This window comes from Scleropages formosus, chromosome 7, assembly GCF_900964775.1.
Source record: "Scleropages formosus chromosome 7, fSclFor1.1, whole genome shotgun sequence".
In the NCBI taxonomy this organism is placed as follows: Eukaryota; Metazoa; Chordata; class Actinopteri; order Osteoglossiformes; family Osteoglossidae; genus Scleropages; species Scleropages formosus.
The window spans coordinates 1,324,274-1,394,216 of NC_041812.1; the positions used below are offsets into that span (position 1 = coordinate 1,324,274).

The 69,943-nt window shown below is 44.1% G+C and overlaps 5 protein-coding genes across 9 annotated transcripts; 2 read left to right on the forward strand and 3 right to left on the reverse strand.

The window, feature by feature from the left end:
• Window positions 1-7,045: 7,045 nt before the first annotated feature.
• Window positions 7,046-19,590, reverse strand: LOC108930062 (transcription factor AP-2-alpha-like). Of its 4 annotated transcripts, none has more exons than XM_029253807.1 (7): window positions 19,513-19,590; window positions 13,884-14,300; window positions 12,861-12,912; window positions 11,232-11,463; window positions 10,189-10,307; window positions 8,887-9,028; window positions 7,046-8,613 (listed from the first exon to the last, which is right to left on the reverse strand). In XM_029253807.1, the coding sequence occupies exons 1-7, from the start codon at window positions 19,543-19,545 to the stop codon at window positions 8,331-8,333; spliced, it is 1,278 nt and encodes a 425-aa protein (XP_029109640.1). In that variant the 5' UTR covers window positions 19,546-19,590; the 3' UTR covers window positions 7,046-8,330. The 4 variants fall into 4 exon arrangements, with proteins under 4 accessions (XP_029109640.1, XP_018600614.2, XP_018600612.2 ...); XM_018745098.2 differs by lacking the exon at window positions 19,513-19,590 and adding an exon at window positions 17,061-17,205; XM_018745096.2 differs by lacking the exon at window positions 19,513-19,590 and adding an exon at window positions 15,680-16,139.
• Window positions 19,591-22,858: 3,268 nt separating this feature from the next.
• Window positions 22,859-31,368, reverse strand: trnau1apb (tRNA selenocysteine 1 associated protein 1b). The gene is made up of 9 exons (XM_018745145.2): window positions 31,212-31,368; window positions 28,318-28,415; window positions 27,961-28,060; window positions 27,486-27,538; window positions 27,232-27,363; window positions 26,350-26,469; window positions 25,882-26,158; window positions 24,264-24,309; window positions 22,859-23,875 (listed from the first exon to the last, which is right to left on the reverse strand). Exons 1-9 carry the CDS (start codon window positions 31,245-31,247, stop codon window positions 23,736-23,738), a joined length of 1,002 nt encoding a protein of 333 aa, XP_018600661.1. The 5' UTR covers window positions 31,248-31,368; the 3' UTR covers window positions 22,859-23,735.
• A 222-nt stretch (window positions 31,369-31,590) lies between these two features.
• Window positions 31,591-35,571, forward strand: pak1ip1 (PAK1 interacting protein 1). The gene is made up of 10 exons (XM_018745143.2): window positions 31,591-31,706; window positions 32,620-32,782; window positions 32,896-33,016; window positions 33,148-33,222; window positions 33,376-33,428; window positions 33,583-33,728; window positions 34,018-34,115; window positions 34,261-34,360; window positions 34,937-35,066; window positions 35,426-35,571. Exons 1-10 carry the CDS (start codon window positions 31,596-31,598, stop codon window positions 35,557-35,559), a joined length of 1,131 nt encoding a protein of 376 aa, XP_018600659.1. The 5' UTR covers window positions 31,591-31,595; the 3' UTR covers window positions 35,560-35,571.
• Window positions 35,572-38,093: 2,522 nt separating this feature from the next.
• LOC108930090 (transmembrane protein 14C-like) lies at window positions 38,094-41,273 on the forward strand. The gene is made up of 5 exons (XM_018745146.1): window positions 38,094-38,102; window positions 39,072-39,155; window positions 39,794-39,895; window positions 40,177-40,264; window positions 40,765-41,273. The coding sequence occupies exons 2-5, from the start codon at window positions 39,080-39,082 to the stop codon at window positions 40,820-40,822; spliced, it is 324 nt and encodes a 107-aa protein (XP_018600662.1). The 5' UTR covers window positions 38,094-38,102; window positions 39,072-39,079; the 3' UTR covers window positions 40,823-41,273.
• An 897-nt stretch (window positions 41,274-42,170) lies between these two features.
• On the reverse strand, window positions 42,171-54,494 carry mak (male germ cell-associated kinase). Of its 2 annotated transcripts, XM_029253662.1 has the most exons (14): window positions 54,343-54,494; window positions 51,494-51,548; window positions 51,111-51,232; window positions 50,778-50,857; window positions 49,546-49,678; window positions 49,194-49,365; window positions 48,725-48,892; window positions 46,912-47,199; window positions 46,061-46,251; window positions 45,282-45,424; window positions 44,096-44,230; window positions 43,466-43,540; window positions 43,075-43,194; window positions 42,171-42,614 (listed from the first exon to the last, which is right to left on the reverse strand). In XM_029253662.1, exons 1-14 carry the CDS (start codon window positions 54,441-54,443, stop codon window positions 42,463-42,465), a joined length of 1,935 nt encoding a protein of 644 aa, XP_029109495.1. In that variant the 5' UTR covers window positions 54,444-54,494; the 3' UTR covers window positions 42,171-42,462. The 2 variants fall into 2 exon arrangements, with proteins under 2 accessions (XP_029109495.1, XP_029109496.1); XM_029253663.1 differs by lacking the exons at window positions 50,778-50,857; window positions 51,111-51,232; window positions 51,494-51,548; window positions 54,343-54,494 and adding an exon at window positions 49,966-50,026.
• Window positions 54,495-69,943: the final 15,449 nt, after the last annotated feature.

The following is a 69,943-nucleotide window of genomic DNA, read 5'->3' on the forward strand; positions in this document are numbered from 1 at the left end:
TTCGTGTGTCAGGTGTACATTGGGTTGCGCCCCAGACCTTCCACTTTCGTGCTGCATTTCAGCAGAATTCCCAGCAGAATTCCTCCGTAATCGTGGACACGGAAAGGTGCGTCCGTGGGGGGTCGCGGGGGTGGGGGTGCGAGGGCGGTTCTGGGTGAAACATATTCCTTTCCTGGGCTTTTATAAGAAATACATCTAGTGCGACGAAAAAGAAGAGAAAAAAAAAAAAACTGTGATAAGAACCTCAAGAGTTTGGAATATATAATACTACATGGTATGATATATAATTATATATAATTATAATTTAACATGCGAGCGGATTATGTGTCTGAGCGCGAGCTGCTCTCTCTTTCTTTCTCTCTCTCCCTCCCTCTTTCTCCCTCTCTCTCTCTCTCTCTCTCTCTCTCTCTCTCTCCCTCTCTCTCTCCCCGTCTGCGGCGCGCGCGTCCCGCAGTAAGTCCTTTATCGCCGCGCGGCACGGGCGTCGCCTCCGGTCATCAGTCGCCCGGAGGCGCGCGCTCGCGCGCGGGAGCCCATCACGAGACCCGTAATAACGGCGGGTTCGCGGCAGCTGCGCTCTGACCCTCGTGGCGCGGCGGGTATCAGGTGGACGAGTCGAGGGCGGCGCGGATCGGCGCTACTCACTGAGCCGCTTTATTTTTATTGTTATTTTTCTCCATTTCCTGCCCTTCATCTCATTGGGCAAAAATCCTCCCCGACTGTCATCCTGCTGCTGGAGCAAAATTTCTCATCGGTGACTCCCCCAACCCCCCACCCCACTGACCTGAACTACTAACGAATGAAAATAAAATAAAAATAAATAAAATAAAATAAAATAAAAGTGGACGAAGTGCCTTGAGAAGGACGGCTGTTGTAGAGCACAAGATGTTCCTCATATAAGTAGTAATTTTTCTGAAAAGTGACCCAGACAAAGAGCAGAATCATGTAATATTTCCCCGTACACTGTTGACATGATAAATATTGTAATATTAACACAGCAACCTGAGTGCAAAGTGAAGGACACACATTCACTTTTCTGCCTCAAGTTGACTAATAAAAGTTACAATGCAAACGATTTTCGTCACATCACTTGAATTATTTTAACCCGTTTCTACATTACCGTGGTGCATTATGCAGTAAACAATAATTCCAAAATGTCTCAGACTAACAGTACATTTCTCTTGTTCATTACAGGTATTCCCTTTCTAATTCATAGTGCAGTCCAGAAATTAACGAAAATCTCCGTTTTACGCACACAAATATTTATTCTGTCGAAACTTCAGATTAATATTATGATTTTAATAATAATAATAATAATAATAATAATTTTATTATTTTTATATGTTGTTATTATTATTATTATTATTATTATTATTATTATTATTATCGTCGTCGTCATCATCACCCCTGCGCGCCACAGGAGGGAGGAACCACGACACATTCCCATCCAGCCGCTCCTCTGATTATCCTGAATTAACCCACTGAAGGCCTTTAGTGCCGACATGGGGCTCAAAGTGCTGCGGGGTTTGGCTTCTTCGGAAACCGCGAGGCCTAAAAATAGCACAATTCTCAGTTTTAATGCGCACATAATAAATTGGTGATTTTGGGCTTTTCGGTCTTGGCGCTGCGAACCCTCGGCTCGCTGAGGGTCATCTGTACAGCAGCACGAGTGGCATCTATATCAGGTAAATTACTACATTGTTAATAATGAGGGTGTTCTTACCCCGGTCTTTTTGGAAATTTGCAGGGGATTCCAGTACGTTTTGTTGGAAACATTAAACAATTGATATTCAGCAGCACAAGCTGAGTTAAGATGTTCTGTCACCTGTGCGATATATAGATTCACTTAATCCAAAACTGAGCTTCTTCAGTTTCATATATATATTATATATATATATATAATGAGAAATATGATATGATATGATATTCATTATATATATTCATATTTATATAGAATGAAATGTATATATAATATGTTATATGTTCAGAAATTTATAATACTGATATATAAATAATTAGTATAACGTTGGGCTCCGTAACATGCACACTTTGCACAAATTTTATAGTGCTTTATAAATTGTATCGATATTTTCCACTTATTTCGGTAATTGCCGAACAGCAAAATTTGCCTAGATAACGAAGAAATGCAACTATGTATTTTCGATTTATACTATACTATTTACTCTATATATAGAAGAGCCGATGCATTTATTCAACAGTACTATATACCTCCCTGTCATGTAAAGTTAAGTCACTGCTAAATGCTGGTTTCTCAGACTGTCGCTGTGATACTTTAACGATATGAACATATAATTAATTAGGTTCGAATACATGCACTACACTTACGAGTTATATATTTAAAAATTAGGTCATTCACCACGGGTTATATAAGCGCCCAACCCATGGCAGGCTGACTTGCAGAATTTTATTATGATTATAAAACAACACTATAATCCTTTGAGTAAAATTCACACAACCTCCTCTTCTAATCCAGCACATTTATTAAGAATTTTACCATGTACCGTTTCATGTACTTGAATGATTCTGTCCAACAGGCGAACTCACCTTTGTGTATATAGGTCAGACTGCCTGTTTATTATTATTATTATTATTATTATTATTATTATTATTATTATTATTATTATCATCGTTGTCGTTGTTGTGTTGACCTTCTGATTTCAGTGTGAAGACCCTAACAACTACGCCATCTGCTGAATAAAATTATAATTATGGAAAAACGGGGCTCATCATTTGACTGAAATTGCTTCATATGTCATTTCTGTAGCTCGGTTAATTTAGTCGAATATTAGTGTTATAAATTTCAGCTCTCAGAGTTACACATATTTAACATGAAAGCGTGAATTGCAGAATTAAAAAGGTTTTGTTCTTGGGCTCTGAGCCTCACAATAACCATAATAAAATAGAGCTTCGAAAGAAATGTAGCACGGGAGGACTGTGATGCACTGTAAGGTCCATAAAAATTATCATTTAATTCTTGAAGCTGCCTGTCACGCCTCATACATACATACATTGATGATTTAAAGACAGAGATATGAGGGTGAGGACAAAAAGTAATTTTGAAGTAATGATCAATTAAAGAGACCGTTCTGTCCCCTCGCCTGCGAATAAAAAATAAAATAAAATAAAATAAAACACGCCACGGTATTTATGGACCTTGGGGTGCAGCTTTCGGGGTGGGGGGGCTTGGTTTGATTGAAATGGCGTGTGCCTCAATGTTGGGGGGAGCCAAGCGAGGGACAAAGACCCACGAAGTCATGGCCACTAGAGCAATTATTCCTCAACGCTGAATTTGGATTAGTGCAATGGAAAGAAGCATATGTTTGGCCTGGGGCGACCCCCCCCCTCCCCCCACGCGCCCCCACCCACCCCACGGCTGGCTTTGGAGAATGATGGAAGAAAAAGAGAGTGAGCCCTGAATATAAACTGTATGAAGAGAAAAGGGGGAACAAAAAGGGTGCTCTTATTAGGAGTGGGGGGTGCTGGGACACGTTGGACCCCCCAGGTACTTTACCGCACGCAGGTAATGAAATCACGGCGAGTGGCTGCACTTGACAACAAATACGCGCGTGAGGTGAGTTTCCCGTTTGAAAGGGGGAAGCAGAAGAGGAAAATGCCTGTTTGACTGAAATATGATATATATACTGCATGTAAACGAAGTAAAAATAAATAAAGAAATAAGTGACCATTTCAAAGAAACATTTGAAAGAGGGGTTGAGAGGAGCGTCGCGCGTTCACGACACTTTCCAATCCAGCATCGCGTACCGAGGCTACACCATTTATTATTACATCCCAATTTTTCTGACCCACAATGAAGGCGATACCTGAATATGGAATTCCTTCAGCTTCTTGTCGTTTTTTCTTGATTCTGGACAATAATACTGATGTGTTATAGGCTCATCAGATGATCATCAGCCTGGGAATCAAGCAGGATGACGTGCGTGTATCTGTGGTCGCTGCGCGCGTGCGTGTCAGTCAGCGTTTCCTATCCCAATTTATTTATTTATTTGCTATTTATTTGTATTACGTAATTTACATTGTCGATGTACATACAGTTTAGCGCACTAGTCTAAGATCCCTTCAGTACTAAAGTTTTACATTCACTCCTCTTTTGTTACATATTACAACATATATAATAACCTGCATATTTTGATAGTAGGACAAGGGCTTCATCATGTCCGTAATAATAAAAACAGCCAAGTTCTCCTTTCCTGTGTGAAAACTAATAACTAATAACTCGGTTACTAACGGTGAGTTACTCTGTTGCTCACATGAACACACCGTCGACGCTTGCTAAAGTTTCGCAAGTAAAGTGGCCCAAGAAAAAATGCCACCTCGTTTCCATGGCAGCGCGGCTTTAATTTCCCCTCCCTCTCCTTTCGCCTCAGGTGTCTCACGTGGAATCAGAAATGATCTGATGATCAGGTCAATTTGACCTTTTCCTGGGACTCAGCTCGGGTCCCTCACCAGGATGAGCTCAGTGCTCGGATTCGGGGGTGGAGGGGGGGTAATTAGCCACGTTACATTTATTCATTTATCTGACGCTTTTCTCCAAAGCGACTTACAACGTTAAGATTACGATTATTCACCCATTTACACAGCTGGCTAATTTTACTGGAGCAAGGGCCTTCAAGGGTACTACAGCTGGAGGTGAGGCGACCTGACTGTGAGTCTAAAGGCAGTCGCTCTAACCATTACGCTACCAGCTCAGCAGCTCAGCAGCTCAGCAGTCCCCCAACTTTGCTGCTTCACCGAAGACTTATGAAATCAAACAGCTGCATTCAGTGGCATCGCTCGCCTACCCTCTTTATGTAAGTAACCTGCGCGTCGCAGTGTAACATGTGATCAATATCAGATTTCATACACGCCTTTCGTATTTGCTCTATTGTAGCTCTACTGGAGCTCTAGCTGCTCACGTGAAAATCTTGTACTGGACATTCAGGGTATTTGCAGCAGGGGGTCAGTGCGCTCAGCTATAGAGCGATACTATATATATATATATAGTATCGTGTTGCGCAGACACCGCTTCCAAGGAGGCAATTTCCCCCCAAAAAAAGTGCTTCGATCATCCGCGGCACGTACGAGGATGAAAAAAAAAAAGGCAATTAGCGGAAGGTTTACGCGCTCAGGTAATGACCTCACATGGGGTAATGACCCCGCATCGGGTAATGACCCCGCATCATCTCCCCAAAAGCTCTCGAAAAGCGCCGAGCCGCACTATTACAGTGACCTTTCCGCGCTGATGAAATGTCTTTTCTTACACGGCGAATTTACAGCGTCATTAAGAGTTTCCACCACAGTCGGAGCGTCTGAACGGAACGGACGGACGGACGGAGCCTCAACATTTTAACAAAGGCGGAGAGGGAGACGAGAAGAAAGGAATTAGTGTGGAACCCAAAGCCGCGATCGTGGCGGGAACCGAAGTGGAATCAGCTGTAATGAATTTATGCGAAACCAGGGGTCAAGGGTCACTCTGGCCAAATACAAGTGGATATTGGGCACTTTCTGCTCACATGTCGCTCCCGTCTTTCCCCCAAATATTATTTCAGTTGCAGGATATTATTGATAGATGCCCACCTGTTAAGGGCTACATCCCCCGGCCTTGTTTGCAGTCTTAGTCTATTACAAATCGCAGGGAGGAAAAGCAGGGACTCTATAAATAAACAATTAAAGGCTTCCTTGCAGCTCGCGCTGAGTGCAGGAAATGTCCAAATGGAATTAAACGTGTTTTCCTCATTTTCATCAAAACGCAAAGCGTAGCGTCTGTCCACCATCTCGACCCGTTGTAATTATACCGTATTTTACAGCGGGTTACAAACAAAGTGCTGAACAGGTGACTTCGCACAAGGAACCAAGTTTTCCAATCAGGGAAATTAACTTCTGTGCAGCTTTTATGCTTTTGTTTTGCATTTGTGCGCGTGTGAAGTGAAAAATAATGATGCACAGCAGCACATTGTTCAGCATTTTTGTACATTTGAAACGAACCTTTTTTATTATGACTATTTCTAATTCATTGTTTCAGTTACGCCTGGGGCACCCCCACCCCCACATCTGAGACCATAACAAAAACCAAAGAAACGGCCACAGCGTCTATTGCAGTGCAGCATTCCACACACTCTACACGCTCCACACACTCTACGCGCTCCACACACTCTACGCGCTCCACACACTCCACGCGCTCCACGCGCTCCACACACTCCACTGGCCGCTATTTAAAACCATAAAACACTCCTTGTACTGCGATGCAATGCAATCAGTATTGGTATTTTAGCTTTCTAAAATGTCTTAAAAATTGTTACATATTGCCTTGGATGTCTCACTACTACCTGTTTCCCGGACAACACACACACACACACACACACTGTCAGTGTACACGCAGTGCGTCTCGTGGTGCCTTTGCTTTGTCATCTTTCAGCTGTAGTGGAGTTTATCACGCTTTTATTCCTATCTATTATAACATTAAAAAAAACTGCGAGCTCTGTGCAGATAACTGTGACCGAACTGACTGTTGTCACCCGTCTTTTTTTGTGCGCTTGGTCAACACGCGCTACTTTCGGTCACTTTTCATATTTTTTATTGATACAAACAAGCACAGACATTCGTATTTTTTTAAACGGCTTCGGTCGCTTTTATAGCGCGTGTTAAATGTATCTCCCGATTAATCCGAGCATGAATAAAACATTTCCAAGAAAGGAACGCGATCATAGCAGGTTTTAGTCACAAGGAGGAATAAAGAGCCGTCGATCTCGTAGCCAAACGCAGGCCATAAAAATGTTGTTTTCCCGAGAAATGTATTTATATATAATTTTGTTTCAGGGGTCACACTGCCGAAGATTTTCTTAGAAAAATAAACATTCCGTGTTTGACATTTTCTACAATTCATTGAATGAAAAGTTTATGAAATTATTATTATTATTATTATTATTATTATTATCGCCGAGGGAATGCGTGGCCTGTTGTTACACAGAGAGATGTCAAAGGAGAGTTAAGCTGAACAAAAAACAATATATGTGTATAATCACGGACATAAAGCGTATCAAATATTTATTATTTTTTCTGGCAACAAAGGACTATGATACAATGAGGGACGAGGCGCTGTGAGCACAGCTTTTCTACAACACAGCTACACGTAAAAGCGCCTCCAAACCCACACACTGGACACACGGGCCTTTACTGGGCCCCACATATTTTAAACTTTGTCAAAAAAAATCAGAGACAATATCCATTTATTGCTGTTATGATGCTTCAAGGAAAGAACAAGGGGTTAAATTATAAATCTGTTTGGCACATAAACACATAAACGTTTTTTTTTTTTTTTTTTTTTTGCAAAAACTAACAGAAAAAAAAAACAGAAAACAGTTTAATCTCTCGTCAGGGTGTCGCTTTTTCTATTTTCATGAAAAAAAGATTGTAATGTGAACGTACAGAAAACGAATTTTTCTCTTTTTTTCCACTTTGTTCAATTGCTTCTTTGTCGCCTGGACATGCTACAGGAGGGCTGAACGAAAATATCCCAGAGGAAGAAATTTTTAAAAAACGTAATCTGCTTTTTTGCTAAGAACCATAAAACCACATGGAGAACTATAATCGAATATATCAACCCACTAAAACAGGAGGCATCAGATAAATAAAAAAAAAGCTTCAACAGACGCACCATATGTACAATTCCCATTAAATTACACTTAAATAAATATATACATACATGAACACTGATTCCCTTGTATGACCGTGAATCGTGTTAAAATTCAAAATTCAAGTTGGTCTCTTTACCTTGGCGCGGAAGTGTACCACTGAAGTCAAGACATTGAACTGTTTTTCTCTTTTCTTTTTTTCAAGTTTATTGACAATACTGATAAAAATGCATCCTTTCACCTTCTCTTCACATGGCTACAATCGTTAGTTGAGATATATTATAGGGGTTTGCTGAATGTCATCTGTCCGTTGCAGCTCATAAAAGAAGGAGTACATAAAAAGTCTTCCGAGTGGCGGGACCTTTTTATTATTACTGTACTGAGTTCTCTTTTAATTAATTCTTTTTTTTTCCTCCAGATAGATCCTTTTTCTTTTTTCTTTTCCAGTTGTGTGTTTAATGCATCTGGCGGTGGAATGTCTTGACTTCCCATGACTCCAGAGTTGAAATGTGGGAGAGGAAAAAAAAAAAAAAAAAAAAAAAAAAAAAACCTTGGAAAAAAAATGTTTTTCAAAAAAAAAAGAAAGAAAACTCGAAAAGGCGTAGAATCCAGATGTGTCCGGTCCGATGTCTTGATCAGCTGTATCTGTGTCTGTACTGTACACTGGTGCTGGAGCCGCACTCACTTCCTGTGCTTCTCCTCTTTATCTCCACTTTTGGTGCCGCTCTCAGAGTGGCTGTTGTTGTTGAGGTACATCTTGTCCATGGCTTTCACAGCCTCCGTCAGGTAGTTCTGCAGGGCCGTGATGGCCGCGCACATGGCCGGGGTCCCGAACCCGTGAGAGATGAGGCTGAAGTGGCTCAAACAGCTCTGGATTCCCGGCTCCAGAATGGGCTGAGGTCGCGAATTCCCCAGCGGAGTGCGGTCCTGGGACAGCAGGTCTGTGAACTCCTTGCAGATTTGCCTGAAAGAGAAAGAGGCACGTTTGTAAAATCACAGCACATTCATAGCAATAATACTACTACTACTACTAATAATAATAATAATAATAATAATAGTAATGATAACATAGAGATGTGGTCTGATGGTAACATTTCCTAACTTGTCTTGTTACGTAACTGGGGGATTGAGCAGGCCCAAACCACCTTCAAGCATGAGCACCACCACAATACACCACAAACAGAATCCTGACTGCTTTGACGATTCGCATTTCCACAGCAACCAAAGAGACACTTACTTTGTCGCTAGTAGCATGTTTTTTCTTTGGACTTGTTCATTTGGGTCTGAATGCTGACGGTTTACATATTCAGCTACGGCTTTGGCTGGGAACTCCGTCTCGCACACATAACCAAAATCTCTGGCAAGATGTACTGCTTCCCCTGAAAAAGATAACTGGGTTTGAGTGCACACCTTACTTCTTTACACTGCTTTACACTGCTTTACACTGCCTCACACTGCTTTGCGCAGCTCAGATGTCCGAGGATCATGTCTAAGACACGCTGGGCAGCCGCTGCTGTCTCGACCTAATTTTACTGTCATAGTCTAGAGATCATTCATCTGTAGAGACCGGTCTTTACAAATAGACTCCATCCTGCAGCAGGGGGGGAAATCTTTTATTATCCGTCATGTTACGTGTTATCGAGGCTCCGGAATTTTGCGCGTCACATAAAAAGTTGTATTTATGCACAAGGGTTGCTCTTACAAACAACAACGAAAGCTGTTCGGTTGGGGCCTGTCCGTTTTTAAGGCCTTGGTTTTAATTTCCTGGTCCGGCCGGATTTTCAGCAAACGGCTTCTTAATTCGAGTTTCAGGTCCGGAAGGGCGCGTGTCCGTTCGGGTATCAAAGCTGGAAACCCAGTGATCTCCCTTCCATAAAATGGAGCAGAGCATAAACAATAACAGCAGTCCGGAAAAAAGGAGTGTCTCCACACTAGATAATTGACTGCCTTCATATCCCATCCCCCACTCTCCTATCACAAACCAATGGCATATTTCTTCAGGCTCATTAAAATATAATATGCACCATTTCAACGAAGCAAATAGGAACAGGGTACCCAAGCCCTCAGCTGTAATGATTAACAGGAGGCAATGAACCATTCAAAGCTTTCACCTTTAAAGCCCACAGCACACCAAATGCCACCGCACGAAACAGCGGTGTTCAGGGTGCGAGCACAATGCAATCTAGTCCGCAGCGGCATGGTAGTAGCCTATTGTGTAATCACATAGCGTGTTTACGTTTGGTTAAAAGGAAGCCCCTTGACTGAACAAAACCAAGTCGTGAAACTAAAAAAATATCCAGGGATATTAAAGAGGGCAGAAATCATAATGCATTTCAGTAAGAACAACAACAATAATAATCATAATCATAATAATTGTAAAACAAGCGTGTTTTAGCCTGAAACGGAGCATCCTGGATTCCATGTAAATCCTTGAACTTCTATTGATTGCTGTGACTTGAGGTTTAGGCTGCTTTGAAACAGCGGTTTGTAACAGACCAGAATCATGACAACAGGAGGCCCATGAATTCATCGTACTTACCCTCTACTAGCGAAGTCAGCAGCGTGACGTTTGCAGCCTTGCGTCTACCTGCAGGAAGGTTTAATCCAATTTTGTCTAGCTTTTCTCTTAGGGACCTTCCCCCATTTTTGGACTTAGCTCTGCAGTAAAAAAGGAAAAACTTATTATAAGATATCATTGGAAACAATAGGTCCTTCACACACTTCTTTGCAATACAACTGTTTTTGCTCAAACGCAGAAAGAGAAGTCGCTGTATAAATGAGCACACAACCCATCCGGGACCAGCAAGATACATCAGATAAACAATGTATTTCTAAAGAGCATGAAAATGGAAGTTTAATTCGTGAAAAAGTGCCATGTCAGTGTCAAAAGGATTTCTGTGACATTTATCTTCTGTGACCTCTTTCTAGAAATCCACTGCTGTTGATCAATGTTTTTCTATTTTTTTCCCTATTTTAAATATTTATTTTCAGAACTTGCCAAGGTTAAATGAGCATGCTTAAAGTGATGTTTGTATGTTTTAAATGAGACCATAGCACATAAGACAAACATAAACGAACTCAGGGAGCAGTGCCGCTGCAAAATATGGCCCATGAAAATTGTATTTAGCCAGCTGGCTGCGAAATATTGACTGGTTAAAGACACCCTTGGCCCAGAAGCCCGGGACACACCGTAGCATTCAGAACTGAAACAAGTGCCCTACAGTTGTTATTATTATTATTATTATTATTATTGTTATTGGGGTTAGGTACCCCTTACCCATATCCCTACTCTATTAACAACGCTAACTGATTAATTTTCTAATTATTCATTTTCTCCAAAGCCACAGACAGTGTTACATTTCTGCAATGACTTTGCCATTTATACCGCTGGGTCATTCGACAGAGCCCTTGATCAGTGGCACTACAGCAAAGGCGGGACTTGAACCAGGAACGCTCGGGTAGCACGTGAGGTCCCTAACCGCTACGCCACCTGCTGGCCCCTGACACTAGGGAATACCGCCACGGTTGTATAGATGGGTGAGTCCAGGAGCCCGTGAAAAGAGAGGAACGTCATGCGCTCACCTCCTCAACACCCCTCCCAGGAGAGATGCGTTGAGGCACTCGGGGGGCGAGAGGCGTCTCTGCACCTCGGCCACCGTCACCTTGTACTTTGACGTGGAGCTGAGAAGCGAGAGGCGACCCGGAACGGAGCAGAACACCTCGTTGGGGTTTACTACTCCGCCGAAGAGGCCGTCCTTGCTCATGGGGATGGCAGAGATGGCATTGCTGGTGTTTTTGGAGAGCGAAACGGGACCTAAAACCCGGAAAAGTTCCGTCGTTAATGAAGCCACATCCTTCACCCCCCCCCCCCCCCCCCCCCTCCCTCCCCCACCGACTCCTCGTGCAGGGGTACAAACTGCTCCCGTGCAGCAGTTCGCCGGGCTCGTGGCCCCCAATTCCTTCATGACAAATTGCATTGGAAATGAAAGGCAGACAATAAGAGGCAGCAATTGGCCCGCGTTTATTTGCGGCACTTGACGCTCACATTGGTCCCCAAAGGTCGCTCCGCGCACCAAATTCTCCACAGCGGACTCGTCTCCGTACTCTAATTATATATAATTGTCACCGTCCCGCAGCTCCGTTCACTATCAGTATTTCTCTTCTTGCATGATTTTTGCATCCTGCTGCAGCTGCGAAGAAGAGCAGGACGCCTCCCTGCCTGCATAAGAACGGCGTAAAACGGCTCTCGACGCGCGTCCGTGTTGTAATTACGCAATGCCACGGATTAGCGCGCGCGCTTTTATTATTGTGCATTAATATTTCATAGTGGCTCTTAAAAGTTATTTAACGACGCGCTGTTTGCGCTCCTCGCGCCGCGTTCGCAGACAAAAGAAGCTGCGTTTTCAGAGCGGATGACACGAGACGTCGGAAGAGCTCTGTGGGGGATAATAGCGCGTCGCCGTTAAAGCAGCCCGAGAGATTTGCGAACGTAGTAAGAGTCAATTAGGGAGTCGCGCAAAAAGCATCTCTTCACATTCGTCCAACGCTTATTAATTTGGAAAGATTTTTTCTTAACAATCGCACTAGGAACATAAGCGCATAAACGTGGCCATCGAATGAACTCGTTGAGAGTTAAAAAAGGACGCGCAGGAGGGTCCGTGTTAATGATACTTAATATCGCAGAAGACGCGCAGTTTACCGCAGTGTCACATCAAACGGGTGACAATTTGACACAATAAAAAAGTTTGACAGGAGGCAGTGAAACCACAAATAGAGGGAGAAACTGTAATTATGTAGGCCTCCGGTGGTTAGAAAAACTGAGTTCACGCACACACAGAGACACACACACACACACACACACACACACACACACACCAGTAACAGCTGTTGTTTTAAATCTCCGAGAACTGGAACGAATAGAGAAAAAGGAACAAGCCTGGACAGAACCGAGCGTGCAGCGGTGCCACAGACCTCTCAGCCGTTCAACATTCCTCACACACTCACTCACACACACACACACACACACTCACACACACACACACACGGCCCGGGTTGTGCCGCGCGCACAATAACTCAAAACTGTAACAGCAGAACAATTCAAAGCTACGACAGCCGAGCGTCTCATTTTTCAATAAACCAAACATAATCCCTCCTGCGCTGTAGCCATGAGAATAAACACAATAATGATAAAACAATACAAAAATTGCTCACCTTTCTTAATGACGGTTTGGTCTTGAATATTTATGCTCTGCTCTTCAACATGCTGCAATGGAATGAAAGATAGTATTTTATACTCCGCATCCAAACATCAGAAGAAGTGGCTTTTGTGAGGAAGGTTCGTGTAAAAATACACAGAGAATGTAGGAAAGAAAAATAAAGCAGCAGGTACTCGATTTTCGTTCCGATAAAGATGATTGATATAACGAATTGCTAGTGGTGTTTTTATTGACAAGAGTATTAAAAAAAAGCTAAGACAAAGATCCGCGCGAAAAATCGGCCACATGGCTATTAAAATTTGGGACGTGTCAGTCCGCGCGACCAATGAGCTGAATAAGCGAAATATTATTTTCTTATAAATTAAAGCATCCGCGGCTAATTCCGTGTTACCACCAGTTTACGGAAATGTAGGAAACTTCGCGTGAATTTCACACTTTATCTATTATTATTATTATGAATATTATTATTATTATTATTATCATTATTATTATTAATGTTTGTATTGGTATGTTGCCCGATATGATGTAAGATAGATTAATTCATGTATTTCCGTGCCGATGATTTTCTGAAGGCGGGACACTGAACGACGGAGATGTTCGCACGTCGCAAATAAATATCGCATCTTTTTCTGCAAAGAAATTGAACAGCCCGGGAAAATATACATTTAATGCCGCCAATTAATGCCTGTAATCTCCCTAATTAATGAGCCTTTTATTGCATTAATGTATCGAATGCAAGTGTGCTTCCGAATCCCTTATTTTTGTAAATGGTAGACAAATAAAAGTAAATACCCACGCAATATGCGCAATAAGCGAAAGTTTTTTCCTTTTTTTGTTTCGCTCACGGTCTAGTAAATTCGGACGATCGGATACTTGTGGTGTTTGTTCACCCGCGTTCATTCGCATTTATAACCGAGTCGTTGTGCGCCACGAAATAACGTTGGAAGTCAGTGTTGCAGAAGAGCTCCGAAAAGTGGTAAGATGCGCTAACCTGGAGGCCGCAGGAAGGCCACCTTACCTGCACATCTTCTAAAGGGTGAGGTATTCCATGGATAGAGAGAGAGTCTGCGAGTCCGGAATCGATGCCATGAGCCGACGGGAGGAGGACTTCTCTCCGGTAGTCTCTGCACAGCTGGGGGGGCAAACTGCGGTGCTGATGGAGCAAAGTGCTCTCCTGGCTCTGTCTCTGCCCGGGCCATCCGGGGTGCTGCGGCTGCGGCTGGGCGTGCAGGGAGTTCAGGGAGTACGGGTCGTTCACGTGCGAGTACGGGTCCTGAGACTGCGGGTAGATGGGCTGGTAGGGCGGTGGGAAGTACGGGGGCTGGAAGTCGGAGTTGGGGGTGTGCGAGAGCGGCGGCGCGCTGCTGTACGGCGACTGAGCCACGCTCCCCAGCTGAGATAACCTGGCTGTCCCGTTGCTGCCGTCGTGACGATCCTGCAAGGAGGAGGAAAAGTTCACCTTTGCTCAGCGCGCGCAACACACACACACACACACACACACACACACACTCACACACACGCGCGCGCGCGCGCTCACACGTCCGTGCATCAGTTTCCATCGAAATGCAACAGCAATAATGACAAAACTCTGCGATCAACAAAGGCCTGACGCCCCCCCGCCCCCCGCCGGCCCCTCGACACGGGGGCTCTAGTACCGTAGCAGGGTGCGAATGAGGAAAAAGTGCACAGAACGAAAAGGAGAATTAACTGAGCGATTCATCCTTTTTCGGCTGCGTTTCGGAAATGAAACGTGTAATTAAAATCTGGATTTCTAAAAATCACAACAATACTAATAATAATAAAAAGAAAAGAAACAAGTTCCTGTGTCGATTATTATTAAGGAATAAGAGAGGAACAACCGCAGCAGTGAAATGATGCACCGTGGGAATGCGGCCAGTCGAGCCACCGAAACGCCCGCAAATCGGCGTTTACGCACAAACTCTAAGTGCCCTGTAATTAAAAGATACAGAATAATTGCGCACTATTAATACGCACAACTTACCATCGCGGAGAAACTGTGTACTAACATCTGCGAAACGGTTGGACCGATTCAGAGACTGTAAATTTGTGGGAAAAGAAGGCTGAGCGAACGACTGAAAAATAATGTGAATAATGGCAGAAAAGCCGAGCGCTACACTACTGTAGGAGCGCAGTGTGGAGCTTCACCGCCCAAACACAGTAATCCATCAGAATCGGGTGAAATTCCTGCTGCCCTTCATTTGATATTTCTCAGTCTTGCAAATGTTAATGTTTATTATTTAAAGTTTTCCCGTCATATCCTTCTTCTGTCTTCCCGCAGCGTCACTGTGCAGTCGAAAGGCTTGAGCTCATATTAGCCGAGATGCGCTCCTTTCCCCCGACTCCTAATAGCACATATTCATGACTATTAATACAACAGGAATACTTAATAAAGGAAGAATGGAGGGAAATCGAGCGTGAAGCGAGGAAGCGACTGGAGGCAGAGTGTGTGCTAAATGACGTCCATTGAAAGGAGAATCAGTGTATCTAATGGGACGAGAGAGAGAGAGAGAGAGAGAGAGAGAGAGGGAGAGTGGGGGGGAAGGGGGGGGGAGCGCGACAAGGGGGTAGAGAGAAAGAGAGAGAGAGAGAGAGAGAGAGAGAGAGAGACAAAAAGGGGCACTTTCTCCGAGTCCGACGAATCAGGAAGAAGGGGGGACATTTTAAAAAACGTCCGAGGGCAAGTCAAAGTGAGAGAAAGACTGGAAGGAGAGGAAAGAAAGGGGACGAGCGCCGAGAGCAACACTGAAAGTCACAACAACACGAATTATAAAGAGAATAAAAGAGCAGCAGCACCTCTGTTTCGTGCGTAAACTCGCTAAATGCCAAGTTCTCCTGGGTGGGAGAAGGACGCGTCCCTTTGTTTGCCACTCCACTCTCCAAGGTCTCAGCCTCCATGTCCCTCTCAGTGTCTCCATGCGCCTGTCGATCCATGCTTGGTCACCTTCGGTCCACGTCCGAGCCCAGCGACAGTGCCACGGGCAGCCAGAACTACAAAGACGCGCGGTGGCGCGTCGCAGGGCAGCTGGAGCCTCCGCGCAATTCGCGCCCCATTTATGGTCACTTCGCCCCGTTACTTTCGCACCGACATCGTCTGCAGGACGTCGGCCGCTCGTGGGAAGTGATCCGCGGACGCGCGTGTCCAGTAACACGGAGGAAAGTCCTTTAAACAACAAAGAGGAGCTTGGCGAGGAGAGAGAAGTGAAACTCACTTCTCTCCCTGCGTCTCTTCTTTCTCCCTCCAGAAACCCGTTCGACTGGATGTGCGAGTTCTTAACAACCGCCGAGTGTGTAACAACTCCGGGGCTGCGCCACCGACACACACACACACACACACACCAACAGCACCTACGATACCTTTAACACTCACTCGCGACGCTTGCGGGACACACTTGCACACACTGCGCATCAAATCACACACTCATTAAGAAATTATGGACTCGATTTTTAATGCTTTCCGTGTCGCTCGACGATGGTATTTAAGAAATACGCATGTGAAGTAAGATACGTAAAATGGGGTTAAAAAACCTTTATCCTAACATACATGTTGATAATTTCCTATGTAACCGATTACATTTCCTGATGAGACATCCCATAGTTTTAGTTTTGTTCAGATGGTTTGTCTTTGCTTTGTTTCTGATAAACCCAAATATATTTTTCTGAAAAAAAAAATATATTTCTACAGTCATTGTAGATGAGTATAAAATCAATGCGTTTGTCACCATATTAGTTTGGGCAAAGGGATCCAATTCTGTCCTTTTTCTTTAAAAATAAACAAATTCGTATATACGAAACCTTCTTTTCTCACAAGGACGATTATGCCGTAATTTTGGCTCTTTATTTTTATGCTTTATTATATTTTAGTTTATAAGATTTACTATATTTCTCTGGCTGTCAATATTAAAAGGCTGTAATAAAAAGTAACACTGTCTGCTGTGCTTGATGGATCAACGAACTGAAACATTTGTTACATTTTTAGTATCCAGCCATCAACATGTCCAGGTATAAAATATAGTGAAACTGTTTAGCAGTTTTATTTCTTTTCGTTAACATTTAATTTCTTTTACATTCATTGCATGAACATTTGCTCTGTATGTTTTAATTGTACTTAGAAAACGAACAAATAAGACTGTTTGGAGAACTCATAATAGAGACACTTTGAAAAGGCGCGTCTTACCTCGCAGTCTTCATATTTAATATTGTCCATTAATTTCCAGAGCATGTTGGCCTTTGCTGCGCTCGTCTCTCAGCGGCGCTGGATCTTATTTTGTGTATGTGTGTGTGTGAGTGTGTGTGTGTGTGTGTGTGTGTGTGTGTGCGCCCGTGTGTTGTGTATTTTCGATGCAGTGTGTGCAGTGTGTGCTCTGAGATCTCCCTCTAATGGTGAAAGTGCAGCTCGTTCTCTGCTCTCTAATAGCGCTTTCATTGCCTCATTAACATAAAGGCAGCGGCTCCTTCCTCGCGCGCACAGGTAAACCTGGACACCCCCCTCAACACACACACACACTCACACACACACACACACTCCCCCGATGTGCGATACTGGCTGGGGGGGGGGGGTCATCGGCTTATTAAAAGTGGCAGCGCATCTTAACGGGACACCATGTGTACGGGTGTAAAACTCGGAGCAACACGGTAATTTACAGTGAACACAAAAGTAACATTTTACAGCATTTTCTCCCTCAAAATACCCACCACTGATGCTACGTCCGCGTGACGGAGAGGTAAATAAAACACCAGCACAAGATTTGTCTGTTTACACGTACATCTATTTAACGGTCTTAAAAATAAAAGCTTCAAGCTATAATAATAATAATAATAATAATAACAACACATTAATAACTGCTTTAATTGAAACCACTGCACCATAGGCTTGTACTATATAGACAATTTGAGGTCTATGCCGAAGATTATTACAAGTTACATATTAAAGCTTATATATGAAAGTGAATATTGCATTAAGCATTAAATATGCGCTGTATATATTAAGAATGTACATACTTTCTATAGTATTTGTGGTTACAGTATTACGGTAATATATTGCCAATCTGGGCCTCAGGTGGATACTAATAATAGTAATGTTTAGCCGAGTTACCAGAGTAAATAAATACCGTACCCGCTTTTTTATTGTTTTAAAAACGCCGCACTGAACGCGCCTTTCCACGTGCGTGTGTTTGGCCCTCGCGTCACACTGACAGCCCAGCGGACACACCGTGGTTCGGGTCCCGTCGAGGCCGAGCCGTTCCGAACCGCTCCTTGCAGTGTCATGCAAAAGGAGCCCACTGGGCACGAGCGCGGCCCCCCGCGGAGCACGTGGGGCGACACTGAAAAGAGAAGCACTGACATAAAAAAAAAAGCTGTTTTCATGACAATGTCGCTCCTTTTCGGCTCCTGTCCCTGGCGACACACCGGCCTTTGCGCGTGAAGCTCTCGCGGGCGTCCTTCTGCCCTCGTGGCCATTGTGCTGGTGTGGGGGGTGGGGGTGTGGGTCACCTGGAGACCCCGTTGTCATTAATAAGGGTCGCAGGGAGCGCGCAGGACGCGTTTCCACGAGGGAAAAAATCATGTCGCGGCCCTCGAACCCGGGTGTGTCGCAGCGGGACTCGAACGTATCGCGCGCATTAAGGTCATTAATAAAGGTGTCAGGGCGCGCGGCGGCTCTTCTTGATGCTCCGGCTGTAATAAACACTTCTAAACGCGCCACCCCCGTGTTTATCAATTATGATTATGAATATGATGCCGCACAAGTGATACGTTTTACAGGCAGGTGACAGAAACAGGCCTGGAGCCAAGAGCAAATATCGATACCGTCCGATTTCCAGCTCCGCGGGTAACTTTCACAGGCATTTTATTTACCATGGTAGTGCTGCACTAACAAGGCCTACAGATTTACTACATTTCACAGTGTTTAAGGGACGACCTCAGAAGCACTTTTTACTTTCTGTTTATTCTTAAATTCCCTTTAAACATTTTTTTTTTTTCCGGGACGTTCTTTATAATGTAACATATGATTATATCGATCCTAACAGATGTGTAATTATTCTCGTTCGTCACTTAATTCATTTATTTATTTCTAAGGGTTATGAAATTTTCACAAAACACGGATTATGAAATTTCATACAGTCCAGTTTATGAGACGTAAAATATCGTTAGTTTTTTATCCTGTACTCTAGCAGTATGTTTAATATTATTTCATATTAGTATGTTCAATACAGAATAATGTTGGACTGTTCAGTGCAGAGGACAAAGTTTTCCTTTGAAGATAAATGTCACTCGACCAGCCAGTTTCTCGCGTGGAATGTAAAATGTATGAAATTTATTCATTGCATTTATTTTAAAGGTGCATTTGTGTGCTGATTTTTTTTAAACAGGTCTCAAGAAGGAAAGGCCTGTTGGAACTACTGAATGTTTTCTTTTTTTAATCGCACATAAAAAGTTGGCGACAGCTGCTTGGAATTCTTTTTTCTTTTCTTTTCTTTTATTTTATTTTCTTTTCGTCTTCCTTTTTTTTTCTTTCGTTCTTTCTTTCTTCTGCTGAATGTCTATGAATGTTCTAAACAGTCCAGTCCCCCCCTCCCCCTCCCTCTCCCCCCGCGCACATATAAAATGGACCATTAAACGGCACCTACCTGCCAGTCCACTATTTTGCCCGTGACTGACATTCTTTAGTCTTCACCGAGCCTCCAGCTGTCAGACAGACATTTTGCTCTTACCTGAACACGATCATCTCACCTGGGCATAAATCGCGCGGGGAGGGCGGGGGGGGGGGGGTGATTCGAGCGCGCATGCGCAGCGCACCAGGCGCATCCCCTGAGACACGCACATCGCGCGCCTTTACCCGGCTGCGTGTGTGAGAACTCAAAGAGGCTTCGCTTTTCTTAGACAAACAGCTCTGCTTTTTAATGCGAAAAAGGGTGGTCAGCGCGTCCACTTTTTGTCTTCACATTCTTCTTCTTCTTATTATTATTATTATTATTATTATTAGGCTGTGTGTATTGAGCAGTCCAAGAAGAAGCGCGAAATTAATGAGCAACATCTCATCAAACAGAGTCCAAACTAAGTACCTAGAGTAGACATAAATGTGTATTTTTTTTACCTTTAACAACTGTGAAGTGAGTCCCTGTACTGGATGTAAAAACACACGGAGGCCCTGAAAGTCCACGCATGCGATGCGTCACCGTCTGCGGGGACCTGCGTTCCGTGGGGTCGGTGGGTCCCTCAGCCTCAGTGTCCTCTGGAGGAGCTCCGCACAGCCGCTGTCACATCCGTCAGTCGACGTAACACTCTTCATACCACGTTCCTGCACTGAATCGATGTCCTACTGGACGCTGAAAGCTGTGAGCAGAACTGACATTAAGAAGCATAATAATAATAATGTGTTCTTTATAGTATTAACATTTTAACCCCCCCACACACACACACACTTTTAAGAGCAAAACTACAAGTCTAAGACATTACATAGTATTGTGTTATAAAATCTTATTCAGAGGCTGACTTACAGCGTTCAGCTATTTTTCTTTTACCCATTTATACGGCCTGGTATTTTTTACTGTATCAATTCAGGGTAAGTACCTTGCTCAAGGGTGCTGCAGCACGAGGTGGGATTCGGACGTGGGTACGTCGAGGCGACTACCGATTATTTCAGTTACAAATCACTTGCTCATTCAATAAAATGACTAATTATACACAATTATACACTCATATTAACATGGACTCACAGGAGACTCACTTAGGAACTTGACAAAAAAGTGAAGTTGTAATAATTTCCGACAATCGCTTGGAAAAACAAAACAAACTAAACCTTTGCCGAAAACTGATAGTCAGGTGGATGTTATTATTATTCTGTGAGTCTCGGGTCTTCAACTACAGACCGAATTCCCATTTTGCTCCATTTCTGTGCGAAATCGGTGAGACGCTGGAGCGCATAGGCGGGACTCGAGCGGGACTCGGGCGCCACCGCGCGGCAGAAATGCGGTATTACACGTTAGTTAGAAATACTGCGGTGTCACTTCGGCTTCTCTAAAAACGGTCGACGGTCCAGATGTTGTGTTTAGATTGTACAGCAGAAAGAAATTGTTCTTCGCTTTTTCATGGGACAAGAGATGCAAATCAATGCACGATTCTGGGCTTTCCTGAGAGGAAAAACAATGTATAATAACAGTAAAAATAACTAATACTGTATTGTCTAGAGTTCCGTTTCAATGTTTACTTTTCACTTTCAGCAAAGGGAGGTTGCGGATAGTACAGTATTAATATTAATGTTAGAAGCAGAACGATGCGTTGCGCTAGAATAGAAAATTCTAAGTCCTGTAGCGCCCCCTTGTGATTCAAACTAAGTGGTGCAGCGTGTTTAGACCCTCCAAAAAAGGGACAAAAATCCTTTTAAAACACAATTTTATTTCAGACATGGAAACTAGCGATACATTACCGAATTTTTTTTTTTTTTTTTTTTAAAACGTCATTTCACAAGTTCCCAACCTATCAATTTCTCACTAAAAGTAACTGAATCACAAATTCGTGTGAAACCGAGCTGAGGTCAGTGGGAAACCACGCGAGGGCAAAGCGGCTCGATTCGAACCCGCGTCTCTGTGTGGGGGTGCGGGGGGAGGGGGGGTAGTAAAGACCCACTTGTTGTGCACATAAACGAGAAGGTTAATAAGAAGGAAATGGCTCTACTTGCCCGTAGGGTCTCAATATAACATACACACACACACACACTTTCTGAACCGCTTCTCCCATATGGGGTAGCGAGGAACCGGAGCCAACCCGGCAACACAGGGCATTAGGCCAGAGAGGGAGGGGACATATTTTTATAAATTATCTTAATTGTTCAGCACATGAAGATTAGAATTTAAAACGACTGAAAACAAAGGACTCTCCCAAAATCCTTTAGAGCTTCTTGTTTCAGAACTCATCCCATAAACGTGCAGCGCTCCTCGTCTTGTTATGCGCACGTGACCCTCGAACCCCTGACCGCACCATAAACACCGCGCGAAGGAGAGAGCCCAATGGATGGCGGTGGCAGCAGCGGTGGCCCCGACCCCCACATTGCTGTACTACCAGGCAAGAACTAGGCCCAAAACACAGGTCGCCAACATCTAGAGGACAATGCAATTAAAAATGAGCAGAGTGGAAAATGTATGTCACACTTCGTAAAATCAACACTAAAACTGTAACGAGTGACTATTAAGCACTTGCATTTATTTGTGATTTACTTGTGAAGACAAAGAGTGACAAACAAGCTTTGTAGTGATCTCTAAATTAGCAACAAAGTATGGAAGATGGTTTCACACTGGAGTAAAGTGTTCATTGATCATTGTGCAAAACATTTATTTTGTTCAGGAAGAGAGGAGTGAGAAGAGAACTAAAGTTTGGCATTTCAATCAAAAGGACGCAGGACACAGTAGCGGAGGGCCCTGACGCGCATCCAGAACCTCCAGTTGAAAGACACTTCTGAAGTTACGCTGCCACAGCCCAACACCCACACACTGTTTCAAAGAAGGCACAGGAAACACGTGCGTCTCATTCACACCACATACATGTACATGACTGACCGCTACACCCCACGTCAGTGTAATGTCTCCATACAAACCTGCTCCTGTAAGAAAAAGTTACATCCCCCTCCCCACAAATGCTGATTCAGCTGTCCAGAGAAAAAAGTACAACTTAAAAATAATTTCAGTAACTCTTCAAAGATTCTCTTTATAAAAAAAATTTTAAAAAAAGACACAAAACACTTTTTTTTTTTTTTTTTTTTAAAGTAAAACCTCAAGAGAACCTTTATCCTTCACTTGTAGGAACAAAAGAATTAACACCAACAAGTTTCTGGTGGTTAACAGCCATTAGTGGACATTTTTTCAGCTACTTCACATGTGAAACTCAGTGAATCAAATGCCTTTAATGTTTAATTGTAGCTCATGTAATGGCTGTTCCGTTTGTTGTGTTACCTTTTGGAAACTGCAAGGTTTAAAAAAAAAAAAAAAAACACAATTTAATAACCTGGACATTAATAAAAAGTGTTCTACATTTTACCGCAGGAAAATAAGAGATGGAACTTGTTACAAAGACGGCAGGGAAAACGCTGCGATTAGAGATCCTTATGTGAGGATAACAAAAGCTGGGGAAAATGAAGTGTAACAAAAAAAAAAAATAATACATTCAAAAAGAACTGCATATTGGTTAAACATGTCAGACTTGTCTCACAGTGGAAAACAGGACAAAAAAATAAGGAAATGCAACATCCTGTTTATCAGTGGCAGACAGAAGAACAAAATTAACCTGTCAATGCTACATGTCACTGTACAGGGATAAACAAAATCACACAGTGGAAAGTGTATAGCAGGTTCTTTTTCCACATGTGGGGAAAACTCAAATTCGCTCGCTGATCAGTTCAGCGTTTCTCGATGTAACTCAGTATTACAAGAAAGGCAACTGAACTGCACTGTCGACATGGTGATATAAGGCTCACTGTTCAACTGCCAAAGTTGGAACTATGTATAACACAACTGTGTAGAACAAAGACATCCATGTATTTTCATGTCTGTCTTCTGCACCTTTGTGCATCAGTGTTTCTGTGGTGCAGTGAATCCACAGAGAGCTGAGGGAAAAACAGACAAGGCTTCACCACGAGGAAGAGGGAACTGGACCAAGAAGAACCACCACTGGTGGTGTCACAGCACAAATACCTAAAGTATTCCTGACCATTTCAAAACGCTGGTATAAAACTGGATGCTTAAACATGTTGTTCACAAAAGTTTCAAATGGCTGCGCGCGCGCACACACACACACACACACACACACACACACACACACACACACACAGGTTCTGTACAGAGCACGAGAGCAGTCCTGCTCAGCAGTTGGCTAAAGGGATGTCGGAGGTGACGCTGTCCAGCGGCTGCCAATGACAGTCCATCAGTGAGTCATAGAGCTCTTCGCTTCGCTCCATGTACTGCTTGTTCAGCGTGTCCACGTCCAGCAGTGGGTTCGGGTCTAACAGAGAAACTGGAAGTTAGCGCCATCCATCACACAAAGTGATCATGGACCTATAACCTTAGTCATAGTGTCACATGTAATGCCAACATCGACAACTGTTTCTCAGTCCCAAGCTACAGTGACTGTCTGTACACCACATCTATTCATGCTTATAGGCTACAGGTTCTTAAAAAAACATGAGTATTTTCCAACAATATGAGAAAGACATTCATTTCAGTCAATATTAATCATACCATTCAGTCAATATTACTTACGAGGACTGTGTCCAACTTCAGTGCATGGTACAACTTTCTTTTCCTTCCTTTCATTCTCCCTTCTAAACCGTTCCACAAATGTCATTTACTTCCCACATGGCAGTCAGTACACACAGTATAAACAAACTTACCTTCAACTGCCTCTTCACCAGCATCTTCAGTAGAACCTTGCATTTCCTGGAATAAGACATGACAGCTCTTCAAAACAAGTCACACTTTTAAATAAAAAATAAAAAATAATAAAAAAAAAAAAAAAAAAAGAGGTATCTAATGTCCTGTCACAAGGAAAGTCAACATTCAACCTGGTAACAGAAGTTAATTTAACAAGATGCAGTCACCTTCTTATAACTTCTTAGAACAAGGACATCCAATTTGTTTCAATACAGTGGGCCGAACAGGATTTCTATCTGTGGGGAAGTTCTGTATCATACTTGCGTAACAGAGATAACGACGACTAGCAAAGTGGCAGAGCATCACCGATGCCCACTGGAAGTTAATGCCGTACTCCACCTACACTCCTACAGCGCAGCGCACCGCACCAATTCAATATTCTTCATGTGCATGTGTCAAGCAGCATTTGACACCAATGCTCTACTGGTACTGAAAAGTAAGCAATTTTGAAACAAAGAAGCATCGTACCATGGCATGTTTGCAGTTTATATTACTACTTGCTTCCTGAAGCCCGACACCGAACAGCATCGAAGGTTGAGCAAGCGACCGAGCAACTTCAAAGTAGCATTGAACCGAGCGTCATTGAGAGGAGAACCATTCTTGACTTAGAAAAGAACAGCTTACACAGATGTAAGCTTTTCCAAACACAGACATAATTCACACAGCAAAAGCTGTCAAGCTAGGGTATTTGGAACCTGCACAGCAGTAAAATGTTATATGCATATATTAACAGCAAGAATGAAAACTAGAAGCTGAGCCACATCGATTATATTCCAACTTTCATCAATTGCCAGCACATTTCTCAAAAAGGTATGTACCTGCAAAGCCTTGCTGTTTACCAGGACATCAACTGTGCACTCAGTAACATGTTCTTCATCGGAAAATTATTTCAACCCACACGCTAGCTGGTGAGTTACCAGACTGTGTCTTAACTGTCACTTCACTAACATGTAAATTACTCATCCCGTGGGTAAGGTATCGTCAGGCATTTGACAGTATGGCAATATAATAGATGGATTTACATACTACATAATTTCGACCACGGGGATTAATTTATTGATTCAGTGATTTTAGTCATTAGTGTGTCATTAGGGCTTGTTCACATAGCGTATAATGGCAGCATTTAGTCACAGTGGAAAAAACTCAACCAATCACTACATAAGGTACATAAACAGCTTGACCCCCCCCCCCCCCCCCCCATCTTAAAAAGTGCTACATGATCTCTGCTGTTAAACATCGTAACCTTTTGCCCTTGTACAACATTTACTAATATGGATGGCTATTTCTTGATACCGTTTCAATGTTGTTCTGACCCAGTTTTGTTTTGTTGCTTTAAAAAAAGAGCATAATCCACATTATATTCTATACTCTCAATGTTGTATAAAGCTTTAAATCACATAAAATACAAATTTTTCACTTGCAGCATTTCAGTTTCAGACATCAGTCAGATCTGTAAATTATTTTGCCCAGAGTGTGGAATTTCTGGACACTTTGCAATTCACAAAGACAAAAGGAACGATGGCTGACCAACAGGCAGAGAGGGCTTGGGAAATGGAAGATGCTGTAGAAGGCCCTTACCTCAGTGGAAGAGTTCATTTCAGTTGTCATAGGAGGCATGGGAGGCATGCTCATCTGGGGTGGAGGACCCATCATCCCTGGGCAAGGAGGGGGGGTGCCATATGACCCATAACCATAGTTGTAACTGCTGTTGTACTGGTCATAGCCCCACTGGGGATAGTAGCTCTGGTAGGGCTGCTGGTAGTATGGCTGCTGGAAGTTGTTGTAGTTATTGTAGTTACTGTAGTTGTAGCTGTAATTGTAGTTCTGGTTTTGATGGTAATTATTCATCTTGTTGCTAAAATACAAACAAAGTAAATGTCACCAACACAGATTAAGCAGAATATCATGTTCATAAACAATGCAAACTAAATACAGAAGTCATTAAATGTATTACTAAAAAGAAGTTACACAGCAAATTATTTATAAACATTAGTACTCGCTCTAAAGGTCTGAACAGAAATTAAACCTACTGAAAGGAGGTTTTACCTCTTGTTAACAGCGATGCTAATCCGGATGGGTTTCCCCCCAAGCCCTGTGGCATTCTGAAATTCCTCCAGTGCTTTCTTCTGTTCATTTTCATCAGTGAACTTGACAAAGCCATAACCTCTGTGACAATTACAGCACTCACACCTGTAAGCACTCATTCTAGAACTGTGGGCTTGCCACCATGCAAACTAAAAACTTATAGTATATATATATATTTTATGGAAAAACTGAAAAATGTTGTTTTACTTTTAATATGAAGTAGCATCACTTCAATTGTGAGTTGCTCTTGCTTATCCTATATGGGGAAAACAATAGTTTTAGCAGATTTGCCTATGCTGGAAAAGAAGCACACCACACAACCATTTTCAGTCTCCTGTCCATAAATATGCTACAAAAAAAAAAGCAGCAAGCATAAATCCAGATGAATTCGATGAAAGCCACAGGGTTGATTTCAAGGTTATCCAGGTCATGGCATCGCAGGAGATGACCTGATGTGTGAATCCCAAAAACTTTCAGGATTTAATGAGCAGGACACAATTTGTGGGAGGAAAGAAGTTAAAAATGAGCCATTTAAAAAACAAAGACCTACAAAACTGTAGGACACCAGTCAAAAGAACAAATAGTTTAAAAGGAAACTACTGTTATGCATTATTAGAAAGTGCAAATGAATTGCATTTGACAATATCCAACCTGGACCTGGGCTTTCACCACCATGGAAAATGTAAGGAAATCCCAAACACATAAATCTACCCAGATCTTCAAGGACTTCCACTCTAACTATGACTGTCAGACAAAATTATCACATGGCAGATATGAAACACCCAGCAGAACAGACAACTATCTTATTTATGGAGGCTGGCTGCAACGTACGGTCATTCTGACCTTGAGTTTCCGTAGGCATCTGTGACCACTTTGCCCCCTTTGCACGAAGGGTACTTCTTCATGAAGAACTGATGGAGCTGGAAGTCATCCACTTCGGAAGTCAGATCACCAACGAAAACTGAATACTCTGGGCTGTGAAGTTGTACAAAGTCCGGTGTATTAAACTGGTAAACATCATTTAAAGCTCTATATTGCAAAACAATGGAGAGTTTCTGTTCACAACTTTACACAAGTAGAAAGTGCTGATGACTCACCTTGCCTCTGGTCTCTTCCCATATGTAGCATAGTTTAACTTAAACTTTCTAGGCTACAGAACACAAAGAGAAGAAGCATGATCAGAACTTTTCCATCACACACGTAGTAAGGTTATATATTGCTAAAATAAGAAGTATAATCTAAGAGCATCTTTTTGTTACATACCTTTCAGTATCCAGATTCTGCAGTAAGTTGCTAACAGTTTATTCACCCGCTTCAAACAAAGCCAATTAATAAAGTGTCTCAAACACCTTTATCTGGGAGAAAATGGAGCCCAGCAACCTGTCAGTTATGAATAGCAAGAAGCACTGCTGATCTGCAAATTTTACTTCTTAGAAAACATTAGGCCAGCTCCACAGAACAAGCAAAAAAAAAAAAAAAAAAAAAGCAAAATGTTACACAAGGGAAAAGCAGCTGTTAAATATACAGACAAACAAAACAGGATGGGTGTGTATCTCCATTGGCAGTACTTACTGGATTTGATCCTGGGACTAACTTCCCGTTGAGCCTAAGAACACATCGGTCCACACTGGCCTCATCTGCCATTTCCACAAAACAGTATCCAGCAGAGCCACTGGAGGGAATATAAACAGATATATTTAACATTATCAAACTCCTTCAGATTTCTATTTTGGTTAACTATACAAAAAACACCCAAAATATAGTTCTGTCATGTTTACACCATCATTCCACTACAGAGCAATCACTGTGATTACTTAAAGATCATAAATCAGCAAGTCTACTTGTCTTTGTTTGAATTTTTACAAGGTTTAAAAGACAACGTACAATGAATATCACCCTGACTGTTTCTTGTGGTAGCAAGAAACTTACCCAGTTACTCTGTGAGAAATTATTTTAACACCCAAAGCATTCTCCCCCATTGTACTAAAAGCTTGCTTGATGAAGTTCTCATCCATGTATGGGTCCAGCTACAAGAAAAAAAAAAAAAAAAGTATGTTTTCAGACACATGACAGCATTACTGCACACTGCTTTACACTATTTTACATCCAGCTGTGTATAGCACCTAGGTTAGAAAAGGTTTTGTAGCAACTACTTCAGACAAATCCAATGAACCTCAATCTGTCAATATCAGATGGTAACAGTAGCCAGGCACACATTTAAAAAATAAAAAATTGCGGTTGATAATCTAGTCTTACATAACACCTTGGTTATATATTACATTCACTCAGTCAAAGGTGCTTGCAATTTGAATGACAATGACTAAAATGTGCGGTGGCGCAGTGGTGCAGTGGGTTGGACAACAGTCCTGCTCTCGGTGGGTCTGGGGTTCGAGTCCCGCTTGGGGTGCCTTGCAGCGGACTGGCGTCCCGTCCTGGGTGTGTCCCCTCCCCATCCGGCCTTGCGCCCTGAGTTGCTGGGTAGGCTCCGGCTCCCCGTGACCCCATATGGGATGAAGGGTTCTGAAAACGTGTGTGTGTGTGTGACTAAAATGTGAACATCTTCTCTGTAGCAGGTGACAGGAATGTACAGCAGCTCTGCCACAGCACCAGCAGTAATGCAGCTGACCACTGAAACCAGCGCTGATGAGTGGTGATCCTAAATAACACGGACAGCAGGTGGCACAGCCATTAAGGACGTGTCAGCCCCCACTGTCACTACAGTAACCTTGAGGAAAGCGTTCAGCCTGAGATGTTCCACTGAAAACACACAGCTGGAGAAATACATTTTGAAAGTGTCAGCTGATAAAAATAGCAACAAAAGGCCTGCAAATCAATCCGGTCTTCCCAGTTTCTAGGTAGGACTACATTTACATACATAACATAAACATTTCTATTTACATAGAAATACTTTGAATACTTTTCATTCTCTCCTTCTGCTGGTGTGATGCACCTTTTGTATTCTTCTCAGGGATGTACTTCTGCTTTGGAGAAAGCATCTGCTAAGCAAATAATTACATGTAACCTTTTGGTGGCCAAAAAAGTTTTTTCTTTAAGTTGTATTACAAGTTGTAGCAGCAGCATTATTAGTAATGACAGTGGAAGCAACAATAGTATTATTAGTTCGCAGTACAGTCACTAAGCTCTAAGAATGGCTGCCGTGTCATGGCGCTTAGCACCACATGATTCAGTGGTTTATAACAACTGGTTGCTATGTGGCCTCCTGTCTGAGAACTAACTTACTGTACCAGGTATAAGTGGCAGCAATGTTATTGGTGTCAGTATTACATTTATTAATTTAGCAGATGCTTTTCTCCACAGCAATGTACATCTCAGAGAAAATATGTTCATTAGATTAGGAGAAAGAGAGTTGCAGATGTGCGATTCTTAAGCAAACCCACTTTCTTTCCACTTTATGCATCGATTTTCATCGCACGAGTAGGTGCACAAAACTGAGGATAGACTAATCCTCATCACCTTCCTACATTTTAAGGTACACAAACATTTACATACAATACAGGAGTAGCAGCTGTGAAAAGACTTATCTGGGCATGACGACAAAGTTACGGTGCATTTAGAAACATTTACACCATACATGAGCTTGAGAGATCATGGACAAAGTGAGTCTGAAAAAGGTGAGTTTTCACACCCTTCTTGAATATAGAGAGAGCTTCAGCAGTTCTGAGTGAGAGGGGGAGGTCATTCCACCACAACGGACCCAGAACTGAGGACCTCCGCGCTTTACCTTTCGTGCGCAAGACCACCAAGCGAGCAGAAGTAGACGAGCGAAGATGTCTGGTCAGGGTGTAGCGGTATTATTAGTACTCATAATGAAAACAGTAAAATAAAGAGAAATAAATTATATACATAATGGTAGCAGCAGTAGTATTTTATTATAATGCTATAAGCAGCAGTAGTGGTATTTTTGTATGGACAGCTGGTGTAGTGGTTACTTAAGTTAGAGCTGCTGCCGTTGGACCCGAAGCTTAGAGGTTCAAATGTCACCACATAGATAGTAAGTACCCTTGAGGAAAGCACTTACTCTTGACTGCTGCAGCAAAATTATCCAGGCAGCTGTATAAATCATGGAGAGTAAATATATAATTGTATAAGTTAACTGTAGCCAAATTCGGAGAAAGGGAAGCGTCACAGCGATATGAATTATTGTGTTGTACTTGTAGCAGCATCAGCACTGCGATTACAACACACTACTAGAAGAATTATTACACCCCCTCCCAGGGTGCAGCAGTAAATATGACGAACGACGTGACGACAACTACTTCAACTTGCAGCCCAGAATACACACACAGGAGAGCACACTTACTTCAGTGCCAAGATAAACAACATAATGATAATCATGTGTGTTGAACGGTAGCGTGGCTAAAGCAGTTATTTATATAACTAAGAGAGAGTGATACTAGTAGTAGTTGTGTTAGAATTACTTTTTGTGATTAGCATTGCTAGCCGTTAGCTTTAGCTTGCCTTGTGCCACGACTGACAGGGACTCTGACTCTATCTAAGTCTGACGACGTCACCCCCAACTGGACGCCCGCACACTACAGCAGGACTGTCTCTCGCAGTTGGAGAAGTTTATGAAAACGTACAAGCAAAGCAAGCTACCGCACCGTTGCGTTGTACGTTTTCAAAAAATGCTGGTGACGGTGAGAAGCTCTCCGAGGGGAAGACTGCGCGAAGAATACAAGAAGAAGAAAGAAGAAGAAAGTTAGACTCCACACAGCCACCCGTGCTCGTCGTCCCGCTAACGTCCGAGCGGCTCCGGTCCGGAGTTTCAGAAATTAAACACCGTGAAGAAAACAACTACTTACATCACCCATCCACAAGCTTGTCATTCTGTTGAACATCCTGGCACCAATGTGTTCGGCTACTGTTTAAAAAAAAACAGAAATTACGACAGAATATCACGCGAGAAACACGTAACTTTACTTGCTCCCGACTTGACCAAAGCGGAATGGCCCCTAACTACCTTCCAGCAGCTCTAATAGGTGACTCCAGACCGCCTGGAGAGAAAAATCTAATTTGTTATTTTCGTTGTTAAATACGAGCGAGAATTTTTTTTTAAATTACACAGCGTTTGATAGCCAATTAAAACATACTACAGAGAATTAGAAAAAAATAAGGGGACTAAGTCATGTTGTCTTTTCAGAACAGGCATTAAATCGGGCTCCTTCTCCGGTCCTCAAACTGGGCCAATGCGATCGAATCCCACGTGTTTGTGTGTTAACATGGAGCCAGTTGTAGAAGTGGTGGCTGGAAGTTATGAACAGATTGCGTTTGGTTATCGCGTGTATAAAGAGCAGCAGGTATTGTTTTCGCACCTAAATGAGTACATTTTTAAGGAGGGGAGCTCCTCGTAGTGTTACTTCATCGCAGAGATCCTCTGTCAGAATGGAAGAATGATAATGATTGAATACACAGAGACAGAAAAGTTTGTACAATTTGATGTATGATGATGGAGCTAAAATATTTGTAGGCAACTAACTAAAACTAATAACTAAAATAATATAATTAGGTAACGTGTTGTCTTACACCTTGGACGTGTTTGGTTGAATACGCCATTCCTGAAGAATAGTACCCTGCCTGGCTGGATTCAGTGAACTTACTTACTGCACATGATGATTAATACATGATTGCAAAGTTATGTAATTCACCTTGATAGAGTCATCTAAATAACTAATAGTGGTTATGTGTGTAGTGTAACAGTGTGTATTATATAGTAATTCTTGAGATTCTGACAAATCATTAAAGCTTCAGACAGTGCTAGTACTGTCTTTGGACCCAAAGGTTGCAGGTTCGATTCCCACTTCCAGCTGTAGTATTCTTGAGTAAGGTATTTCTCCTAAATTGCCCCTCTGTATAAAATTGGGGGTTGGGGGGTGCGGTGGCACAGCGGATTTGGCCGGGTCCTGCTTTCTGATGGGTCTGGAGTTCGAGTCCCACTTGGGGTGCCTTGCGACAGACTGGCATCCCATCTTGGGTGCGTCCCCTCCCCCTCTAGCCTTACGCCCTGTGTTGCCGGGTTAGGCTCCGGCTCGCCGCGACCCCGTATGGGACGAGGGGCTCAAATGACGTGTGTGTAAAATTGGTAAATAATTGTAAGCAGCTCAACATTGTAAGTTGCTTTGGAGAAAATTGTGAACTAAATGAATAAATGTAATAGTAAAATGAAGGCGAAACACCTTCAGCTTTCATCGGCTATGTGTTTCTCACTTGCAGGAATGGACTTTAAAAGCAGACTTCACCAATCACGCCCACACAGCATCTCTGTCCGCTGTGGCGGCTAACGACCGATTCATAGCAACTGGCAGCAAAGACGAGACCATCCAGCTGTACGACATGAAGAGCAGGAGTGAACACGGGGTGCTGCACCACCACAATGGTGAGGAATACCAGACAGCGTCTCGCTGTCCATCTCACTGTGGGTTTCTCAGCGGGGATATGTTTTTGCGAAGGTGGTGTCATGAGGTCGTGCTGCCGTCACGCTGTCAACAGGTACCATCTCGCATCTGGAGTTCTACGGCACTTCACACCTTCTGAGTGGGGGAGAAGATGGGCTTCTCTGTGTTTGGAGCACCAAGAAGTGGGAGTGTCTGAAGTCCATTCAAGCTCACAAGTACATTTCTGATTTCACGTTCACTTTTTGGCAAATTTAATTACTGGTGCAGTTTACTTTTTTTTAAATGAAGTTTTGGACTGTAGAAAAAGTCATGAGGAACAAGCATTCGCTCTATTTTGCTCTGCTAGGGGTCACGTGTCTTCGCTTTCTGTCCATCCGTCGGGAAAAATTGCTCTGTCTGTGGGGACCGATAAGACTCTCAGGTAACTTACAGTGTCATCCATAATGTTTTGTTCAGTTTTCTACAGACTTGAGTAGCAATTAAGTTTTATTCCAGGAAAGGTTCATTTAACAGTGCTTTAAATCAATTAAAATCCCTGAAACATAAGTCTGAAATTTTGTTTCTGTGGCTTTAGGACATGGAATTTAATCGATGGGAGATCAGCTTTCATAAAAAATATCAAACAAAGTAAGTCTTTAAATCTTCTGTCTTTGCATAAATCAAGTCCATAAAATGTTATAGTATTTGAACTAATGTGTTTTAACTTGAAATAGTCTATAAGTATTACGTGATAACATTTTGATAACATGTTTCTTCCTTCTTTTTTTTTTGCCATTTTTAGATGCCCATATTGTTATGTGGTCCCCTGCTGGAGACAAGTACGTTGTGGTCATACATGACAAAATGGACATTTACAGTCTTGACACGGCCACAGTGACAGGAACGATCTTCAACCCAAAGAGAGTCTCATCCGTTAAGTTCTTAAGTGTACGTTTGAGTCCTGTGTCAGAGGGAATCTGGGGTCTAGGGCTTTGCTGATTTTTCTACTGACATAATACATTGTAAACAAACAACTAATATTGGATTTTCATATATTTTCTTAAGATGAGTTCAGTCAGCTGACTTATTACATGTAACCACTGTCATCCCAGCTGTAGTATTAATTGTGTTTTTGAAAGTGTGACATTTAATTGTCAAGCGTTGAAACATTTTTAGTGAAAAAAATTTAGTGATATCAGTTAATGTTTTCATTTCTTTTGCCTCCTTTATTACCCAGAATGCAGTCCTAGCAGTTGCAGGAGACGACGAATTTGTGAGACTCTTTGATGCCAACTCCCAGAAATGCATCGGCGAGTTCAAGGCTCACGAAAACAGGTGCAGTAGTTCGAGATGCAGCTCTGTGGTTGAGGTGTTGAAATGAAACGCAGCACTGCAGTCTTAAAAGAAGACACTTATTTTTTTTTTACTCACACCGACTGAATGTCATACTAACTTTATTTGTTCTTTTTCGGGGGATAAGAGTGAAAGCGCTTGAAAGTTTCACAGTGGAGGATTTTTGTGTCCTTGCATCAGCATCAAACGACGGGTTCATCAAACTCTGGAAGCTCAATCTCGATCAGGTGGTGTAGCATTTCTCTACATTATAACAAATTATTAAACATTAAGAATTCTAAAGTTACTATAGATAACTCTAAACTCATGAGTTACAGTTTACAGTACAATGGGTCTTCAACTTACAAACACAGTTGAGATGTTTGTTTGTAACTCGGTTTGTTCATAAATGCAACCACTATGTCAACATGAACAGAGAGACAGAGGAGATTTTAATGGTCAAACACACATTTTAATACAAGGAATTCTGACATGGTGGACAGTTCTTTGTACACACTCAGCTTAACAGAACAGCATGACATCTTGTGCACCCACCAAGGGGTGTTGTTCCTCTTGTTCTTGCATTACTGTTGTTTCTGTTGACCAAAACGGGATTATCTTTTCATAACATCAGACACAGTACCCCCATAAAAATAAACTAAAAAATGTTAATATCTTTGAAAATTCATAACTTGAATTTTTGTTACATGAGGATCCAGTGTGTTTACTGTCTATTTACTGTAATTGTGCATTAGCTTGAGATTGGTGTGACCTTCACGCTCAGCACTGAGAGGTTAGTTTGAGTGTAACATTTACCCTCTCAGATCAGCATGGAGCCTGTTCTCCTGGCGGAGGTGAACACCACGGCCAGGTTAAACTGCCTGGCTGTCTGGCAGCCAAGCTCACAACAGAAGGCCACAGGGGAGCAGGAGGCACAGGCTGCCACGTCCCAAGGTACTGTCCTTACTGTCCCCTGGTCACCCATCAGAGCCTCTTGCATTAGTGTACTGTGTGCACACTTCCATAATTTTTATCTGTCTTTCACTGAGGAAAGATAAGAAATTGTAGTATTCTGTTGGTCCTTTTTCTGTTTTCTAGTTAAGCTAATAATGTCACAATTCTGTTTCTTGGTAGATTCAAAACAATAGGAACTTGGATTTAAAAAAAGCCACTTAGTAACACACATTTGTTGTAAAATCACAGCAGTGTGTTTTGTGTCAAAGCATTGGCTAAGATGCAAAATAATACAAAGTGTAAAAGCAGCGAGAGTGAAAACAGCACTGACTGGAACAATGTTTCACTGTCTGCTTCAGTCTCAACCCAGCCTGCACCACAACCTACAAAGAGAAAGACTGTGAAGATTTTTGCAGAAGAAGTGGTCATTGAAGAGTCCAGTGGACCAAAGAGAGTAAAAATGGGTGGCAAAAAGAAACAAGAAAACAAATAAACCACACAATGTGTCAGCTTTATGATGTGTGTCAGTTTATTGCTGTTGCTACCAAATCCAGAATCCAGTGAGTGGAATTTAGTTGCTATAGATATCTGCCACCGAGATGTGTGTCCTCTGCTAAATGTCTGCTGTATTTGACACTGTCAACCACCAGATTCTACTCTCCTCTCTTAGTCAGCTTGGGATCAAAGGAGCAGCAATAAGATGGTTTGAGTCCTACCTATCTGATAGATCCTACCAAGTGGTCTGGTGGGGCTCCTGTTCTTCTCCTCTGCCTCTCTCAACTGGTGTTCCGCAGGGTTCAATACTGGGTCATCTGCTCTTCTCAATCTACACCTCCGCCGTTGGCCCTGTCATCGCCTCCCATGGACTCAAATACCACTGTTACGCTGATGGTACCAGCTTTTCCTCTCCTTTCCACCTGGAGCATCAGGCATTTCTGCATGCATCGCTGTCTGCCTGTTGGACATCTCTGCATGGATGTCACCACCTACAACTCATCCTTTCCGAAACAGAGATCCTACACCTCCCAGCCGGCCTGTTGTCCTGTCACGATTGGTTGATCAAACTGGACGACTCGCTCATTTTGCCGACCTCCTCGGCTAGGAGTCTGGGAGTGATGATTGACTCGAGTCTGTCTTTCTCTCGGCACATCAAAGCCACAACCCTGACCTGCAGATACATCCTGCATAACATCCGCAGCATCCATCCTTACCTCACAACTGACTCTGCCCAACTACTTGTCCAGGCCATGGTGACATCCCACCTGGACACTGCAACTCTCTCCTGTGTGGCCTTCCCACTACTGCCATCAAACCTCTATAGCTGATACAGAGCACTGCTGCACGAGTTGTTTGACTTGCCGAATTGTTCCCATGCATCTCCTCTACTCATTTCTCTGCACTGGCTTCCTATAGCTGCCCGGATCAAATTCAAGACCCTGGTTATTGTCTACAAATGTATCAATAGAACTGCTCCCAGCTATCTACAAGACTTGATCATCTGCTACACCCCAACCAGACTGCTACGCTCTTCCACATCTGCTCGCTTGGTGGTCCCGCGCGCAAAAAGTAAAGCACGGAGGTTATCGGTTCTCGCTCCGTTGTGGTGGAATGACCTTCCCCCTCTCACTCAGGACTGCTCGAACTCTAAATTTGAAAAGGGTCTGAAAACTCACCTCTTCCGGACTTGCTTCGACCATGATCTCTCAAGCTCATGTATGGTGTAAATGTTCATGGACCATAACTTTATGATTATACCTGGTCAAGCCCACAGCTACTACTCCTGTATTGTACATAAATGTTTGTGTATCTTTAAAAAAATAATTGTTGGAAGGTGATCAGGAATTGTCTACTCTGAGTTTTCGCATGATGAACATTGCTGCATATAGTGGAAGGAAACAAATTACTTTAAGTAACACATCTGCAACTAAGTCTCTCTCTCCTAATGTAATGTACACATTGTATTTCTCTGATGTGTATGTCGCTTTGGAGAAAAGCGTCTGCTAAATGAATAAATGTAAATGATGCTTCCACAGATTAAGGGACTACATTTACATTTCTGTTCATGGAATGACCTCCTGTTTTTCTCTGACATGTGCATCGCTTCGGCAAAGAGAAATTGTTCATTTACACTACGTACATTCATTTAGCTGCTGTTTTTTCTCCAAAGCCACTTAACAATGTTAAGGTTACAAATTATTTACCCAAGTGGGTAATTTTACTGGAGTAATTCAGGGTAAGTAACTTGCTTGTCAAGCCAAGGTACCACAGCCAGAGGTGGGACTCAAACCTGTGACACACACACACACACACACACACACACACACACACACACACGAAAACTGGGTAGGACCTCCCTTTGCTCTCAGAAGAATACAAACCAGCCAGTGTGGTACCAACAATCATGCTACATTCAAAGTCACTGAGATCATTTTCCCCCCTTTGTCGTGTTTGATCATCATGTGAACATAAATAAATAACTGAAGCCTGACTGGTTTCATTCTTAGCAGTGCGCTGTGACACGTGTGTTCCTAATAAAGTGCTCGGTAAGTGCACTTATAAATAAATAGTTTACTAAATCTTTCACAGGAATATTCTCGGTATGTTTAGTGAGTGCCTACTGAAATTAATTTAATTTTTATGGCATCGCTCCTTCGCAACATTTCGTCAACTCGAGCACTGCTTCCGGTTTCTCAAAAAATGTTGGACAATAAAAGTAGAGTTAAAAAGATACAGAGTTTAATGGTGTTCGGTGGACAGTAGCATGCCCGTTGTTCCTCCTTACAGGGGTATAACACTTGTCAAGTGTAAGTCACATGTGTCCCTTTATCATTTTGAATCTGTTATCAACTTACAAGATATACACACACACACACACACACACACACACACACACACACACACACACACACATTTTCAGAACCGCTTGTCCCATACAGGGATATAAGAGCCCAAACGCCACATCGCTAAAGTACCATTTAAACTCCGTGGGTGTTTTTCGTTGTCCCACTTCGTGTTTGTTACGCAGGAACACACGCGGTAAGTACAATTCAGCTGAGCTTAGCTTATTTTAATAGAGCGCTAGACGAAGACATAAGACAAATAAATAGATAGTTGGCTATATATTAAATTACTACAATATTAAAGCTGTACGTAAGCCAACTGGCCACGCTAGAAAAGGAACAAAAACCTCTCATCTGAAAGGAAGGGAAGCGAGATAAAAAAAAAAAAAAAAAAAAAAACAAAACTGGGGTCCCTTGGGCTAAGCGCCCCCCCCCCCCCCCGCCCTGGGCCTGGGCATTATAAAAAGAAAAAAAAAAAAGACTTTTAAGTCTGTTTACCGCAATTGATAACATCATTGCTAGATGCCAATAGCTGGAGACGTCTCGTGCACCACCATGGCATGCAGTCACCAGCTTGTAATGCTGGTACCAGGGGCCAGGCTGAGGTTCAGGTCTCGGGGAAACAATGAATGCTCAAGAAGAAAAATAGAATTAGTAGCTGATGACATAGTGAGATTACAGACTTTTATACAAAATTTAAATAAAATAAAAAAAAAAAAAGACAGCAAACAGGAATTGCATCGGCCATTGATACAACATATAAGTCTTAAGCCTGGATTTAAAGGCTGAGACAGACACAACATTCCTACTTCGATAAGTGGCAGACGATTCCAAAGTTTGGGTGCTCTATAGTCTATAGATGAAGGCAATTCCTCCTATCAAGATCTTACTGATCACAGGTACTTTAAGGTAACCCGTATCCAATGAAGGAAGACAATGTCTTGGAATGTAAGAATCAATAATCTCGTTAAGGGTAAGCAAGAGCAATGCCTTTCACTACTTTGTTAAAACAGGTGTAATTAGCAATTACATTGTTAACAAGTTGTAACTGTGAAACACACACAGCAGTTTGTTGTCGTTCGGGTATGAAAAGTACACAGTGTTTGAGCAGCACCCTTGTACTCAGTCCACTGTGACTGCAGATGAGCTTTCCTTCCCCTCCCAGCCAACAGCATGTCCGTGGACTGGCTCGCTTACGGATACTCGGCACTGGTTGCCTGTGGGGGCATTCTGGGATACATTAAAGCAGGTACCTTCAGCCTTCTCTACGTATTCAAAGTGCTCTTTGTTATTATTATGTATATCACATTTCCATAGTTTCATTTAGCAGAAGCTTTTCTTCTAAAGGACGTACAGCTCGGTAAAAATGAAGGTGCATTTCTCCAGGAGATGGAGAGAAGATTCTCAAAGTACAGGCAGTTTGTCTGATGTCATCATTTAATCCAGCACACATTACATGAGTGGCTGCATATGGAATTGGTAGAAAATAACAAAGTGTATTTGTGACAAATGATACAATGAAAATCTATTCAAAAGATAAGAGATGTGGATAGAAGCTTTTTATTATATTTAGCTGACTTTTGTCCAGTGGGGGGCACAGCGGTGCAGTGGGTTGGACCGGGTCCTGCTCTCTGGTGGGTCTGGGGTTCGAGTCCCGCTTCGGGTGCCTTGCGGCGGTCTGGCATCCCGTCCTGGGTGTGCCCCCTCCCCCTCCAGCCTTGCGCCCTGTGTTGCCGGGTAGGCTCTGGTTCCCCACGACCCCGTATGGGACAAGTGGTTTCGACACTGTGTGTGTGTGACTTTTGTCCTAGGTGCCTTGCAATGATTATATATATATATATATATGACTGCAACTTAACCAGTACACCACCTGCTGCCCCTTTTCAGGTAGCATCGCCTCCTTGGTTGCAGGCCTCCTCTTTGGGGGTTTGGCTGGCTTTGGCAGCTACCAGATGTCCCACAATCCTAAGAATGTGTGGGTTTTTCTTGGTGGGTATTTTGCTGGCACTTGTTATGACACGCAAATTTTATCACATTGTCATTGTACTGAAGAATTTTTCTCTATCTCAGTAAAGCTTCCAGTTCAGTGTATGTATGTGTTGTCAGTGACCATAGGCACAAGGGTCACAGTGAACCAGATTTCAGGGAAGTGTAACACAGGATACATGCTGGACAGGGTGTATTCCCATAACAGCGAATATACATAAACACACATCAACACTAAATTTTTCCAGATTTTATATGCATTTTCCTTTAATTTTGCTGAACAGGAGCCTCAGGAACACTAGCTGGAGTCATGGGATTTCGATTTCTCAACTCTTGGAAGTTCATGCCAGCTGGCCTTGCAGCAGGAGCAAGGTACCATAGGTTTTACATTATACAGCACAGTGAAAGGTGGAATACACTTTTTAGTATATCCAGTGGCACAGATGTTGAAGTTCAAATTGTTGTGCTTATTGAACGCTTGTACTTATTAAAAGCTTTCAACTGTAGTTTGGAGAGATTTCTTATACAGGAGGACAGCTGGTACTGTAGCGGTTAGAGCTCCTGCCTTTGTTCCCAAAGGTCGCAGGTTTGAATCTCACTTCAGGCTACAGTACCCTTGAGCAAGGTACTAACCCTAAAATGGCTCCAGTAAAATTACCCAGCTGTATAAATGGGTAAATAATCGTATAGTACCCTAATGTATGTCGCTTTGGAGTGTTAGCTCCATGTTAGCTAAATGAATAAATGTAATGCAATTACATTATGATCTTGGGAAGTAGACTGTTCAAGAGTGGGCAGGAGCATTTTGAGGCTGTGGTGTATGTTTGGCTGCCAGGTAATAATGGTATCATGTTATTTTTGTCCTCCTGCAGTATACTGATGCTGGTGAAGGTTGGCCTAGCAATGTTCCGGAAGCCTCATGGACCGTAACGACTGTCAGTAACATCCCTTCAGACAACCAATGATGACTTTTACTGGACAAATAGAATTTCATATCATAGCTAACTCCATCAAAGAGTTTTCATAGGTATATATACTGTGTATATATATTTTTTATTTTTAAATAAAATGGGAAAATGAAAATAATCCTGATTCCAAGTAATGTACATGGACATGATGTCACCTGATGTAAATTCTTTCATTTCCTAGGATATAATATTTAACAGCATGCTGGCTGCATGTGAACACAAGCCTCAGCAATTTATAACACATTTACTCTGATTTGTATAAAGGCACAGCCTGGATAGCGTATTTCACCGCATGCCATCTGCATTCATTCTCAACAGAAGTTTTTGTATTAAAAACTCAAGGCAACACTTCAGGACTATATTATAATTTTTACTATTCAAGAAATAATTATAAAAATATGAATACACAAGTAGATGACTCCTAAAAAAATTACAATGTAAAACCAAGTACCAAGTAGACATTTATGGCATTCTTGTCTTTAAAATGTAAATGTAAAAAGAAATCTACAGATCATTTTATGGTTATATTGTAGATATACATAGTGTACACATACACATCGAGTGTAATACATTTAGTTCATTGTAAAAATACAATAAATTCAACACAACTGACATACATGACATGTAACAGAACTTACAAAACGATTTTACATTCTAGCCTTTTTTAGCCTGCTGATGTGATTCATAAGGATTTTGTTTTTAAAGCACTTAATTCTGAAATAATAAACTCTACACTGCTGCAGAACAAAAATCAATACTAAGGGTCCTAAATAAAACTGTAATACAGGAAATGCTGGATATAATCAAGAAAATCTGTCTAATTTCACACTTTTTTGTGGTGTGCTTTGTTGCATAATTGTGGTGCATTATTCGAACTGTGAGGGGAGAGCGATGGTGCGGCTGGCTTGGGGGGGATCCTGCTCTCTGGTGGGTCTGGGGTTCAAGTCCTGCTTGGGGTACTCTGCGACGGACCGGCATCTCGTCCCGGGTGCGTCCCCTCCCCCTCCAGCCTTACGCCCTGTGTTGCCGGGTTAGGTTCCGGTTCGCCGTGACCGCGCTCGGGACAAGCGGTTTCAGACTGTGTTTGTATTTGAACTGTAATCCTTATGAGTATTGCTACTTTACAGCTACCATGTTTTTATATGGTATTATCCAAATTAATTAAAATGGAACTATTACAATATGCCGAAAAGATTAACGTTACCTGTTAATTTAAATATTGTGTACAGTACCTCAAATACAAAAAAGTAGTGATTAATAAATGTATAATTATATAAGATCATATAATTATTTTTGTTTTCAGTTGCTACAGCTACATTACAGTATCTAAAACACAAAAATATAATCTGTCAGTGTGCCGAAATCTACTGTATTGACTTAAATGTCTAAAAGTCACTTTTTAAAACGAAAGGTAAAAAAAAAAAAAAAAAAACCTCCTTTGCACTTAATCATCATCAGTAGACATTTCTACATCGCAATCCAAACCGTAGACATCCACTTCAAGGCAAAGTTGTCGCAGCAGACAGATCTTCTCCTTTAGCGTAAGCTGTGGTTCATTAAACAGCATTATGGGTAGGAACACACGGCGACGCTCGGACGGCGCTACCGATGGCCTCCGTATTTTGCGGCCCAGTCTATCCGCCCGTGTACCGGCTGCATGGGGGCTGCCCTGGACAGGAGGCCCTTCCCAGGCGTGTTGAAACTGGGTCCCGGCCCTTGAGACTTTGTCACCTTGCTTTTCCACCCTTCGCACTCTGGCAGAGAAAAAGACTTCGGTGAGCACACGTCCTTCAGCTGCATGACATAAGATACCGTATATATGAATGGATTCCTTAAAGCTGCCCTATTTTCAGCGAGAGGACACGTCACTAGACAGTCAGCTGATTTTCTCCATTACCTTCACTTGTTTCAATGAAGGCTTTAGTGGAAGACGACTTTAGCTTTGATGGTTTTGGTTTGTCATGTCTAAGATCGGCAGTGGAAGAAAGGTCCACTGAGAGTGGGGGGGGGAAATGTGGGAGGGCAGGTTACAGAGAGAAAGAAAGAATGGAAAAGGCAGGAAACTGCAGATAAATGCACAATTGTAATAGATAATGACAGAGGTGAGTGACTACAGACGGTGTGTCCACTAGGAATTCACGATTAGCCAATTATTTTTAATTTTACTTTTGACAGGACTGTGGTTACCAGGTGGATTAGAGCTTAGACTCATACTTGCAGAAGTTCCACCGAGGGGAGCAAGGTGAATCCTTTGTCCAACGGGTCCAACTTCCTTCTTCTGAAACGTTGTAATGTACCCCCCAGAAGGGCTGAAGTTTGTTGTTACGAAGTTTCCTAATAGTAAACAAAGGAACCATGACACTGAAATGTCATGAAATTAAAAAATACACTGACAAATACATGATCTCCAACAAGCTTTCATGGGGACAAGTTATAATAATAGTGCATTTAATTTCTTCAACACTAGCTATTCAGGAGCATTACAATAATTAATAGAATTTGCTTAATGAAAAATGTTAAACTGTCACATGTTTAGTTAACATTGATATACTGGTATGTAGAGGTTTTCATAGTATTAATTCACACAAAATATAATCAACGGTACCTTTCAGGTGCTCTAGCTTGTCAAGGGTCTTTTCCTTCAGAGACTGTTTATCTGTGGCTTTATTTATAGTGTCTTCTGTTCTCTCGAATCCAGTGGGAATCAAGAAATGGGAGAAATGGGTGAAATTAAGAGATGGAATTAAAAACAGGGACACAGCGAAATGAAGAGCAGACACAAAAAGCCGCTCTAATGAAAACTAGGACAAGAGATACAATAAGAAAATAAAGCAATGCGATGACAGAGAGACGGCTTTCCTTACAGAGCAAGACGGTGAAAAATATGAGGAGCGAGGACACGCTGTCGAACAAATCTGATTTTTGATGGAGAAAATGATCTCAGGGACCGTCCTCGCCGCCAGCTAGGGGGATACCTGAGCTTTGGCTGCTGCCTTAGTACTCCCCCCGATCGCATAAATAAACCATCAGGGGAACCAGGATACGCTTTTCTGTGTCTGTCTACGCAATGAATCAATAATACAGGACCCGTCTTTGCCAAGAACTACCACTTAAATCCACTTGTAAGGGTACTTTGCGTTGAAAAAGACTCCAAAGTAAACTGGGGAAATGAGGACTGCGAGCACCAGTAAGCGATGTCCACTATAGTAGAGAGGAGCGCAACTGAGCAATTTACCTTCATTTACTCTAGTAACGGACTGACCGGCTCCAAGGGGCCCCAGGGGTTTATTCATTAAGGAGGTCGGATTTCCCCACAGGTCTCTCCCCGGCTCCTTGTTCCCAACTATTGATGAACTCTTGGGATTCACTCCTGAAAAAGGCACACGAGGGCACAGTGAAATGCAGGAAGGACATTTTAACGTGGTGTAACGTCACTTGGAAACGTGCAGTGAGACGAATCAGTACCACATTTACATGTATTCATTTATCAGGCACTTTTCTTCAAAGCGACGAACATCTCGTAGAAAATACAATGTGTTCACTACATTAGGAGAAAGAGACACTTAGATGCAGACGTGTGATTCTTAAGTGCAAGTTTGTTTCTTTCTTTCCACCATATGAACCAATGTTCATCACACAAGTAGCTGCATAAAACTGTATCAGAATATCCACGATTCCTGATCACCTTCCTAGTATAATTTTTTTTTTTGGAGATGCATATATAACGCTAACACCCTGGAGTAGAGACTGGACGGTGTGTGCAAGGAGCACTATCTGAGCCGAATATTGCAGATTTTTTTCCGCACAACGTTGCGCTTTTTTTTTTTTTAAATTTAACCTTTAATATTAGGCACCACATCCATACTTTGCTGTATATCTCTAATAAATTTTTATAATATTTCCATTATTCCACATTTTTATACCACTACATTTTTTTTTAAATTTTTTTACCACTATATTTTTATCTTACTCTATTTCTTTCATTATTTCTTCTATTATTTATTCTATCCTATTTTCTTCATACTTCTGTAGTATGTTTCTAATTTCTACTTTATTTGTATTGCCTTATTTATATTATCTCTTCTATCGGTCTATATTACGGACAGTCGGAAAAGCATTTCGCTGCACGTCGTACTAAGTTCGGTTGTGTATGTGACAAATAAAACCTAAACTTGAACTTGAACTAAACATTTCCGTTACATTGCAGGCGTAGCTGCGTAAAGGTTTATCCGGCATCATCTTAAAGTTATAGAGCATGAACAGTTACACCTTACATGAACTTAAGAGATGATGGCTGAGGTGAATATTATGTAGGCATATGGTGGTTTTAGATAATGGAACTGATCTCGCACTGATGCTGAAGTCCATGATGGGGGGGGGGTCTTGAAAAGAAGCTTCTGAACAGTCCGTGAAAGCCTTACCAGGGAGATACCTCGACTGGCGCAGGTAGTGCTGTTTTGCCGAAGAAGAGTTGGACGTTTCGGAGCCAATGCGGTTGAGGGTCGTGCTGCTGGGTAACTTGATGACGGCACTGTACGTGTTGAGGGGCTTTGCTGCCGCAGCTCTGCAAACCAAAGGTCAGAAGATTTGAAATTATGTCAATTTTTCCAGACATCACCAGTTCATAAAGGACAGCTTTGGCCAAGACAAAAAGAGTCAGTGCGAGTGCAGAGTACAATGTACTGTAACGACCCGCGTTACTGGTTTAGGTAGGAAGATGTTTTGAGTAAATAGTTGCATTGTGGGTAATTTGTAAATAGTATGTGTAACCACTGGGGGCACTTAGGGGAAAAATGATGGGGTAACTGTGCCTACGAGTGTGTGGGGACAGAGCCTGGGGTTACTAAGTAAAGTGGAAAGGATGGCTGTAGGCACAGGTCCCGGAGGAAGTGGGGATCCTCGGACCGAGAGCATTATTTCTCTGGTGCCGGTGTTCAAATAAATCATTCATAACGAATGCTGCTCCTGTGTCCTTCTTTGCCCCATCCAAACCCGTGGTGCCTTGCGCCACAGTACATTATAGCTCCACGTTACACTTTATTTCACATATCCTTCAGTTTTTGCACCATTAGCAGAGGAAGTGTGATCCCACCACAGTTCCTTTATTAATAAGTCAACAGGATAACTATTCCGACAAATTCGCAGTTGATTCAAGAGATTCAAAAGGAAAAGACAACAGTAGATTAAACATGCGACTTGCCGGAACACAGAATCCTCGTTTATTTTCTCCTTGGCCGACCCAATGCTGGGCTTCTTGGAATAGGAGACGCCGATGTCAGAGTCCTCGAACTCGTCCCAGCTGTCGGATGCCTTGACCACGGTCTGACCCCAGCGCCTGCGGCCATTCTTGAGTCCCATCAAGCTGTTCTCGTTTCCCGCCGGAGCCGCTTTCTGTCGGCGAAAACGTGGCCGTCGTCACTGACTAGACACAGGTGTCTGCTAAGCAGTTCACATCTACTCCAAACACCAGACGTGAAAATGATTCTGAACATGATCTGAAGTCAGAAATCAAAACGGATTACATTTATTTATAAAAAAGCCCAACAATGATCCCGCCGACAAAAAGTAAATCTTTCCCTGCAAAAGCACAAACACCAAATATGCACATGAAAATAAAGTTCATGATGTCACCAGTACGTTGGGGGAAAAAAAAAAAAAAAAAAAAAGTCTAATGTTCTTAAGTCTAAATTATATGAATGTCAGAATGAGTAAACTGAGAACCCACGCTGTCTACACACAGGGAGCTGGTGCAACGAGTCTCAGCAGAGCGTCACTGCTGTGTAGCCAGTGGAGCGTTGAGTGTGGAATGTGGAGTGTAGAGTGGAGTGTACAGTGTGGAGTGTGCAGTGTGCAGTGTGCAGTGGTTCCCTTGAACAAGGTACTACTTACCCTGAACTGCTGCAGTAACAAAATTACCCAGCAGTATAAATGGGAAAACAATCGGAAGTTTCACAAACGTAACGCTATCAGCTGCACCGGAGAAAAGCGTCAGCTAAACGAATAAAAATAACAAAAACCATAAAAATACAGAGTGCGCATCACTGTGCTCACAGGGCAGCGTACGGTGAGGCTCAGCGGCGCAGCCTGTTCCGGCCAGCGGCTGTCCGGGTCGGGACCGTTCCGACCGGAGCTCTGCTGGGGCAGGGGGATCTGCTGCAGCGGCTGGTGTCGGGTTCGACTCTGGGCTTGATCTGCTTTTGACTGCTGGTCCGACCTGCACAGGGACAGGGGCCTGAGGTCCGCGGGCTGCGCCGTGCGCACCGGGGGCTTGTGCTGCTCCGGGTGCTGGGCGGGGGGGCCCAGTACCTGCCCCACCTGGAAGTAAGGATACCTGAGGACCTGGAACAAAATGCGACAATGCTTTTAGTAAAGCAGCAGTTGGCCCCACATACAACCTTTTTCACACCTTTATAATTTATGCCGTTAATACAATTTTTTAAAAAATTGCAGCTAATGAAACAGCCAAACTGTACAATAATTTTAAATAGGTGCAAAAAGTAAGCATGTAAGATACTGAAACCTGAGACTTCATTTGCAATTTTTTTACATTTCATAATAAACATAACATTACAGCCTGAAATCCAAACACAGTCAAAAATATTTTAAGGATTAAAATATGAAAAATACCAAGTGACATTTACATACAGCAGAGTACATTTCCATGGCAATTTCAGTGATGTCTCAATTGTACGTGAGGTCACACCTGTAAGTGCAGTTATTGCCTAAATGAAGCTCCTTGAGTGTTTTCTTATAGTCACTAACAGACACTTCCCCCAGAACCAAGACGACTAAAGGACACAACGAAAAAGTGCAGCAAATGCAGAAATCATTCCATCGATTCACCTTTTCCGCATCTTCCACCTCCTGTTTATTTTAAGTGAAGTGATCAACTACATAAAAAAAAATATTAGGGCATTCAGTATAATGCTAAGTGATCCCCTCTCAGTCTGTGTGAAGTTTACATGTTCTCCCCGTGTCTGCGTGGGTTTCCTCCGGCTGCTCTGGTTTCTGCCCACAGTCCAAAGACATGCTATTCAGGTTCCTCCGTAGTGTGTGAGTGACAGAGAGAGTGTGTGCCTTCCACTGATGTATGGATGAGTGACCCATTGTAAGGAGTGTATCTAGCAGTGCAAGTCACCGCGGTGAATAGGGTGTGTGGGCTGATAACACTACACAGAGTTCATCGGAAATCACTTTGGAGAAAATCGTCTGATAGACAAATACATGTGAATGTTCTAAATTATGTACAGTTCTTAAAGCTGTACCACCTTCACAGTCATCAATATTGTGCCAAGGCCACCAAAACGCTTGATACTTTGCATTTTCACACGTCTTACAAAGTTCAGCACGAAGGGGTTTGACATCCTGGGACCACAACGGACCCAATGCGACGCATTGATTCCCGGAGGATCGCCGAAACACAGCTAAGGGAAGCGCTACGGCTCTTACGGTGGACAGAGCACTAATGTCAGCGACAAGTTCCCTGTTGTAGCCCGACAGGAACACACATTTTCTGTTGCATTAACTGCTTTATAGTACCATGTTTTTTCCCTTAGTCCGTTTGCTCAAACGATTAACGTCTAAGAGCGCTCCAATAAAACTACACCAAAGGCATGATGCAAACGAAGGGCAAAAATGCAAAAGCTACTGATTCACTTACAAAGGCTGCATGCTTTCTGCAATGAGCGCCAAGATTTTGCAGCAACGTTTATTTCATACACTTCGTTTCTCAGGGTGCCTCCGGCGTTGTGCACTCGGCCTTTCGTTACGGACAAAGAGTCAATAACAAGCGAAAGATATCAGATGGAGGAATGTAATGCGCAGGACGGTCTGCATCCCAGCAGGGCGTGACGGCGCGTCGCACCTGCACGGCAGTGGGCCGCTTTTTGGGGTCCCACTGCAGCATGTCCTTCATCAGAGCGACGGCCTCGCTGCTGGCGTTAGGGATGAGCGTTCTCAGATCCGTGGGAACGCACTGCGGGAAACGGAAGTTCATCGCCGAGGCCAGCTGATAGCCTTCCGGCCAGTCGGTCTGTCGCAAAAAAAGCAAAGTAAAGCAGCATCGTGTGAAGCAGGATGGATGGAAACGTGCTGGAGCGTTGAACCGGTGTCCTAGTGACTCGACCCATTTTGGATCATTTGCTCTGGATCAACACTAATCCCTCAATGGCATGGATAGTTGCAAAGTCATTCATTAAGCTCATTACATTCACAAAGAGCGCGTTAGGCTACCGAACGCTTGAGCCGACTGTGGCCGCACTTTGATCGCACGAAAAGGTGGGGAGGAGGAGGAGGAGGAGGGATGCAATGTCTAATAACCGCCCACCCTCTACCTTTTTCACCGTCCCAAGAACTTGGCAGATCTTGAAGATCTCGTCCACCTCGCTGGTCCCGGGGAAAAGTGGCCGGAGGGTGTAGAGCTCAGCCATGATGCAGCCCACAGCCCACACGTCGATGGGGGAGCTGTAGGACGAAGACCTTAGCAGCACCTCTGGAGCTCGGTACCTGCGGTCCCGACAGCACGCATACACTCAGGGAAAGAGTAAAGTAAAGACTTGCTCACCATCCCACCAGGAGCACAAGAGTTCGGTTTGCGTAGTTAATTACGGGAAAGTTCGTAAGTAGGGGACCGGCTGTACTATACAAGTTCATGTTCAAATCCCAATGTTCCAACCTCTTACTTACCACCTCGTGGACACGTAGTCTGTGTAGGGAGGCCTCGAACGGATCTCCCTCGCTAATCCAAAATCCGCAATCTTCACCAGTTCAGGGCCCATGCATAGCAAGTTTTCAGGCTTCATGTCACGGTGGAAAAAACCTAGGCCAAAATTAAGGACCCTCTCTTTAGGAACCACTTTTTGATCATTGGTCAGTACGGTTTTATTAAATGATAATCAGGAAAACCTCCGACAAGAAAGACCGCATGACCAGCACTGTACTTATAAAAAACAAAACACATTGTTTACAGGGATGTTTATCAAACATATTGTTAGTCAGACACTGAAGCCATTAGTGCAATGATTCATTTATATCGCAATTAGACATGCGGAAACATGCAAAAGACAGCAGAAAGAGGAATAAGAAGAGGCAGGAGAAGAATCTTACCATGCTTATGCACAAACGCTAAGCCAGACAGCACTTGGAACATGATGTTCCTAATTTCATTCTCAGAGAACATCTTATTTTCTCTGGCAGCAGGTAAATGGAGGAAGAGCAGAACAAAGACAGATAAGGGAAAATAAGGCTAAAACTGCTGAGCAAACATGATTTTGGTTACAAGAGCTTGTGATACCACGACCGTAGGCACAGTGCGGTCCTAGGACCACGGTCTTCCAGCCTTTCACCGAGTGACAGGAGAGCCGTGGTCCAAGGAGGGCCAAAGACGTTTCTCAAACCCCTTACTATCCAGACCAGCTCAAGTATCTTGTAAAATTACTACGACTGACCATCAAGGAACTCAACAAAGTCAGTACTTTGAAGCTGAGAACATCTGCAGAAGACAGCAGTCCTCCAGCCAAGTCACCAGTCTACTTCTGACGTAGACCATGTCGGTCAGACTGATGACCGTGTGGGAATGATCACGACTTTCGTCTGTCTTTTTTTGAAGAGGACTTCTTCTAGACACACTGACCAGTTGAGAGCAGATCTTTGCATTCAAAACCGACACTGGTTGGCATCACAAGCTCATTCATCTCACAAAGGAAGAAGAAAAACTGAGTGCTTCCTGAAAGCCTCAACCATCCAGTCACAACAAGAGTTCCGAAAGGCGGGCTGATGGAACGCCTCTTCCAAGTACACCAGCACCGCTACTCCTCTCGGCCGATATGGACAAATGTGGCATCGTGGGCTTTTCAACGAGACGCGCACTCAGTTGTTTTTCTTCCCTGGATGAGAGATCGTTTGCATGAGACACCTACCATGTTTATGAATAAATGAGAGCCCCTGCAATATCTGATACACTATGTTTCTGATGACTGACTCAGGAAACAACTTGTTTCTGCAAATGAAGAATTGACAGATCAGAACTGTCGACCTAACGGGGAAGGTCCAAAGCAGGAACCGCCTCAGCAATTTGTATTACGGTTATTTCTTATTCGTACTGCTAAAAAGTCAAGGGGAACAAGCCGTTGGTCATCCGTACAGGATCGAAGCACCAAAGTACCGTACTTGCATTAAATCAAGTAATTAAATGCAACGACTATGAATGTTGCCTTGATGCACAAGGCCTGAAAATGAACTGGCGCCGTTACCTGTCCTTCATGAGCTGATAAAGGTTCTCTTTCATGTATTCGAACACAAAGTACAGGTGATCGTTCTCCCGGATAACTTCTTTCAGTTTCACAACGTTGGCGTGACTGAGCTTCTTCAGAGACTGTAAGACACAAAAACATTTCTGCATTTCCACTGACATTAACAGGACCTCTTATAGTCACAAACAATTCCATCAGACTAATTATAACTAATACAATGTACACTGGACCGAAATGCGCGGAGGGTTACGCTGTCGTTTGTCGAATGCGACGACGGCGTGAGGTTTCAGTTGTATCGACTCGTCCGTGACGAGACAAGGGAGCCCACGTTTTACCCAGAGTCATCAACGGAGCGGCACCCCCGATGCAGCCGAACTCCTTACTTTTACTTCTCGCAGGTTCATGCATTCCTCCCAGGAGTAGAACTTCCTCTTCATCCTGAAGAATGAGAGCAAGAGCCCAGCGATAAACATCGCCCTGGCTGAGCAGTGCTTATGATTTTCTCCGAAATGTAAAATTCATATTTGAAAGACAATGCTAGAAATGCACTCGAGGGTTTAACATGAACACCTGCACACATCCACTCGTGACATTTTATAATCCAGCCAAACTATTAGAACAAAGGATCTGATAACAAGGGCCATTAATAAATGATGGGCAACAGCGAGGCTACCTGTTTGACAATGTAAAAAGCGAGACAACGAGCAGGGACAATGCTGGATGAATTATTGAGAAGAAAAAACGAATACAGTATGAAAAAGCTGCTTTTTCAACACGTTCTTGACACCCAAGCTTTCAGGCCGAGGCCAGCAGCTCTTAAACGTAAATGTAAATCGACGTATCGGAAGAGCGAGAAAAGAGCTATTCGGACAGAGCGGTTAAAGAGGTTCCACATGAATGAATGTCACGCAGCGTGGCCACTTCTTAGTGTGTTCGGAAAAATAAGTTTGCACAAGCACTTGAAATGCGTTTCCGCTGTTATGTCCTGCGCAAGTCGTACGGAAGAGTAGAAACGCCAAGCGAAGACATACAAATATAAAGAAGAGCTACAATAATTAATGAGGGGCTGATGGCCGGCGATGGCGTATTACACAAACACGGAGACGCTGCGGATACACACGAGCAGCAACACAACACTGCACTTTCACTTGGGCTGCCCTTGCCAGAGGTATCCGCTTCCGTCGTGCCCTTCCACTTACACACGTGTGCCAGAGCAGCGTGCTCGCTGCATCCATAATTAAACCGCAAGAAGGAACCTTGCCGGGAACCGTCGGGTCTCGAACCCACGCGGTGCCGTCGCGAGGTTCCCGGAACAGCGGATAGAGACGCTGAGCTTAAATTGGCTGTGAGGAAAGAGGCTTTTGCACAAGGCCTCCAACGAAAGCTTTAACCACCGACACCACGGCCGCACCATCAGGGCAGACCCTGATTTCCATAGGCTCTAGGGAACGAATCGGTCGCTCAACCAAAGCATGGAAAAATCTTCCAGTTACCTATTATGACCAAATCATAAGTTTGTGAGGAAACCCAACCACGTGTTGGGTTACATGGTTAAAAGCTGATGAGAGAGTCTGCAAAAGTGCTTTGTTCCCGCTGCTCTCTCTTCCAGAAACTGGAGCTAAACTAAGAAATCCGAGTCCATCCAGTGAGACGTTCCACAGTTTAGCAAGTTACTGTTTCAAGAACAGCTACATGAACTCGTTGAGACAAGGTTCCCCTAATAGTTCTGTGCTGCTTGTTTTACTCTGCTTTGCTGTAAAGAGAGGTGTGTTTGTTCTGAATGAACCACCCAGTGAACTGTGACACTAAGGATCCCCCTCCCGCCCACAAATTTCTGGTCTCCACAATGGAAGGCATTTGTGTTCGTAGTGTTTCCACCCCCTCAAACACACACACACACAATGGCTGAAGCTGCTTGTCCTGAGCAGGGTCGCAGCAAACCGGAGCCCAACCCGGCAAACAGCGCGCAGGGCCGGAGGGGGAGGGGACACACCCGGGACGGGATACCAGTCCATCGCAAGGCACCCCAAGCGGGACTCGAACCCCAGACCCGGCAAAGTCCGCCGCACCATCGCGCCCTCCCCAAACAATGCCACACATAAAGAACATAAGTACAGCGTTTGCTTTTATTTCAGAGAGAAAAAAGAAGTCACACTCAACTTATAATAAAATAGAGATAAAATGGTGCTCAAATCCCTGTAGTGTATTTAAGATGTCGAGCAGAGATGGGAGAACACGCTGGATCGTCCCGAAAATCCTTTCTATTTTCCGGTACGAAGGCTTCCCGCCAAAATGGCACGGGTGGCACAGCGAGTAGCAGTGCTGTCTCACAGCGCCTGGGCAGTGCAAGAGGATGTGGATTCGATCCCCGCTCGGTCTGTGTGGAGCTTGCATATTCTCCTACGGGTGCTCTGGTTTCCTCCCAAGGACATCCACGTACAAAAACCGCTGCGTCCGCAAGGCCGCCAGCATTGTGGACGACTCCTCTCATGGGCTCTTCGCCCTGTTGCCATCTGGCAGGAGATTCAGGAGCATCCGTGCCACCACCAGCAGACACCGCAACAGTTTCTTCTCTGAGGCGGTCAGACTACTCAACACCCAGCTGCCTCCCCAACACTCACCTGGTTCCGTCGAACAATTAACTCAGCGCTACACTACACCACACCACAACTGCCTAGAGCTCGCAGCCATACCCGCGTCCACGTCCCGTCCTGTGTATTTATTACTGTCTTCTGCTACGTTCTGTGTTGCACCATGGTCTCCGGAGAAATTACATTTCATTCCACTGTACACAAGCTGTATAGAGGAATGACAGTAAAAACAACTTGAACTTGAACTTGAACATGCTGTTCAGGTTCCCCCATAGTGTGTGTGTGTGTGTGTGTGAGTGACAGAGACAGTGTGTGTGTGTTCCACTGATGTATGGATGAGTGACCCAGTGTAAGTAGTGTATCTAGCAGTGTAAGTCACCGTGGTTAATAAGGTGCGTGAGCTGATAACACTACACAGAGTTCACTGGAGGTTGCTTTGGAGAAAAGTGTCTGATAAATAAATGTAAAAATGTGTCTGTGCCACAAAACAAAACAAACGGTTTTTTCTGTAAGCTCCAGTGTGCTCTGATATTTTTACTCCGCATTTTATTATAGAGGGAAGTTACTGGGACACCTACAAAAAGAATTGCTGGAGTGGGGAAGAAATGACAGATAATCGAGGAACAAGGCACAGCTCGTACCTCTTTATCGCCACCAGCTCCCCCGACTCGTTGCTCTTGCCCATGAGGACGCTGCCGTACGTGCCGTCACCGAGCTGCTTCAGCGTCGTGTAGCGATTCATCCTCCCGAACTGCCGACAGCCCGGAGTTTCAACTGTCCCTTTCGCCCAAGCGAAGCGTGGATTTCTTGGGTCATCAAGGGTGGGGCCCCCCACCGGCACGGCTCACGCGAAGAGCGCAGGTGACGGATCCATCGCTTTCCTTCGGCGTATCACGGCTACCGGTGGCGCGTTACCGGCATGGCGGCGCTCCACCTCGGCTCCCCTTCGGGGAACGACAGCAAAGACGAGGCTTTTAGTGAAAGAAACCTCAGGCTCAGCCCACTTTTGAAAGGCGTCACAGAAAACTGGGACATCTGGCACTTTAAAGGCGCACTTTAAATCCCAGAAAGCTCAAGGGGTGCGATCAGCAGCCGTTAGAAAATCCTTTTGCGTAACGTCCACGCCTGCTTCTCCGCCAGGGTGACGGGGGAGGAAAGCAGGCAGTAGGGCACAGCCTGGTGAGTGCAGCCAAGCGGATTGACCTGGGTCGCGTCCGGTGTGCCAAGAGCAGTCGTGGACGGGCCTCGCGGGAAGAGCGAGGCAGCTTTGAGAAATTAGGCTCGCAGGGAAAACAGGAGAGGACTCGATACGCTGGGACACTCTTGTGCCCTCAACCTCTTTTACCATCAGTTGGATTTGAGGTTTGCAGCTGGGTAGACGGGGTGGGCCTCAAAGCCGGATGCCCCGGGCACCCTCACAGGACTGTTCTCTGCCAGTTTTGCTCTTTTCACTTTGACCGTGTCCTTTGAAAACTGAAATGATTCACACTGTACTGCTGATCGTGGTGGGTTCAACATATATACCGAGTATCATGAACATATCTTGAATATCATGGCAGTTCGACAACATTCAGCTGCAATATTTCTTCAATATTTCAGTGTTTCTCATGACACTAAGTGATGTTGGACAAAGACATCAGCAAAACACACATATAAATAAATAAATGTAAATAAACTGGAAAGAAAAAGACAGACAGATAAGATAGATAGATAGATAGATAGATAGATAGATAGATAGATAGATAGATAGATTTAAAAACGGGACACAATTTAGGATTCATCTTCTCTGCCAAATGTAACACTTGCTAGATTTTGCAGCTGTAATCCTAAAATTAAGGTCTTTGGTCAATCCCTTCTGTTGGATTATCGTTTCAGGCAGAGCCGACACTCCGCCTGTCCTATATATACATTTATATTCTTAATTAACCCTTCATCCCTTCACTTGTAGCCGTGCTGTGAAAGGGACATGTGCTGTGCTCCAGAGAGATACTGAATGTTGGATCTGGAAGGACCAGCGGCGGAGTACATTATATACTCACTGCGGCTCAATCGCTGTGACAGTGACTTTCCATCAGTTTTTAAAGCGATAACTGATACAACCTTTGATCTCTATAATTTCATAGAGCACTGTTTAACATAGCAGGTCATTAGCACTCCTGCAAGTGAAACATTTCAAAAACTTCTAGTTTTAATGCTTTTTTACTCTTCTTACCAGCTGGCCTACTGCACCGCTCTGATCACCAAATCTAAAACGGGGCAGAACCGTGAAATTTCTGGCGATGCGATCAAAACTGTTAAACATCAGACTCACGGAGTCAGAAAATTGTCACTTAGAATAAAAGCGGTAATGAAGGCTCACCTGTAACAGATTGCGCTGTGCGCTAAGCTTTTGGGAAAAGTAATCTGGTGGAAAGGGTTTAGGGAGAATTAAAGGGATGTACAGAGAACAAGCTGTGTACGCTCAAGGTGACTCCAGTAAACATGCACAAAAACATGTTTCCTTGGTTCATGAAACTTGCTTTGACATTTCTGTGCAAACATGATGGCTAAAAAGACACATGTACAACTGGAAGCATTTAAATTGATTTCTTACAGCAATTTCCACACCTGGATTTAAACAGGAAAATATGAATTTGTATAAAATATGCCGCTAGAGGTAAAAGGGGAAGAATCTTCTGCACACCAGTGAATTTGAATCAGTGAGAATAGCTGTAACAATGTCAAGACAGGATTATTTTCCCCCAATATTTTTTTTGCATGTCCACTGAGAACTATTACTAATATTTCTTCAGCCTCCCCACAAACCTGTCAACTTGTTACACACCTGTGTTAGTGTACAAATGACTGAGTATTTTAAATGTCTATTATTATTATTATTATTATTATTATTATTAAGCAGTGACAGCATAGAAATCATGTTCTGGGAGGGGAAAAAACAGTGTAGTAAAAATGAGTTTTGACAACAGAGAAAGAATAAAACTAAACCCAACTAAAAGTGAACCTTGTCAGCAATAATTATGCCAGCCAGGCACCTCTCAGCAATTACAGTCCAATGTGTGTGTGTGTGTGTGTGTGTACTGTGTGTGTGTGTAGAATAAAGAATACAGAAGCGACTAATTTCAGATCACACTAACCATGCACAATAACTGTTTTCTCAGAAAGAAATAATCATGTATTTTTTAGTAGCTGAACATATAGGACTTAGAAGAGCTTCGTTAGGCTCCGATGCATGACTTAATCCTTACGCAGGGCAGAGAGAGATCTTAAAAAACGATGAGCCGAGTCATCATTGATCTCTTTTTCCTCCCTCTCTTGTATGACTCACCATCCAGAGCTCCTGTTCCAGAGAGAAACCGCGGTGCCGGTGCCGGTGCCGAAGAGCGTTGACGTTTGGTGCGATCAGCTCTCCGCCCGAATGCGCGCCGTTCCGTGCGGAGGAGCGCTCTCTGTGTGCGACTCTTTCTCCTTAGCAACAGAGAACCCGTCGTCCAGGAAGCGCAGCCGCTGCGCCTGCTGGGATTTGTAGTTCGAGCGTCAACGAGCCGTTCGCTTCCGCTGGGGATCGTGCGGGGCCGCCCGCCCGTTTATTGGGCAAAGTGTAAAAGAATCAATAAAAGTCCCGCGGACTTGTATTTTGGAAATGATCGCTGCAAAGTCATCTCACTTTGTTGTGTTTTTTTTGTGATACATCGCGATTCTCCTTAACTAGTGTGAGTCTTTGAAATGCATATTTAGATTAAACATTTTGTTTCATCGTCATTTCCAGCAATGACTCGTTCGTTCGTTAATTTCGCGCTCATTCAGAATGAAGATTCGCGTGGAAAGTGTGCGGAGTGTAACCGCCTCCCCCACTTCCCCCACTTCCTCCACGCCCCACTCCACCCCCAGCAGATGGAGCCACGAGATCAAGAATTTTCACCATTATTTTCTATTGCGCCACAGCTAGAAAGTTTACAAAAGCAGACGCTACAAAGGCTTTTTGTTAAATAATTATTTTTGCACTACTTATTTTATTTTGTAAATTTGTGATTTATGTCTTGTGACCTTTTTTCCTTATTATGTCTTTATTGTTTATGTCATGAGCTGCTGAGAGGATTCACAGAGTGAGAATTTCATGGTGTAACACAGACTGTTTACTGTACATATGACTGTCAATAAACTCTTGAATCTTGAATCTTCACTGTATTTAGTGAAAATAAAAGTTAACTAGGGACTGTCAATGTCATGACTCAGTGAAATAAAAAAGTTAAAAGCTAAGAACAAACACTTTGTAAAATACTGTTAAGTACCATCATCATCCAGTAAAGTATAATAACAATAATAAGAGCTTTAAGAAATGATCACTTGTGCAGCATCACAGCAACCTCTCTGTATTTTGGGCTCTAATTGAACTGATGTTCAAGTTCCACAAGTGAAACAGGACATACAAAGTAACAATATAACATTTACGCTGTTGGTGGAACTGAGTTTATTTAAACATTCAGCTTTTGCATGTATTAAAGGTAAATGGGGTAAACCATCCTAAAGTGTAAAGACTTACAGTGGATAAAATAACTTATAAAACAGTGGCTGACTTCCAGCTGTTCTTTTGCAACTCTTAGCTGAAGCTAAGACAGAGTTCTCTGTGTGTGTGTGTGTGTGTGTGTGTGTGTGTGTGTGTGTGTCATTGACCCACATCTATCCAGCACAGGAGCTGCTATCATTTTTATCCGTGTGTGTAAAATACTGTACTTGGTTCACTGCTCAGCATGCAAAGTCAGCTTTTCCATTATGGCACCACACTGAATATTCCCCTTATTTCACAGTTTTACCTGAGATACTACGGTGATCAGTAAGTTCCAGTGTCACCTGCGTTTGCACTGGTCAGCGAAAACAGTGGTGAGAAGAAAAGAGGTGGGAAAAGACATGCGAAGCAGCGAAAGGCTACTTGAGTCTGTGCCGTTTCTCTCTCTGTCTGTCTGTGTCTCTCTTCCTCGGGGATTAAGTTTCAAAAGCCGAGTGTCCAAGCGAGAAGCAGCCTTGATTAAGATTGATTAAACATCGTGGAACGACAAGTTTCGACCTGAAGGCCCAGAGCTGTCAAGATGGTCTGGTGCTAGCTGCTGTCACTCAGGCCGGGGGGGTGGGTGGGATGCGAGCCGCAGGGGTCCATCGCTCCGCTAAAGCTGTCCACACCATTACCTGTTCTCATTACCTCTCAGGGAGCAACTCGTGAAGAGGGCCTGAAGAATGGCGACTTGTGCCGACCGTAGGACAGATCGGAGCTGCGACGACAAGAGCACAAAAGCAGAATACGGAAAAAATGCAAACACAGAGATACATGTAAAGGGAGCACAATGTCGGCTCTCTTACCGAATATACAGTATGAAACAGGCTTCGGTAAATACTGTAGCGAGGGGCTGCCAGGCGGCGCTAAGGTCCAAAAACGGTGAGCAAATTGTGAAAATTCTCCATAACCGACAAACTCGTGTCGGCTCTTGTTGTGGAAGTGAGTCACACGCCTGAACGAAACACGTTTCTGGGGCCGGTTAAAAAAAAGGCTGCGATCGGGGGGACGAAGAAGCCACGTTTTTCTGGACGGTGTGTGACGGGGAGGAGGAGGGAACTCCCCTTCCTCCCCAGCAGGAGTACAGAGGCATCCAAATAAGTTCAGGCTTTTTGCAACCCTCTACTGTAGTGGGACAGCTCTAGTGCAGTGGTTATGGCTGCTGCCTTTGGTCCTGAAGGTCATAGGTTTGAGTCTCCCCTCCCCTCAGGCCATAGTACCTCTGAGCAAAAGACTTACCCTGAATCATGTAACTGAGTAAATCATTGTAAGTTGCTTTGCAGTAAAGTCTCAGCTCCACGAGTAAATGTAAAACAGAGAGCAATAAAACCGATAATGCATCGCTAATATGTGGAAGTGATACAGTTGTATGTGGCTTCTCTTCATCTAGTGTGTTTGGTGGTATGAGAAATTCCTCAGCTATTCTCCTTCCCTCCAAATTGCTATTAGGCTGTAGGCTATCATTTCTGCGGAGCGGGGACTTCCATTCAGAAGTACAATTTAAAGATTAGCATATTGAAAGACGACTATTTCAAATGCTGCAGGACTTGATAGTTTATATGTTCTCATTGTCTCAGAAATGTTCTCGCAAAGCGTGATTAGAGAGCTTCTCTCTGCGATTTCTTCACATCATTCCTGTCATTGTGGTCATCTAATTCCCCTAAAAGCCGCGCTTTAATCTCTGACATCTGACTGCTTCCAGGGTGTCTCGCCCAACACAAACATTGGCATCTACCTGGATCACCGCGGCATACCAGCCTTTTTACAGCGCAACTGTGCTCGCCGGACTCCTGCGCTGCACTTCAGGGGATGATGTCTTGTTTGCTCTTTCAGGAAGTTTCTTTCGTCATTTTCTGTTTTTCATTGTGTGCTACACATCGAAGACAGCACAAGACAAGGGCTATTTTGTGCTGATGAAATACAATGAATGAAATGTCCTCTATTTATATACCTGTATTATCTGTGTGTCTGTATCTCAGAGCAGCAGGTAGTGCTGGTAAGTGATTGTGGGGGTGCCTTTAGGTGTGAATGTTGCGGGTTCCAATCCCACCTACTGCTGCAGTACCCTTGAGCAAGGTACTTACCGTGAAACTGCTGTGGTAAAGTCACCCAGCTGTGCAAATGCAAATATCTTAATGTTCTCAGTTGCTTTGGAGAAAAGTGTCAGATAGATGTAACTATATGTCTTATATATTAGACCGTCTTATTCCAAGGTCAAGTGTCTGTCAAAGGGCCTCTTGAAATTCCAGTAAAGTACCGTGTTGTTTGTCCAGATTTACGCTGCGCTCTGTTCACGTTGTTCTTACGGTTGTGATAACAATGCAGTGTTGTCAAGACATCCATCCCAGTGATGTTGCCTGGGGTTACATAACATACCTTCATCCACATTGCTTGGCTGATGCTGATATTGATAGATCTTTAAATGTTCTCAGTGCTCATCTGTGGGCTTTTTCTGCAAACTCATAAATAAATATGCGATCCATCCTTGGTTTCTCCAAATTTCATGATAGATGACAGGGAGTTGGGCGTTCATTTGTTTTCTGAGGAGTGGGTTCGCTCTCAGCATCCTTACTCAGCCATTGCCTTGGTTCAGCAGTTGAAGGTAAGTACAGCGGGGGTCTGAGAGAATGTGTGACGTGCAGCGGCTCCAACTTTCCCTCAGAAGGACAGGTTCGTTGGTGCCGATAGAGTATTAAAGAGGAACTGCATGAAGAATTGAAACGGGTTCCTGTCTCAGCTGGGTTTGGTCTGAAGACGGTCTGTCCAGACTCCATGGTCCGCTGCGCACTCTGACCTGGATCCCTCCTCATCTACTGCCGCATCCAGCTCAGTTCTCTGACATTAATTCTGAAATTCTGGGGAACTAGACTTCACCTCCGGCTGCAGCCATTCTGATTCAACGCACACAGCTGTTACACTATGACACACACACACACACACACACACACACACACGGCACCTTCTGCCGAACTGTGTTGTAAACCTCCAACCTTCTTCACATTCTAATCCAACGTGGGCAACTCTGAGGTCAGTCTGTGCCGCAGGACCTCCTTCTCCCAGGTGACCTTCAACTCCTTCTTCCATGTTTCTTTACAGAGAGTCGCTTCTCAGGTCTCTTCGATCCTCTTCGAGGAGATGCTCCCTTCCTGAAAGGCGCTATCAGGGCACCTCTTCTAACTTCTCGCATTTTAAGTTCTCGAGGTTCTTTAGAGCCATTAAGGCATCGGACGACATAAGGGTATCTCACAGGAGTAACGCATCAGTAAGGACAAGTCTGAAAACTCTGGATTCTGCCAGATTCCATTTTTGTTTTGTGAGACGGGAAAAAAGATGACTCATGAGAAGTCATACCCACCTCCTCCCGGAGACATGAGAAGTCATACCTCCCAGAAACATGCCTTGCCTTTCTCTCAGTCACCTGTCCTGGCCTGTTCATGGCAAGTGAAGGAACTGAACGCTGCAGATTCCCCACGGTGAAGGTGGACAGCAGTGGGGGGGTCAGAGGATGGCACGGCGATTAGAGCAGCAGCCTTGCACTTGAAGGACCCAGCAACGCAGGGGCAGCATGGTCCCTGGGCTGTTTGGGCAAAGGTTCGAATCTGGCTCAGTCCGCGTGAAGTTTGTACCATCACCCAGTGGTTCCTTGTGTTTCTTCTCACAGTCCAAGGACATGTGTTTCAAGTGAATTGCCCGCAATGTGTGTGTGTGAGTGGGGGCGCGGGGGCGTGGTGGCGCAGTGGGTTGGACCAAGTCCTGCTCTCCGGTGGGTCTGGGGTTCGAGTCCCGCTTGGGGTGCCTTGCGACGGACTGGCGTCCTGTCCTGGGTGTGTCCCCTCCCCCTCCGGCCTTATGCCCTGTGTTGCCGGGTAGGCTCTGGCTCCCTGTGATCCTGTATGGGACAAGCGGTTTAGAAAGTGTGTGTGTGTGACTACCCTGCAATAGACTGTTGTCCTGACCAAGGTCTAGCCTGACTAGCCTTGTGCTTCCAGGATAGGCTCTGCACCATGGCAACCCTGGTAAAAGTGAGTGAGTGAACACTGTAACTTGCTTTGAAGCAAAGTCTCAGCTCAATAAGTGTGAATGTAGCAGTGACAGAAGATGGAAAAGACAAAGCACTTTTTGGACCCTGCGGTCAAAACTGTACATCAGATGCAGGATTATTGCAGAATCTTTTTGTTTAAGGGAAACTTCAATAGTTTTCTCCAAAGCAACTAACAGTGTTGAACTCTTTGGAGAGCTGGGTAATTTCACTGGAGAAACTTATGGTGGGTACAGTCAGAGGTGGAATTCAAACCTGTGGCTTTTGGGTCTAAAGACAGCAGCTCTGACCACTACTCCACCAGCTGCCCCTGAACTGAAACTTGGTTCTTGTTCCTTATTGCATTCCACTAAAAATCTTAACATTTCATTTTCTACCCTCATACTTTCAGTTTCACATCTCGTATTTGATCTGACAGCTTGCAGCCAAAGCATACAGTGAGAGGAAGACGAGCTCTGCTGCTGTGTAGCGTGTGGGACGTTGGACTTCGACATGGCGCAAACTCTGAAGTTCACAGACTGCAGATGTGCTCCGGAACAGCACTTTTCTTTTTGATTTTCATAACTAAACCAGCCGTGCTGCTGTGCGTGCGCGTAACATGTAAGAGCGTGTAGCGTTGGTCCGGACCACCGCGGCCCTGCGCCGGACAAGGGCGTTGTGGAAGAAACCGCAGAGCAGCGGTCAAAGCTGTGAGACAACCTTGCAGTGAATGGTTCCCCGGACTCCTCAGAAGCTCGTGGGCAGTCCGGCTGGCGCTGCCTGCCAACACGGGGTCTTGAACAGGACTGGGAAAGGTTGAAAGCACGCTTCCGACTTTATTCCTACTATTAATAATCATTAACACTTTATTACTACTATTAGTAATTATTGATAGTTCAGGGCACGGCTGGAAAAGCCAGCCCTGGTGCCACATGGCTCACGTGACTCCTGTGATCAAGTTCTGCTTCAGGTAACCATAGTGAGGTCACGGTTGAGGGAAAAACAAATACAAGGAGCTGTGTGTTGCTGCGTTTCCGCAGAAAGCACGCCGCCCTTGAGAAATGGGAACGCTTGTGAGCGGTGCGTGAAGGAGCTCTCCTCTTGGAGCACGCCACACTTGATCGGACCCCTCAGCGGGTCGCACCGGGATCACAGCAGCACTGGTGCAAGTCGTTTCACAAGGTGTCATGGTGGGAATCCCTTAATCTCTTAACCATTCCCAAATATCATCAGTCCCTGCCAGTCGTGAGGGACAAAAGGTTTTTCTGTCTCCGAATGCGATGCTCGCCTCTGTCATCGCCGGCTGTCTGATCCGATGCCTATCTGACTGTGCCGAGGTTGGGCTGCATTGCTTACATGCTTTCTGCACTGACTGGAAAAAGTTAGAGTAATGTGATATTTCGACATATTCCTACACTTTGGAAGGGCCAGTTTCCTCAAAAGCAATATTTCCCTGCGGTGATCACTGGTCTCGCTGGGCGTTTCAATGGCAAGAAGTTGGACTGCTTTCATGGTGTGTCAGGTGACTATTTTATTCCCCTTGTGGTACAGAAGGCCTGCGACACTGGAGCCAATATTAGACGGGGCGGCTTTTCGTTGTAGATCTCTGTCCGTGACCTTCTCAGGATCACAGCCGGTGCTTTTTTCTTTTCATTTCACAGAGTTCACAAGAGGTGCTGCTGCAAGTGTCAACCGTCATCTAGGGGACATGTTCAGCTTGACTCAGACTGCTTTTGTCTCCATCACATGCTGTAGTGAGTGACCCTCCAATAGGAGGTAGGGATTACATTTCATAGGGGCCAAAAGTTGACTACGCTGCACTTCCGTTTCACGTTTCGTTTGAGGTTCACACGTACGAGATCAACATTACGATGACCTTGCTTCTGCTGACCTTCACTATCAACATTTCGACAGTGGTGAGACAACATTTTCAGGTTCTGGACAAGCTAAATAGCTCCCACAAGAAATACATCAATATTTTTTTACACTTTAATTGTGAAAGATTTGTTATTGATTTTTTTTCTCTTTCACTGATAAATCTGAAAGGCTTGTGCGTGTTTTCCTTGTGAATCTTAAGTCACATTAGCGTGTATCAAACCAGTGCTTCATTTCCTGTTTCCCTGTGCATTTTCTCACACGGCTTAATCTTTAAGTTGCAACAGCGGTAGCCAGTAAATCCAGTGTTGAACAAACAGCCACAGTATGCTGTTATCATGTATTAATACTGGCAAAGGTACAAGGGCTTTGGGGTTAGAAGATTCAAGCCTTCAGGCAATCTGTGTACATGCTGTAGGTATCTAGGTGTGCCTCTAGGTGCACTATCTGGTCCAGCTTTTTTCTCACAAACAGATGGCTACTGCATAGAGACGGGCTGTCATTAAGATAATCATCACTGCAGTTATTCTTTGTCAGTGGGGTGTGCTGTCAACTGCTGGTAGAGCCTTTTTTTTTTACCCAGGACCCAGTCTTGGGGGGCTCCTTTATAGAATAATAACACACGGCTCAGGTGTACTTTCTAAGTACCCTCCATCATATGTTGTTGCCCATCTACCAGTAATATCCCCAACACCTTTATTTTCTGCCCCCCCATGTTTACAGGAATCAGCTCTATGGTTGACTTGAAGTTTACCTTATGGTAAAAGCTCTTTCACATCCTGATATTACAGAACAAGAAGGGAGGTAATTCTTAAACAAAGGCAGACAAAGTGTTTGTAGAACTTTTGGGTGTTTGATGGTTTGTTTTCCTTCTACCATAAAAGCTGAATGGAAAACGGCCAACCTCAGAGTCAGGAATCAGAGTCAGTGAAGGGAATTTGCTGTTAAACATGGCATGTGTTTAAAAATGAAGTATCTTTAAATTTAAAGAAGTTAGTTAAATACAAAAAAACCACATTTCTAAAACATACTGCTTGAATGATCTAAGTTTGAAGCATATGGTGTGTAATGGAAGCATAAATTAGAAATTTGTTCATCATGTGTTCATTTATGCCTTCTAAATATAATGTAATTGAACTCTATAACAGAAATGTACCTTTATTACATCACATTCAGAAAACTGATTTCCCATTACTCTGGTAAATTTATCATCAATTCCCAATCCATTAACAACAATAACTATAGAACAGGTCATTTGGAACAGGTTATAATGAAAATAATAATGAAGATGACATGTAGAATTATATACATTGTAGGCGCAGTGTATTTTAAAACTTCCAAATGTAACTTTATAATTATGTAATGAAAAGACATTTATGTGATTAAGAACTAACAGAGAGTCCCCAAAGGAAACAGCGTACGTGTTTTCGGTTTCTCGATGCTGTGGCTGTTCACCGATCTGCTCGCTGAATGACAAAAGGAAAGACGAAAAAGGGTTTGTTGCTAGAAATGTTTCTGCCCATCAACACTCAGTGTGCACTAAATACTTTCTCCTCTGTTTGTATGGGCGTCTCTGCTTGTTTCTGGTTTTCCCCCTCATTACCCCTGCAGGAGAAAACACTCAGAGGAGGATTTCAAAGGGTCACGGGTCCACAGAACACGTCCGTGTCACGCAGAAAAGGGCAGCTCTTCCTCCTGCCGACAATCATTTATCTCACACTTTTCTCCAAAGTGACTTACAGTGTTAAGCTACTCAATAGTATTTACACTTTTATACAGCTGGGGCAATTTGGCAGAAGTACCTTGCTTAAGGGTATTGCAGTTGGAGGTGAGATTCTGACTTGTAACCTCTGGGTCCAAAGGCAGCAGCTCAAGCTGCCGTGCAACCAGCTGCCCCACATCTCGTTAGGTTCGCTGTATAAAGTGAGGTCGGCCAACATCGTACGTGATGCATCGATCGAATGAAGGTGGGTGGGGTAGCCCGTACAATACAGGCGAAGTGTATGCTGTGTACGGGTGAAACGTAACATGAGCGCCATCAAAGGGTTTCCTCGCAACATCAGCGGAGGCATCTGCGGTCGTCTGTTATCTCAGCGCAGAAGGAAGATGACAAAGGATGTTCGCGTCTCTAACGGAGTGCAGTAGCGCTGCGCTGGGACAACATTCTCCAGCAAACGCCTCCCAGACAGCACTGATGGCCAGTCGTGATGACCCCGTGTCCCGGAGCGAAAGAGCAAATTTTGCACGTTACGGTTTTGAGTGCGGGGGGCACGGTGGCACAGCCGCGCAGCGGGTTTGGCCGGGTCCCGCTCTCGGGTGGGTCTGGGGTTCGAGTCCCACTGGGGGTGCCTTGCGACAGACTGGCGTCTCGTCCCGGGCGCGTCCCCTCCCCCTCAGCCGAGCGCCCCGCGTTGCCAGGTTGGGCTCCGGCTCGCCGTGACCCTGCTCGGGACAAGCGGCTCCAGCCAGCGTGTGTTTTGAGTGTCACTGTTGCACAACTGTCTCTTTCCTATTTTTTTGGGGGGGGGGGGGGGCATTTTCAGTGCCACACAGCAAACTCTATTTAACCCAGTGTTTCGTAAGGAATCTCTTGCCAGCGGCAAAGGAGCGAGTGATGTTTCACGCAGTTTGTCCAGTTGGGTCGGTGCGGAGGAGCATCTCAACGTGGTACTTCCCGGGCCGAGCTGCACCGGCGCACCTGGTACCTGCTTCCCCTTTGTAGCGTGTGGAGTCACGGTGCCGGGTCTGAACGCCCCCCATGCTCAGATTACTTCCAACCAGGCAGCGCTTGCCATTCTCATAGGGTTTCCCATACATTCAAATCTGAGCGTATATCTCTCAGGTCATCCGGCAAGGATGAATTACAAAACCGGAATTGTTTGACTTATTCTTTCTCCCTTGTTTTTCGTCGATGAAAGGTGTCCGGAGCTAATCGGTTCATCTCCTTTTTAGGTGCAAATTGCATTACGGCTCGAATATAAATAAATGGCCGTATCGGTGTAACCCAATCACGCCTGAGACGGGCCCCTCTCCTCCAGCGGCGTCCCACCCCGACCCCCCGCGACCGGTGCTCTCAGGTGCTACTAGGCTTCCCACACGCGGTGGCTCTTCCCCACAGCGCCACTCGGGGCGATGGAAAACACAAGTGCAGCAGGGGGGTTGGGGAGCGGCGCTCGGAGAAAAGAAGCACAATGGAATTTGTGGCACTAGGCAGCTGGCTGATGGCTTATCAGGGGACGGGGGCACAATATCCTGACTATATAAGATCCTTATCGGAGGCAGCAGCTTGGCCGGCAGTGTCATGCCTCTTTAAGAAGACAGTACATTTTTGGCTGCTGCTTCCTGCTCAGATAAGGATTCTCACGAAAAGGTGTCTTCCTCGCACTTATCTTCGCGGAGAATCGCGTGGTGACGCTGCGCGACTCCGACCGCCTTTCTTAATGTCCGGAGGTGCGCCGGACTACAGGCCGCACCCCCGCTCGCGTCCGCGGGCCCTGCGCTGCCGCTCCCTTGTTATTACACTGCTGCGCCGGTGCCTAAGCACTTACGGAGTTACCCATTAACACAGCCGCCCGTTTTACCAGAGCGATTACCACAATTCTCGTCCATCGAGGGTTCGGCGGCAGAGCTCCGTCCGAGACTCGCGTTGCTGAGCCCGTATCCCTTCCCAGAGTCGTTCCTGCCGCCCCCGCATTTCGTTTCATCGAATCGCCGCCCTGACGCTTTTCTCCAAACGATGTCATGCTGTTTACAACTTTTCACCCGACGCATGGGGCTAATTTTTACTGCATCGTTTCAGGGTGAAGCCCTTGCTCCTGCGCGCTACGGCTAGGGTGGGATTTTGAACGTCGGGCCTCGGAGTACGAAGCACTGGCTGTCGCCCCCGTGCCGTTGAAGACGTATTTACTGTATATTTTGACGAGGGGTCAGAATGGGCAGCTTCATGACCACCGGATACTGTTTATGTAACCGGGTAGGTACTGCGTGTTACCTGTTATTATTGTCATATTTAATAATAAAAACCACTCAGTTTATTTGTGTTTGCTTTAGTATTAATTTGGGCAAATATGAAATGGGCTATTTTCAGCATTGCAACATCTAATGCCTTCCCACATCGCCCGACTGCTGAGCACTTCCTCCGATGATTCATATCATGAGCCATTTGTCATCTTTCTACGGAGCAGCACCGAATTAAAAGAAGGCACGTGGAGCTCACGCCTCCCGAACTGGCGCTTCCTGTTTTTCGGAAGTGCCGGGGATTGTGGGAAGAAGAGCCGAAGGCGCCGTTTCCGCCGTTGTGAGCGCGGCCTCGCCGGCACCGTCGTGCACGAGCCGTCGGTTTCCAAACGGCTGCCTGTGCGCCTCGTCTTTGGCTCGTCGTGCGCAGAATTTGCGTGTGCAGTGATAAAAATATTAGTGTTTATTTACAGTCACCACTGATGCCAGACCATTCAGGTTAGACCTGTTGTGGGCCTGTCATCCATCAGGCTTCTTCCGATGACTAATGTCAGCGTGCACAGCGACATGGGCGAACTGCACGTCTGCGCCTCTGGGTGGGGGGGTCAAATCCCGAGCGCAGAGCCTCTGGTCGTGCGGGCAGGTTTGACAGAGTATCGGTCTCCGTGCATCGTGTAAACAAACCGGAAGGCCGATGCTCTACAAACGGAGAGAGATTGAAAGAATGCGACTGTGCAGCGACGTTGCCCGGAGATACGAAGCAGCGCCGGCGGCGAAGGACGGGCTCTTGCGCCTTCTGCAGAACTGCTTTCACAATTTCGTTGAAAGGCTGTTGACTTTTTTCAAGCGAGCTACCATGTCCTGCGTTTCAGAGGACCGCGGCAGCGCTGTCACACTCCGTTGGCTTCGCTTGCCTCTCCCCTCCAAGGAAACGCGACGATTACAGATTCCAGGCTGATCTGTGAGACTGAGGGCCGGTGCGGTTAATGAGTCAAACACGAGGTCTCGCACATGGTGTGTACCGGGCTGCTGCTGCTGCCGCTTTTATTCCTGCTGCATGCATTCTGTCCATAGCTGTGTGGGATTAGTCAGATTTACCTTTATTTATTTAGCAGACTCTTTTCTCCAAAACATCTTCCAGTGAACTCTACGTAGTGTTATCAGCCCACTCACCTTATTCACCGTGGTGACTTACACTGCTAGATACACTGCTTACAATGGGTAATTCATACATACATCAGTGGAACACACACACACTCTCTCTATCACTCAAACACTATAGGGGAACCTGAACAGCATGTCTTTGGAGTGTGGGAGGAAACCAGAGCACCCGGAGGAAACCCACACAGACACGGGGAGTACATGCAAACTCCACACAGACTGAGCGGGGATCGAACCCATGTCCTCTCGCACTACCCAGGCGCTGTGAGACAGCACCGCTACCCGCTGCGCCACCATGCCACCCAAATTTTATACCGACCAGTGAGAAAAAAGCGGGAACGTTTTTGTGCCATAGAGCGGAGACGTGGGTTCCTCTGTGTCGGACCAAAGAGACTCTCCTCAGCTTACATTTTTGTGGACTTCTCTCTTGTCATGTGTCTACAAAACAACAAGCCATAAAAGTTGTTTTTTCTTTCTTTTAATCACCGAGTTCACTGTCACATCTGAGAAAGACATCAGTGGATCTTCGCCGTGTCCGACGCACAGCGCAGACCGTGATTCGATCTCAGAGAAGCAGATTAGAAAAACAGCAACAAACAGGACGGTATCTTTCGGGAATCTAGTCTGCGGCAGGAACAGTAAACACATGTAGCCATTTGGAAAATAATAAAGGCGACATTATTGT

Bases quoted from the DNA above. Each gene is read 5' to 3' on its own strand.
- trnau1apb (XM_018745145.2), bottom strand. From the start codon at position 31,247: ATGTTCAACAGAATGACAAGCTTGTGGATGGGTGAT. The intron at 24,310-25,881 runs GTAAGGGCCTTC...GTCTTATTCCAG, and splicing joins AAATGAACTCTTCCACTGAG to GAAATGCAAGGTTCTACTGA. The intron at 23,876-24,263 runs GTAAGTTTGTTT...TTTCTCTGTTAG, and splicing joins TGGTGAAGAGGCAGTTGAAG to ACCCGAACCCACTGCTGGAC.
- mak (XM_029253662.1), bottom strand. From the start codon at position 54,443: ATGAATCGCTACACGACGCTGAAGCAGCTCGGTGACGGCACGTACGGC. The intron at 44,231-45,281 runs GTAAGGCTTTCA...TGCCTTTTTCAG, and splicing joins CCAGTCGAGGTATCTCCCTG to GAGTGAATCCCAAGAGTTCA. The intron at 42,615-43,074 runs GTATGAGTCTAA...TTTCTCTGCCAG, and splicing joins CCTCGGTGGAACTTCTGCAA to AGTGCGAAGGGTGGAAAAGC.
- LOC108930090 (XM_018745146.1), top strand. From the start codon at position 39,080: ATGTCCGTGGACTGGCTCGCTTACGGATACTCGGCACTGGTTGCCTGT. The intron at 39,156-39,793 runs GTACCTTCAGCC...GCCCCTTTTCAG, and splicing joins TCTGGGATACATTAAAGCAG to GTAGCATCGCCTCCTTGGTT. The intron at 40,265-40,764 runs GTACCATAGGTT...GTCCTCCTGCAG, and splicing joins GGCCTTGCAGCAGGAGCAAG to TATACTGATGCTGGTGAAGG.
- pak1ip1 (XM_018745143.2), top strand. From the start codon at position 31,596: ATGCGATCGAATCCCACGTGTTTGTGTGTTAACATGGAGCCAGTTGTA. The intron at 31,707-32,619 runs GTATTGTTTTCG...TCTCACTTGCAG, and splicing joins GCGTGTATAAAGAGCAGCAG to GAATGGACTTTAAAAGCAGA. The intron at 32,783-32,895 runs GTGAGGAATACC...CGCTGTCAACAG, and splicing joins GGTGCTGCACCACCACAATG to GTACCATCTCGCATCTGGAG.
- LOC108930062 (XM_018745096.2), bottom strand. From the start codon at position 15,817: ATGGATCGACAGGCGCATGGAGACACTGAGAGGGACATGGAGGCTGAG. The intron at 12,913-13,883 runs GTAAGGTGGCCT...ATTCCATTGCAG, and splicing joins ACCCTTTAGAAGATGTGCAG to CATGTTGAAGAGCAGAGCAT. The intron at 10,308-11,231 runs GTGAGCGCATGA...TTTTTACTGCAG, and splicing joins CTGGGAGGGGTGTTGAGGAG to AGCTAAGTCCAAAAATGGGG.